Source organism: Syngnathus leptorhynchus, chromosome 7 (genome assembly GCF_054491065.1).
Source record: "Syngnathus leptorhynchus isolate UIUO chromosome 7, UIUO_Slep, whole genome shotgun sequence".
NCBI lineage: Eukaryota > Metazoa > Chordata > Actinopteri > Syngnathiformes > Syngnathidae > Syngnathus > Syngnathus leptorhynchus.
This window is the reverse complement of record NC_141201.1, coordinates 9,299,620-9,371,708: the sequence shown is the minus strand read 5'-3', so window position 1 is coordinate 9,371,708 and position 72,089 is coordinate 9,299,620. Positions and strand designations below refer to the sequence as shown.

The 72,089-nt window shown below is 38.8% G+C and overlaps 2 protein-coding genes across 2 annotated transcripts; both read left to right on the top strand.

Moving 5' to 3' along the window:
• The first annotated feature begins 28,105 nt into the window (after positions 1-28,105).
• On the top strand, positions 28,106-30,782 carry rbm7 (RNA binding motif protein 7). The gene is made up of 5 exons (XM_085917280.1): positions 28,106-28,333; positions 28,661-28,823; positions 29,793-29,859; positions 29,968-30,049; positions 30,134-30,782. The coding sequence occupies exons 1-5, from the start codon at positions 28,241-28,243 to the stop codon at positions 30,347-30,349; spliced, it is 621 nt and encodes a 206-aa protein (XP_085773406.1). The 5' UTR covers positions 28,106-28,240; the 3' UTR covers positions 30,350-30,782.
• Positions 30,783-32,813: 2,031 nt separating this feature from the next.
• On the top strand, positions 32,814-43,462 carry barx2 (BARX homeobox 2). The gene is made up of 4 exons (XM_085917265.1): positions 32,814-33,266; positions 37,867-38,182; positions 40,722-40,806; positions 41,592-43,462. Exons 1-4 carry the CDS (start codon positions 33,080-33,082, stop codon positions 41,898-41,900), a joined length of 897 nt encoding a protein of 298 aa, XP_085773391.1. The 5' UTR covers positions 32,814-33,079; the 3' UTR covers positions 41,901-43,462.
• Positions 43,463-72,089: the final 28,627 nt, after the last annotated feature.

Genomic DNA, 72,089 nt, shown 5'->3' with positions numbered 1-72,089 from the left:
TTTACTATTGATTTTTAAAAGTTCATAGTGTAACCTTTCTACCTGTGAGGATTTACCTATTCCGCAGTTTATATGACACACTCCATACCACAAAGAACTTTTCTTTATTAGGACCTGGAAGTGGCTTACAGACATCACCAATCGGTGTTCATGAGGGAATGATAAATACTTCATGACGAAAAAGATACGGGAGGGTGACAGGTCGGAAAGAATACTGCATACGCTAATAAATGCATACCTTGTTCCATTTCCTAGCCAAAGATCTGGTATGGTTGTGAATGTTCTCATCTCCATGGATTTTTTTTTAATGATGGGTAGGGAATTTCCCATTAATATATCTCACCATCAGTTTTCTATACTGTCCTCATTAAGACCACTGTGCTGGCTTTCTTCCAAGCATATCAATTCATTACAATTGAATAAAGTTACTAGTATCTTAATTAAAGCATTGCTTGATGTAACATTTTGTGAGCAGAGATTTATTTGAAAAAAAAAATGGTTTATGTGAAATGTGTCATTGCAGCAGTTGACTGCATTTCAAGTAATTTCACCTTGTTGCTTTTAAACTCTGTAGAACAAACTGCTTTCAATGAAAAATTTTGTTTGGACACTGTTGATTCAAACACAACTTTAGGGAGAGTAATTTACACCTGTTCTGTATCGGACATTAGAGAAAACACAGATGCTACATCACAGGATTACAGTATGTGATGCATGTCTTCTGTAAATATGTAGGAACTGAATGCATGTTCATTGTACTGTTATGTAAATGAGTCCTTGTGGGTTGTTGCACGTCACATCTAATATTGAAATTGTGACAAATGTAATCCTGTTGCTAGAATAACAACATTATAATCCAGCGGATGACAAATGAAAAAGACATCCAGCACATTCAGTATTTTACAAGCAGGTGAATGCAGACAAAGTGGCAGTTCTTACAATTAGACATCCCAGAAAAAAGAAAGGAAAAAAAAACACACCAATGAAGCCACAAAACCCCTGCAGACACAATATGCGCAGCCTGTCATGGGACTACCACTGAATGCGCTGCTTTCAGATACCTGAACAAATTGCTGTGAAACAGCTAGCTGGCGTTTGAGCCATATCTTCACTCTGCAGTACCCCCGACTACACGCCGAGCCAACTTTGAGATTTCTGTAAGCGGGTCACTTGCTAATGAGAGCTGCCGGCACCGGACAGTTATAATAAACGCCTTGTGGCATATTGGAGATCAAAAGGTAAACAAAACAGAAGAGTTTGACACACTGAGAAAAAGAAAATCTGCAGACATTTTATTAGGTACCCCAGCACAATCCAATACGTTTTAATACATGCTCTCCCCTTAAACAAAGATGTTGCATTGCAAGACAAGGCCTACAACTTTCACGTTATGTTGAGTTAAAACTTTGTCATTTCAATTTTTAATAACAATATTCATGTATTACCACCATTGCTTCCTATGTAACATTGGTACTTGTTTTGACAACATGCTGTACATGAGTCCAATGGGGGTGAAATCTGCTCCTACACAATGTAGTCCCCATCCACTCACCACCAGCTTTGAACAGGCTGCTTATTGCATATTGATGTTCTTTGATATGCAAGTATTCCACACAACACTATACATGCCAGTACCAAGTCAGAAGAAGGCCACATTCATTTTTACATATTCAAACATGATGGCATACAGAAAGCATTCGTGAAGACTGAATAAAAAGTAAATGTCTATATCCTCACCATTGCATTAAAGAAAAAAATAATTGTTCTACTAGTCCTACTGTTATAATATAGTATATTTACCAGCTTTTTGAGGGCAAAGTAGTTTGTCACCATGGGGAACGTGGTTCAAGCCACCCCACTCCCATCACTTTGACAGAAGTTGGGATAATAATAATAATTATCCTCATAATAATGATACAATAATAATAATAATAGATCGGTTTTATATAGCACTTTTCTAAACACTCAAAGCCGCTTTACATAGAATGTCATGCTTAAACGCGCACACACATATGCACACATACACGCATGCACACGCACACACAAACGCACACACACACGCACATGAAGAGTTAGGTGTTATATGCAGAGTTGAAGATGTGGGTCTTGAGATGGTATTTGAAGGAGTGCAGGGAGTCAGCATTACGGATGGTCAGGGGGAGAGAGTACCAGAGGACGAAGCCATAGACCACCAGCCATCAAAATCCTCTGGCTCCATGGTTGTGGCGTCCTTGAGCAAGACAGCGATACCCCCGACTGCACCCCTGACGCCTAAGTAGCCCCGTGCGACCGTGTGTGCCACTGACAGTGTGTTTTGCTGTGTCCACAACTGTAACAGGGGGAAATGCTGTCAAAACCACATACATGGAAGCAGATCCAGAAAAGGAGGGATGAAGAATGTACTGAACTAAATTTATTAACAAAAATAATAACAGTTGTAGCGGAGGAAACGCAAACAGAATTATGTAATGCATTCTCAGTGACGTATTTTTCGATCAACAACAGAAGAGAAAGGTCCAACATGGCGCCCCCTCGGGTTGATGAATTATCATGTTTAACTCTTATTCCAAAAAATGTAATGTTAAGCAGAATATCAGGTTTTTACTGTTGCTTACACATACAGTATATCCTAAGAAGAAATTCCTTAGCTTCAACCTGCCTATCCTTCAATGGTGTCAATCCATAACAACCCCTCTCAGTGCTTGATTTACACTCCACTGAGCCGATGGCATCACTCTTGCATATCTTGCCAGGTAGAATTGGCCTCTTTTTCTCCTTCCTGTTGTTTTAACCGCTATAAATAAAACTTCCTTTTGTGGAACTGCCACAAGGCTCCAGTCTGGTCCTCCACAGGATTTAGAAGCTCATTTCCTGACAAACACAATCCACTTGCAGGAGTTGTTCATGTGCAGATGTGCTAACATGTCAGACACACTGCTGTTTTTGAGAGTGTACCCGTAGAGAAAAACACAAGCTTGCGTGACAAAAACATATTTTTTCTTGGGATGTCCGGGGTTAAACCGCTTCCAACACTAAACAGCGAATATTTGAACTTGACAAGTACGTAGTATTTAAGGCTCTGGCTAACCTGTGCTATGCACACTTTACATACTGATAAACTACAGACACTGATGTATTGAAGTCTGACACTCTTTTTTTATTGGGGTAGTACTGCATAGTATACCACATTCCCACATTAGCCACCTGATGCACCAATAATGACTCAAAATACAATATGGGTTATAGACGATGCAGTCTTATTAATAGAGAGACTCTCTTTCAATCAACCCACTCTAATGAAAATCAGTCCCATGAATATTAGATCACTACCCTCAAAAGCTTTGTTAGTTAATGACCTTATCAGAGCATAATCTTAATATGATTGGTCGTTGTGAGAATTGGTTGAAACCAAATGAGTTTTGCCATTAAATGAAGCGTCTTTTCTAAACTTCACAGCTGACATGTTGCGTATCCTTTTAGGATTGCTCTCATTTCCAAAATGGCTCTTAAACTCAGCCCTATCTCTGTTTCACAATGGCTTCAAAACATTTGAGGTTCTCATTATGTGATCCACAGCATTGTGCGGTTTTATCTTGCAGTCATCTCACATCTCCCTGGTCCTTCCTCTTGCTTTTTAGATGAATGCACTGAATTTGTGGCTGACTTGGTGACTCACACAGATAATATATTAATCATGGGTGTCTTCAACATTGACTGTCAGAATCTCTTAGTGTGGCGTTTTTGACAATAATTGATGTGCTTGCAGCTTCACGCCACTAATAGATGAACCGAACTAAGGAAACGGTTATTTAGATTTAAAGGGCTTGCCTTGTGCCTCTCATGTGATTGTCATTGATTATATATGAATGAATTGACTGAACAAGACAAGTTTGAACAGATTTTTCTGTTTGGTCGCTTGGCTTTAATGAGACCTACAGCGAGAATTTAAGAGTATAAAACAATGCTGTGTTTGGGACTTTTTCAATAATAGATTGCCAGACTACTTCGTCCCGCAGAGCAGAGTTGTCATATAGCAGTAAAGCCCACTCAAAGTGCTGAATGATGCAGTAGTGTGGCTGGATTAGTCATTTAAATTTCAGAAAAGGTCATAATGCTTAGTCAGTGGAACTATGACTTTAGGATGAAAATTTGATTAAGTGTGCCCTCTCCATGTTGGCACGCTGCTTAGTTTCAAAGAATGCCCTTAAACATTTTGTCCTATCAGCATCTTCCCAACGCAGAATTATAAGAATCCCCGTAAACACATTATGATTTACAATGGGGAGGAATACAATCTTATCAGAAAAGATAAGTATCACTCTTTTATATCGTACAAAGCCATTTTAATCTGCATCGCCAGTATTCATATGACTACTTTTCTTAAACAATATATGAAAATATTGAATTCTGGGAAAGAAATGGGTGAACATTTCTTGAAGTGCTTAAAAAGCACTTTAATTTCCGCCTCATTGTCCCGTCAGAGAAACCATCAATGAAGGTGGTCACATACCTTGATTAGTGGTAAAAAAACAAAACAAATGATTGTTTCTTCACAGATGGCATTGCAAGCACAGATGGTTACTCCTAAACAGGCAGATGATGTCCTCAGGCACTAGAAAACATTTGAAGCATGCAAAGTGAGTAAAACAAACTGTAAATACACTGTTCTTGTCTTCAAATAGTAACTTAAATAACTTAGCCAATTATCGAGGGCGAGATGCCGACCAATTACTGTTGAGCGTGTCTACCATCATAAAAGAAAAAAAAACATTTCGGAGGCATTTTAAGTTCACAGAAAGGACATGGACAAGGACAAAGTCTGGTCACCCAGATTTATCACTCTCAACCAGCAGAGAGAGTATATTAGAGGGTTAGTTGCTCTTGGCTGGTGCTGGTATGCTTATGCAAGTCCATAAAGAGCACACAGGACAGCCTATTTGCATTGTACCTCCGCAGTCTCATGGCTCTTGGTTATAAATGAAACGTCAGTCAAAATGACATTGCCCTTCACTATATCAGAGTACAATTGATTGGACTAGAGCGCCAGTATTGACTTTGGCTACTTGATCTTAAAGGGCTGCGATATCAAGTGGACGAAACCACAATAGCACACGTACGCCCTATGTTGTTTACTTTCTCTATCACTCTGCACCAATTACTTACTCTTCTGGCCCCATAAATGTAAGGGGGCTCTGAATGACTGGGCAACGGCCAAATTTAATCCTGTCAGTGTTACAAGAGCAGTAAATTGTAGAACCACTAGGAGAAAATCTTGACTGCAGTGCTTTCTTTGAGCAGTTAAAACAATCGCATGGTATGACCATACAGCACTTTACAGTAATTCCGTGCTAAGATCAACAAATAATCAAAACGTTGGCTTTCAACAAAATGTGATACGCAGCGATAGGTCCATGACCAGAACCTGCTCTTCGTCAGTAAAAATAAACAATGGAAATAATGCAGTTACAACTAAACACTGACTGCTCTTTAGAAGCATCGTGGTGGCCGAATCATGCTTTTATTTGGGGTGAATCGGTAGCAATCTAAATAATTGCAAGTGTGTGTTGATTTTCATTTCAAATGTTTAAAAGTGAATAGTTAATTCCAAACACAGCCACATCTTGATTGTAAGACAGCAGTGGCTTTTGGCTTTTTCCCTGAAGGGGTCACCACAGCGAAACACGCGTTTTGTTGTCCAGATGATTGGCACAAGAAGTGTTTGGTATTTTTTACGCCGGATGCTCTTCCAGACACAACCCTTTGTATTTACCTGGGCTTGGGACCTATGGCTGCATATGGTTCCCTGACCAGGAATGGAAACCAGGCCACGGGCGGTGAAAGCTCCGCGTCCTAACCACTGGACCATCAGAGATTAATTGTAAAACAGTGTGCATGTTATTTGAAAAGATTAAAAATATCAATTTAGTTGTGTTGATTATAGGACCCTGTAATGGGAAAAAATGTTTCCTTAAAAAAAAAAAAAAAAAGAGATTTAAAAAGGGATGTGCATATATAGACTTTGTATACTCACTGTACTTTCTACTAAAAATCTTAAAATTGAGCCTACTATTGAAAAAATACGAAACAGTCACATGATTGGGTGAAGGGAACAATGAATCACAGCAGGTTATCACTGCTCTCTATTACTCAAGGTGTCAAATAAAAAAACTCAATCTTGCAGGTGTATTTATTGTAATTAGTCCTCTCAAAGCAACTGCAGGAAAGATCTTGGTGCTCTTGCCGCTGGCTTGCGAGAGAGAACAGCTGGCGTCAAAGGTGGAAAAAAAAAGGTCTTGAACAAATAAAAAATCCCCCATCGACAGCATTTCAAGGACAAATACCACAGCAATATTGACCTGCAGGACTTTATGGTTCATTGAATACATTCTCACCATTCTGGCAGGATACTATAAATACCTGATAGATGAATCTCAATGGTTGTGACTGCTGCATTGGAGTTGTGTGCAAGGATGGTGTGTTTAACCTTATGACCACCAAGCTTAAACAAGAGAGTCTCATTTGGCTGCTTATCAGAATGGATGTAGTTTGTCCGATACAGTCCCAATACATGGACTCGGTAATTACAAATAAGGAAAGTAAATGATGCAAACTCCACATAAGAAGCATCCTGGATTTGAATACCTTACCTCAGAAATATGAAGCAGATATACTAACCACTTAATTTATGTATGATCAGGTCCAAAATATTTAGGCTATTGGATATTGATTGTCGATAGTACGTAATTTTGATCTCACAATATCACATATAGACCCTTTTCACGCAACCGCTCAGTACATTCGCATCGATAGACAACAACCTCCGGCCAATAGAGAATTAGTCTCTGTCTTTGCTTTTGATGAGAGAATCATTTGCAAATGCAATTGAGTGAAACAAAAGGTTAATTAGTGTGCGTGAAGCAGGCAACATAAATAGTTTGCAAAAGAGCTCGGCGGAAATGGATTCTCATGTAAGCGAAGGTTAACAAAATTTTTTATTGTCAACTAATGTATGTTCTGATCTCACCAGAGCTAATCTGTATCAATAGATCGGCTAGCCAGATGGCAGAGTCACCGTAGGAGTACGATAAACTGGCAAGCAGAAGAGCTTCTAGGCAGATGGAGAAAAAGAAACATAAAGACTACTGCATCATTTAGTGAAGTCGAAAAAGCTCACCTAATGAAATTCTCTTGCAAATAATTTAAACAAACAAGCTCGCTGCCTGAAAATGAAGAAAAAAAATACACAACTGCAACAGGACAGCCACCATGGCTAAATGATAAGTTAAATCAGAGCCAAAATGTACACCATCATCAATGTCAGAGGTAGGCAGTCAAGGCTAGAAAGACAAAAACAAAACAAAACAAAACACACATTCACAACCTAACTTTTAGGATATATTTTAACATTTTAAAAATATATATAAATTCGTGCCACACAGCAACAGGCAGGCCAGGCGGGAGGGACGAGGTGTCACCGTCATAGGACCTTCGATGTGTTGATGCACATCCTGCAGAGCCTGCTCATTCAGCTGTTTATCCCGCTATTGTCTAAAAATACTTGACGTTTTGCAGCGAGTAAAGCAAACTTAAAAACAAAAACACAGACGGGGTAATCCCTGGACATCTGTTGCTGAGGCATCCCCAGAGATGCACCCGTGGAGAAGAAAGTCTGGTCATTTATTTTGGTCACTGACATGCTGACAGGAAAAATTCCCAAAGAACAACTAAAGCTGATGACATAGATAACTAGAAATGTGTGATTATAAACAACCGTTATGTACTGATGATGATGTGGCAGTCCAGGTCAAAGGTCAAAACATCAGAACTTAATCAATTAATGGTATGGCGCAAATTTTAAAATAAACATACTGTTTGTTTACATTGTTTTATATATTCAGGCTCTGTAAATGAAAACTTCTCTGACCGTGTCAGTAAAAAAATAACAAAATTATTTTGTAAAGGCAGAATTTTTGCCGGGTCCACTAATTGTGTGATTGAAACAAATTGGTGTGTCCTCGTGTATTTCGAAAGGAAAATTGACGATATATAGAGTATGAAGGCTGCCTCACAATATCCTTTTTTGCCTGCCTTCCACTGTACACTGGTAGACATGCACTGAAATATTTTATAAATACTATCATACACCTCTGTTTTTTCTCTTATTTTTGACATGCTTTTTCCTCCACAGGACAAGTGTTATGTTTGATGGAAACCAAATTTTCAGGTCCAGACCACAGACTGTATATGTTATCGAGGCTGCAGGAACTTTTCTCTTTGCATGATACTGTTCTGCTTTGTGTTAAAATGAAGCTCTACTCTGATTATGGCAGATAAATGTCAATGTCCGACAAGGAAGTTTGTCTTTGGCTTCAAGCCACTGCATCCGTCAGTCTCAGAGGTATACTGAGACGTGAGTCTCATGGAATACAAAAGTGAAATGTATGAAAATCCTAATCTTAAACAAAAACTTAATGATCCTTATAGAGGCATTATGTAACTAACGTGATAAGAAACGACACCATTTTTAGAACAGAAAATGGTTCTTTCAATGACAACACAAGGCATTTAAACATTTCCTTTGTATTTTCAGACTTTGTTTCACAATGCTAATGACTTTCTTTGATTATATTGACGGTTATGAGCAACAAACGAGTTAACACTGTGCATTCAGTCAATTTGACCTTTCCAGGGGTTCATGTCAGTAATTAGTCCTTTCATAAGATAACCAGCAATGCATAGCAAATCACATTTGTACAATAATAATCATTGCAACCTTCGCATTAACCCCATCAGCATTATCCTAACACTGTCGACATTATGTATTTTTCTTGTCTTCTAGTTATCTTCATTACTGAAAGCTTCCCAGACAAGTTCCGCATTTGCAATGGAGCAAGGCCAATATTTTGTTTGCTTGTATACACTGGAGAATTGGGTTGTTTTCACAACCCTCTGTCAATATGAGAATGCCCTATAATATTTGTATATCTAAGAAAGATAACACCATGGCAGTTAATGAGTTACAAATTTCACAGACACAGCATTTTGACAAATCCTCCTTGATTCATTTGCCCATTAACTAATTATTCTTTTGTACACTGCCCAATATTGATTTCGTGTAAGAGGCAGTGTTTGAATGAGTTTGAGTGGAGATACGTATGTGTGTGTGTGTGTGGTAAACAAATAAAAAAGTGAAAAGGCCACGTTTGAAGGAGACTTTACCTTGGAGAACCTTTGTGTGGCATTATGATGTCATCAGCAATGGATGAATCAGCCCCGTGACTGTCTGGTGATCAGTCAGCACGAATAAGTTCCAGTTTCCCCGTGACCTTCAACAGGGATTCAAGAGGAAAATGAATAAGCGGATTCTTAGGTAGACAGGGGGATACGTACCATTAGGCAAACATAAGTAAGCTGCCTGGGGATTTGAAATTACCTGAGGTTCCCAAATGTCTCGTAAAATTTGATTCTTAAAGTTTTCTTAATCAGTTATTAGCTCACACTCGCACACTTTAGAACACATTAAAGTGTTTTTTTTCATCATAATCATTTAGACTGTTATCTTTTCCAATCTGATGGACTCATCTGAATTTAGGAAGTCGGCTGCAAAATAAATGTTGGTGCAGTTGAGAGTATGAAACTGATGTGATTGTCAGATAACAGATGTTTTTAACAGAAAACAACAGTAATCAAAATCTGAAGTCAGAGGCTTTCGCAAATCGAGTGCCCGAGGAAAAAAAAAAAAAGACCCCATATGCCTCAATACTTGGCTATCCGGCTTTGTAACTTTACATGCATACACATAGTTTGTTTTTTGTTTTTCTAGCAGGGGCGATTGTTATGTCATTGCATTCTATGTCAATGTAGCCAGCGGGTCCTTCAATTAAGCTCATTTTATTATGCCACCAAAAAGCTAAACATCCAGAAACCCAACACATTCCAGATAGGCAAGTAGAGCAAATGGCATAATTAGAGTAGACACTCGTGTTGGGCTGTTAGGCACACAGATCACACACTGTTACACTTCATGCCGCTCTTTGGTAGGATTCCCGCCCCTTTACATTTAACAGGATAAGTGGAAGATCAGTGGTTTCCCGAACAGAGCGTCTCCATTTCATGTAGCCACAAGGCAGTCACAGACCACAGTGCAGCCATTGCACTATCCATTTGCACTACCTCCTCAGGGAAAAAGGTGACCCTTTCCGTTTAGATTTTGCACAAGTGCAAAAAGGACAGTGTTCCTCACAGCTTAAATGTACTTGTGAATGGCCACCATTACAAATCCCTTTTCGGGAATGGTGCGTTGCCATAAAGCCCCGAAAATCTTTCCAGCATCATGGTTCTTTGTGTTTCCTGGAAAAAAACAACAAGTGTGTTGAATTGAATCTCAGCATTCATCAGAAACAGCAGTGATTTAAGTCAAACTGATGATGAGATGTCCAGCATTTATTTTTATTTTTTGGGTGGGTGTTGTCAGAACAAGGCCATTCAGGCAAATTGGTGCTTTCTCCACTTGTCAACAGCGACATTCCAGTCATCATTTTTTTGGGATACAATACACTCTGATGGGAATAATATTGTGATGTATTCCCTATATGGCTGGGTGCTATTTGTAGGTGGCTAATTATTGTACGCCATTGGCCTTGCCTGGAGCGATCGGGTGAAATATTTAATCTTCAAGAACAAGGGATGTCAGGACAATGGTTTCCATCCATAACGCTGTAGATTCCTCCTTTCTTGCAGCACTGTCTCCTGTTTCTTCGCACGAGAAGGAAAAAAAAATCTGACTGACAACCTGTCTTCCTCTGATTATCAGACTATGAATTATTCATGAGCACACTAGTTCCCTCAAGGCTTGGCACAAGCATATTCAGCTATTTTAAAATCTCACATCGTCAAATGGTGGTGGCGACAAAAAAACTAAGCTTGTACATGGAAGATTCTCAGTTTTAGATTAGATTCACTTGGACGTTGCACTACTATGATTATGTGTTTGACCCATTCAAGGAACACATACAGATGCAGCCTACCGTTATTACCATGGATCAACACGGTCTATTATCTTTTCCCAATGCTGATGTTAATGCGACTGACCATCACATAGTTATCACCCTTTACAAAGCCCATCTACTAGATCACATCAGGCTAGCTGTTGTTTTCTCTTATGCATTGGAGTAAATAAGGTAGAAGCATATGTGTCCAAATCCACAACACAATGACCATTTACCGCTCTGAGAAAAAACCATGAGCTACATCACCAAGCCTAGACATTACAACATTGCTGCTTCGATGTTGCTCTTGACAGAGCCATCGTTGCCATCAGGCATTTATATGATTTAATAAGGAGTGATATTGAAGGGACACTTATGGTAAAATCTAAAGGAAAAGATGCCGATGGAAAGAACAGCACAACCAAGTCATCAGTTAAAGTCATCATGTAACCTTGCCCCCGGGAGAATGCTTGGGTAGTGATCATATAAAATAATGATCTAACTCGGCATTCAGGCTTAATTTAAAGGGCAAATGCCCGATTCTAAAAGGAGATGACTTCGATGAACAGGCTTTAAATACATGATTTTACCAGATGATCACTGAAGTATGTTTTTATGCCAAATATTTGTCTCATACTGCTCCAGTTGTGTGGATCCCATTTCTTCTCGGAGAATGTTCCTCATGTGATCTTGAAATTCAATCCAAGATCATTTTTATCTAATCAAAATACATTTTATCTATATACCACTTCACATTCATAAATATAACACAAAGTGCTTTACAGTAAGTAATTAACAGGCCAGGTTCTGAAGCTCTGCTCTTCAGAGGTAACAGAGGTGTTTACCAACATTTCTAACCTGTCACTATTTCACTCATCTGTGCCCATCTGTTTCAAATCCACCAAGTAACCCCTTTAAATGACATGCACCCCATTAGACTCACTTCATAATTAAGTACTTTGAAAAAGTAGTCATGAATGAGGGAGTCCCCAGACCCTTGTTTGCTTATCACCAGAACCGCTCCAGAATGTGCTTTATTGATTATTCAACACGGTTTATCCCAAGCAGGCTTGCTGAGAGGCTGCTCACCCTCAGACTAAATCCCCCACTCTCCAAATGGATGCTGCATTTCATCACAGAACAGACCCCTAAAAGCCAGAGTTGGCACGTTGGCATCCGGCACAAATACAAGGTGCGCTGGGAACCCACAAGGCTGCATGCTCAGCCTTCTTCTTTACATCCTCTTCAGCCATGACTGCATCTCCTGCCAAGATGACACCAATGTCATCAAATTTGGAATTCCCCTTTAAGTGCACGGCAAGTTCTTAAGATGCACACAAGAAACAATCCTGACCGATTGCATCACAGTCTGGTATGGCAACAGTACCGTACAAGATATAAATGCTCTCCAGTTCGACGATAAAACTGCACAACACATCTGCGGCGTAGCCTTCACAACACTCCACCATATATTTGACAGCCGTACCATAAAGAGGGCAAAGAACATTAGCAGAGACTGCTGATTGTATAAGTGGAGGGAGACTCACAAATTAAAATATCATTGGTCAATGTTACTGTTGTATTTCAGAATTCTCCACCCATTAGCAAAAAATATATATATTCTATGCACATTTTGGATCATTTTACATAATATGCTAAGTAACTGTAAACTTTGAGTCTTTCACGCAACAATCAAAGTGGTCAATATGCAAATGGAGAATTTATCAGAGGAGCTGCACTGTTGGCAACATTCACATTTCCCCCTACTGGCATCAATCATGCTTATGTCCCATAATGCAATCAAACGCTTAATGGCAAACACAGCCCGGCGGCACAATGCTGATGCATAACATTTTTCTTCCTGACATAAGCCGGAGCTAGCTGTCCGCTAAAAAATCAGTGAGTTGGGATAACCACGGAATTAAAGATAGCTTGGCTTTGTTGTCAGCCCAATATCGATCACTTTCAGTTGCAATGCTAGTTTGACAAGTGTCCTTGTCAGCCCCATTCCTGCTCTGCAATGCTTTGTTTCTGTTTTCCTCACTGGGCCACAGAACCTTTCAGGGCTGCTCATGTGACAGGCATCCCAGTGGACACAGAAAGCACAAAGACAAAAATAGAAAGATTCCAGAATCTGCATCTTTACCTTAGCAGTGTTTACAATTGGATTTGTTTTGCCATGGTACGGTTTGAGACGCTATAACCTGATGTGACTTATGTCTGGCATGTAATTTTAGGCTGTGTAGGTGGGATGGTGATTGCCTCAGTTACATTTATGGGGTGCCATGCTGTCTCACGGTGTAACATACCAATTAATTCAACGAAGGCGATACAGAATACTGCTTGCTGAAATTAAATAAACAAGTTAACCAGCTTCCAGTCATATATTAGAGAATCTTCTAAACCCGGACACACGTGAGATCATACAAAAAGCAATGTCCTTCCAAAAAATTAATTATTATTGCAAGTGCCTGAAATGGATTGTTACCTAACTTCCCAGCAGGTAAACTTCCGACAAAATGTTTCTTAAAATGTGCAGACGTTTTATTTCCCTTTGAACCCAGTCTAGTCCACATCAGGACTAGCATGCTTGGAGTGGCAAGATGAGCAGCTGTGAATAAGGAACAATAATCGCTATTCATACCACAAAAGCTGTTGAATACATCACAATAATGCAAGGTAGTCTTGCATGAAATTGCAAAACCTACATTGTGTTTTTCTGTCCTTTATATATATTTATTATTTTTCAGCTTGGCTAAGTTCAATCACCACTTGAGTGAACAACTCTTCTTTAATCGTGTTTATCGCAGTGGAGCCGATGAGTGTTACAAAAAAATCTTACATGACACTCAAACATGTGCAGGTCTGTATTTGGGAGGTTAAATCTGAGTGATTGAAGCCAACTCTTGACATGGTTTAAAAATATGCCCATGACAATCTGTGAGTAAGGGGTTTGGGGAAAGGGCTGTCAGCAAATATTTATTTCAGTAAAAGAGGGCAGAAAATGTGCTTAATGCTTCAGTGGTTGACTGTCTGGGTAGTTCTTCACAGTGGTTACAATTTTATATGGACAGGCTTGACCCTACGGTAACCTTATTCTAAATTCAAGCATATTTCAAGTTTGATGTTGCATGGCGACAATGTGTGTGTGTGAGTGTGCGTGTGAGTGTGCGTGTGTGTATGTGTGATAAAGAAACATCAGGATGAGATTTAGTTTCTATTCTTGTATTTTGTTTTCTGTGCAGGTGTACCTAATGAAGTGTCACTTAACTTTGGCTGAAGTTTATTTTGCTGTGTGTGAAGAGGGCCTTCATGCATGCGCTCAATGGAGTGGAGATGGCAGAGGTGCACACTGAGGTGTTATTGATTTGACAGACTCCAGCCCTCAGCTTGCATTTGAAGTCCCTCCATCCTTCTGTCAGAGTGTGATGTCTGTCTGCTTCTGTAATAGGCTTTTTAACTGCCAAAAGTCATTCTTCACTTGTAGTAAACAACAACAAACCTGTTTCATACCTGAGATTTCAGTTGTCAGATTGAAGAATGCCAAAAAAGCAATTTTGGAAGTTTCTCCTCTCTCCTCATTTGTTCTATTGTCATCCCCCCCCCAACATTCTCTATTTGTCATCTTCCACTTAGTCTTATCCCACCAGGCTTCTTGTCCCTGCACTGCACTCGCACAATGCATTTGGCCATCTCTTTTTCCCTGAGCTGGGCTTATTCTTCTGTATCCTGCCCTAAATTTTACCTTCCATTAAAAAACACAGATCCCCAAGGTTTATGATGAAATGTTTCAGAGCTTCTCTCACTTTCTGTGGTTTGTCATGAAAATTGGATTTTAATATATTTATGACTTACGAGTAAAAAATATAAATAGGATTTTACATTCAAGATGAGATTGACCGTTATGAATTACACTAATGTCAAAAGATAGATTAAGTATACTTGCAAAAGAGAAGAGTGATAATGCTCAGTATATAATATTGAGATTGAATGCCTTCGTGATCCTCCTATAAAAAAAGATGGAAACTGCCAGTGGTTGATGTCAGAATATGCAACGAGCAGGTTGCATGTGTGCACAATGGGAGGTAGATGTTGGCTCTATGAAGTATAAAAAAAGCCCGACACTGTTAGCACTGACTGTCTGCGTGTGCGAGATGCGATGTGACAGTTGAGCAGAGCTGTGAGGGCAGAGATGATTTCACAAATGGTAGCCCAAGGGACCCTTGATTTTCATGAGGGAGAGGAGGAGGTGGGCAGGGTAGGGTGAGCAATGTGGAGCACACTGGGGAGGGATGGACCGAGCAGGTCGAGAGGGTAAACAATCTGCAATGTGCCTAGGATTTTTCATTGGTCCTCTCTGTTCTTTTTTGTTTTTTAGGTTTAAGTCACTTACACTTATGGTCATTTTATAACTTTTTTTTCCCCCTAAAATCAGACGGCTGTTGAAATCGCTAAATGCTTCTCATGAGGCTATTGTTGCAGATGGAAATGTTCAAGGTTTATTGTACAGTCACTTTTTGTTAGTTCCTTCAAATATTTTCCTAATCAATGTTTTTGATACTCAGTTGACAGTTATTATATAAAAATACTTAAGGCTATTCAGGCCATGAGTGAAATTCAAAGTATTCATGTCTGATGTCCACAATCTTAAACTAGTATAAATAAACTACACTAAAAATTAGAATTACAGATTTTTATTTTGTTTTGAATTTTTTCTTGACAGAGTTATTGAGACGTGTGGGATGGAATGAGAATTCAAATGAAGATAGTCGACCTTAACTTAGAAGTACAATTCCCACATCAGCCTAAAAGTAGAGAGCTAAAATCGCCAGGCAACTACAGGTAGAGCAGAGACAAAAGACAAATGAAAATCACTGATAAAGAAAGATCTCCATTTGCGGATGTAAAGTTGCTCGCTTTTAATGTGCACTTGGAAGACCACCCATTAATTCTCCCATTAATTGTGTGTCAGGGGGTGCACCAGCTCCGGCTTCTAGAACATCCAGTGATGCGTGACGCGATCTGCCAAATTTTCAAACACGGTAAACTAGGCTTGCTGTGGCACGAAAGACAACATGTGCCCGTTTTTATGCCAACCGCATGAGTGCCTGTCTACAAAAATAGGCCCTAAGCCTTTAAACTGTGGTGAGAAGAATCCTAAACAGCTGCATGCGATCTGGCGCAGCTCACCTGTAGCCGCCTGTTCTGGGTGAACACAAAGTCATAGAGAAAAACAAAGATAAACACGACTATATATCCAATCCAACTTTCCGTTTTCTGAACAGCTAATTTGGAGTACAGCAAAATAAGAACCAGACTAGGTTCATGACAACAACCTTTTAGTTTGAACATAATGCTGGATTTGTTTGTATCTTTATTAGCATTTTTATTCTAAGAAATAATAGAACAAAATAAACCTTTCTCACTTTACTGTGAAGACAATTTTAAGTTTAAAAAAAATCTTGGAGGGTAAATTGTGGTCTAAATTGGCCAAGTATCATTTGGAATGGTTGTAACTTTTTGAGTCTTACAATTGACTGTGCACTGCCTCCAGCATTCCCAGATTTATACTATAATAAGGACAAGCAGTACAGAAAACTGATGGATGGGTAACTATCTGTGTATCTATCCATCTACCAATGTGGACGTAGCATATCTCAGAGATGCAAAAGCGTCATTCATTACAAATGAATGAATCAGTGACTCACAAAAGGGATCACACAAGCCCTGAGCATTATAATAAAAGATTAATTTATTGTGGCGATGTTGTATTATACTGCCATGGTATCTAGGTGTACCTATAAATCGGCAAAGGGAATAAAGCTGCCAAAAAAGCTCTGCATCTTTCTATTCAATTTAAATCTATTTCTCCACACAAGGGATGTTAAATTATTCTTTCGTCATGTATTGAATTTAGTTTATTGCAGTAATTTACTTTCATTTGCCACCTTGTCATCTATATTAATCAAATGGCTGATAATGGGAACATCTGCATTATTTCGAGAAACATAGCACCAAGTGACTGCAGCTGCTCCAAATTCCTTTTCCATTTTACAGTGTTTAGACATGAACGACTGCGTGTGATAATAGGAAAAAAATGTCACCATGGCGATTTTAACACCCCTGCACTTTTCACAAGGAATATGTCTGAATATATGACAAAAGCATTCTTCTATAGGCTATTCTAATGTCATGATCCAAAGATTAGTTTTTAACAATGCATAGTTATACGAACATCTTCTCACCAGTCACAGGTCACAATGTGATGGTGCAGTTTTACACAATATAAAACTAGAATACCAAATATAATTTTAGGATCCCAATCCCAATCCCAATAAGGGGATTGCTGAATACTTATATATCTATGCAGAGTATGGTTCCAGTCCAATAGCTGCCATCTCTTGAGGCCTTCTCGACGCTACAGCTAGTAAGGGGCAATAAGCAGGGGGAGTAACAACATTGCAACATTCTGGTTGCAGTGTCTAAAGCAGCGCCTATGTTGGAGCCCACGCCCACCTCAGTTTGGGGCCCCAGGCAATTGTCTGGGTTGCCTGCCCTGCTCCGGCTCTGCATGAACAGAAAATGAACATTTATATCTCTGTAATGAAAGACGTTTAGTTACAGCTCTTGCTACAGCTTGTGCAAATTTACCTGGCAAGCATTCAAAAATGGGATTATACCAGATTCCAGTTGACATTAATCATCAGTCTATTGTTACAGTTCTGTCACAACTCGGTCTTGCACACATGCTACCTTCACACTTGAATCCCCGCAAAGGCTAAATTAATGAGAGCATGCATACACATCCACTGACTGTGTGTGTCAGCACTGTTGTGAGTGTGCAAAGTAAGAAGGAATCAGAAAAAACATTTAACATTTTAAATACCCACACCCATCTCTCACTCAAGCAAGGCCCATTAATTAAAAGGATATGCCCCGGTGAAGCTCAAATGAAATCTCCCTTTCATTCATTGTATGATACGTCTTTCAGAATGAGTTTTACCCCGCCTGTGCAAAAAAAAAAAGTTTATAATCTAGGCTGCAGACTTTATCATAATTGGATAAGGATGAGTTATGGGGGGGGGGGGGGTAGAGAGAAATGATGAGGGAGAATCCTACCACCTTCGTACTTTCGCTTATTCAGTCTTGCAGCGCTTACACAGAAGTAGTTCTTAATGAGTCAGATTGACGTTCTCATCTCATTCGGAGATTTGTTTGTGCACGACCGGGTGGGTTAATTTCTACTTAATTTGGCAAGATGGGGCTGAATATATATCTTTTTTTAAATGCAATGACTGCACAGGCGGAGACAAACTTCATCTTACTGACAAAAACGTTTGTCCTATTTGTATAAACCCATTGACTCTTGTTAACCGAACATTCAAGTTAGCTACTGCATGCAGTTATACTTCACGATGAGGTCACACATTAATTTTTCAACTAGTTCAATTTACGGGGTACCCCAGCTTCTTTCCACATTCCAAAAAACAAACATTGTCGAAAATATTGATTCATCCTTGTAATCGCCCAGCCACATTTTCATTGAGGTTCGTCCATGGAGGATGAAGCTGTACGCATTATGGGTTCTTTGTTGAAGCAGGCAAAACTCTATCTCCACCTCTGGTCCAAAGAGGTCTTAAGAGCCTGCAAAAACATTTTTATTAGCATTTCATTAGCGCCAATGTTATGATTGTGTTTCTATGTTCCAAAGTGGTGGAGAAGAACATTAAAAAAATATTACCCTATTTTACTACCCGGCATTGCCCTACTGCTCCTTTCTACTTATGAATCATAGCTAAAGTTCTTGCTTTTGCAAAATATCTCTATTCTGCACACTTGATTTTTTTTTGTGTGGCCATGCATGGGTAAGCATGTGCATATGAATGTTCCGATGCATTTCCATTTCTCTTTTTATTCATGTGTCATTGGTTTCCTGTGCTGCGGCTTTGCTGTTGAATGTTTGCTTGGGGGCGTGCGGCCATTTCAGGTAAAATGACAGTCCTTTCCCTTCGCCTTCCTCCCAAGAGGAAAATCCTTGGGGAGGTCTTGTTGTTGGAGCAAAACTTTCCTGCGTGTCTTCAGAGCGGAAAGTAAAGGAGGTTGCTTGCCACTCTGCTGTGGAACATGCATTGGGGAGTTGAAGTTGGAGAAAGACAGAGCAGAGCAAGAAAAAACAGCAGCAGCTTTAAAAATACCTCTGCATGGGAGATTTTAACTTGTACGATCTAGTAGCAGTCCATTTTGGAGAAAGAGGGTACATCATCAGTTCATACAAACCAATGGAATAAATTCCAACACTTGTGTAGCCTATAAAGTACATTCACCTTAGAGTGGCATAAATACAAACTACCAATTCAAAGCACATTAAAGAGATATTTTAAGTGTGCGGCATTCCAGGCTTTTATTGCAGACATATAATAAATGAAAATAAGTGGGGTGATGATGAAAATGATGCTCTCACATTCGGAGAGGATATCAAGCTAATGATATGAATAACACAGAGGGCATGTTGCTGATAAAATGACAATTACCGAGTCACTCATTAAGATTTGGGCAATGCTCCTAGCAATACTGTCTCACTTCTCCTGTTGATGCTAGTAATGGTAGTACAGTGTTACCACACTTTCTAATAACTGTGCCTTACAGCAGTAAACGGTTAACCTTCTTTAATATTATATGAATTACATTATACATACAATTTGTACGTCATTTGTGTCATTATTTAAAGCAGTGACATGAAATTAAACAGTGGATTCTATTTTCATAATAACTGTGCCTTACAGCAGTCTAAATAACCTTCTTTAATATTATATGAATTACATTATCCATACAATTTGTACGTCATTTGTGAAATCATTTAGAGCAGTGCCATGAAATTCAACAGTGGGTTCTATTTTCATGCCCAATGCAAATCTGAACTGGTGAATTCTAAATCTGCACAGGTATGGGCTGGACTAAGATTAACTATTTTTGGAAACATGCGCAAACTGGTGCAGAGTGGCATATTTTTGAAAAAATTGTAGTTGTAGGTGTGAACACAGCCAACTTCATTCACCACCAATCGAAGCGGATTCTTTCTTTGTCTTTAAATACGCCGCATTATAAGGAGATGCAAGCAGACCTCTCTGGGAGAATCATATGCACAGATTTGTGAAGTGGGCACTTGGAGAACAAGTTCCACCTGGATAGTATTTGTCTGTAGGTGACACCCTACTCATGTGTGGATTAAAAACAAACAATAAAATCAACTGTGTGGTGGTCATCAAGCACTCTGCAAAATCTCAGAATGTAAACAAACCTGGGGGACCCTTTTAAAAGGCCAATTCACAAACCAATAAACAAAAAAACACTCTAATCTTGTCAGTGAGACATTCGCTAGTGCAAATCACACTCAAAGATCTACTTAATATTAAACCAAGAGATGAACTACACTATCCTAACAAGTATACCTTTAGGCATTGTGAAAAAAATGACTCTCATTAGTAAACCTGAAATGAATAATTAAGTAAGATGAATTTCGGCATACAATGCCGCTCTGGGGGTAAAAATCAAAGACGAGAAGAAAATAAAGATAATGTCATGCAATTTTCATCAATCAATTCTCCATAGGCCTACTGCTTATCCTATTCAGGATAATGGGTGCTGGAGTTTATTCTTGCTGACTTGTAGTGAAAGACTACTAACTACACACTAAACTGGTAACCAGACAGTCACAGGGAGCTGGATAACCATTCACACTCAGATTCACGCCATTTCTGAATGGGAACTAAAACCTTGCTGCTTGCATTGTCAGGTGAATAAAAAATATCATTACACAGTGACTACATATGAATTCATAGTAAGGTTGCTTTACAGTAAGATTGATTAATATTTTCCCAAGATGCGGACAAAAAAAAATGTAATAAAAGAAAAATGTGAATCCGTAGGTGCTGAACAGTGAACCATATGTAGTTTTAATTCATAATTAATCAAAAAAAATTGTGTTCAAATTTAGATCAGTGATCCGTATATGTTGTAACCCTTTGTATAAATTTCCTGTTAAACCTTTGTATTTACAAAAGTCTTCAGCCAGACATAAATATTTCAGACGTTCCAAAAACACCTAACAGTTTTTTTTTCAAGGTAATTTTATTTTAAAAGTATCGATTACTAAAGGGTGATAAGTGATTTTGTTAATTTTTGTTTCCTTCACGGTGCTCCTGTGTGGGCAAAGGTAATATTGATTTCCTTGTTGTTGGTCTTGGACCTTCTAAACTGTGTGCTTATCTTTGTGCAGCATATAATGGAATTAAAACAGTGAAAGGGGGAAAAAAAGACAAACCAGAAAAGCAATATTCCTAGAATGAGAATCGCTCAAACCTTTTGAAGCCTCTTCAGATGGCGTCTATTAATAAAGTCATACATCATTATAAAAAAAATGCTTATCTTTCAACTTTTGCTGGAGTGGGGCACAGCATTTCAATCAAACGCTGCCCAGACACGCTCTTGCCCAGTCTAATGAATACTGAAGAACGAGAATCGATTTGGGATTAGTCCATCATTAAAATCTTCTCGTTTTTATTCTCTGTCTGGCATTTGTATGTTTGTCGTTTTTCACTGATGATATACACTCATGCTGTACTTTATGACTCTCTTTCCACGTTTTTGCATATGCTCCTACAATATGATCTGCCCGCAATACATACCCTGGTTGTAAGAACAGAATGCAATGCCATAAAATGGAAGCATGTGTTGTTTTTACAACCACACACTTTACACGCTGATGTGATTTATGGAATACGGCCATCGCTTGTCCAACTCCTATGTATATATTCCTGCATAATTACAAGCAACAGCATTTTTCTCTTGTACTGCGGGCATGCCACACAGGCTCATGTGCATAATTTATTTACTTTCTGAGACATTTTAAATAGAAAGCATCAAACATCAAAGTAACCTTGGTGAATTATCCAAGTGTAGTTATAGTGCTGTGGGAAGACACAGAGGGAATTTGCTAATTTATTACCTTTTCCCACACCTCTGCATAAATTGCTGTTAGAGCACAATGTTTTTATTAACCATATCAATATGAATTATGATAAGCATGAAAATGTATTTTTGGTTTTTTTCCCCTCAATAATGATTGCAGTGAATGAACGATTGTATTTGATAACCCAGCCATCGGCGTTTCAATGTGACTTTCACATCATCTGTCCTCACTGCATCACGTCAATACTATCAATATCCCTTCTGCTCAGTATTCCATCAACAGTATCTGCTGTATAATGTATGACCCTCAACTTTTTGTAGCCGTTGTGACAGGGACCTTCCTTCCCACATGTAGATGACCAGACAGGGAATATAAAATGAATATTTCATTGGGCTTCAACGTCTGTCAGTCAAATTTTTGTAGACATCCTGGCAATAAATGGTTGAAGGACTGAGGGAATATGATGTCTTCGGGTAAAGTGTAAAGTAGCTGGTATAGGCATGTTGATACAAGCTCTCTTTTTGATGGAAGTTCACACTTTTAATCTAGTGGGGCAGCCAACTGCAATGTAGTGTGCGAGAAGAAAATGAAGAGTCATGTTAAATAACTGCTTATTTGTCATCAGAAGAAAATATCTTGGTGAGATTAGGCCAAACATAAGTCGAGTGACTACAAATTTCGGTCGTCCTTTCACACACTTTGACTTTGAGTCCAACCAATGACAACGAAGTTTCTACTGTCAGAGACAAAGTACGGAAGTGGGACCAAGAGAGAAATTTAAAATTCAACAAATAGATACTGTACATGGACAATACATCCATGCACCCATCAATTTTTTTGTACCGCTTTATCCCCACGGGGGTCGTAGGCGTGCTGATGTCCATCCCAGCCGTCATCGGGCAGTCGGCGGGGGACACACTGAACTGGTTGCCAACCAATTGCAGTACACACAGAGACAAACAACCATCCACACTCACACTTAGGGGCAAATTGGAGTGCTCAAGCATGTTTTTTGGGATGTGGGAGGAAACCTGCAACATGCAAGAACATGCAAACTCCACACAGGAAGGGCCGGCGGTGGAATTGAACCCCGTACCCTCTGAACTGTGAGGCAGACGTGCTCATCAGTGCACCATCGAGCCTCCCCATAGACAATACAATTATGGATCATTCTGATTTTAAATTAACACCAGATGCTTTGAGCTCTGAATAAAGGACATGAACTGTGAAATATGGTCAAGAATCCTCTGATAACATGTCAGCTCCTACCAACTAAAATTTTCTTGCATATGTAGTCAACTGAGAAGAATGGATGGAGAAATGTTTGGACACATACGTAAAGAATAATAATAATAAGATTCATAAAGTCTCCGAGAGCTTATTGTAGTCTTACAGTGCTTTTCAATAAAAATATTTGAATTTCCCAAGAAGTTGAAATCGGACTATTTCACTGAGATGAAATGTTAGATTATTACTTTTAAACATTCATTGCCAGAGAATTCCATCATAAATATGACAGCTTTGATTGAATCAATTGTCATTTTGACTTAGAAAACACAGTCTATAAACATTAAACACTATTACTTCTTAATTGGTAAAATTTCTGTTTCATGTTGCAGTCACCAAGACCATATGTCAGTTGGACTGACTGCACATTCCACCAGACACACCACAAGATAATCACTCAGTGTAATTCTTCATGGACATCCGACTGTCAGGCCTTTTTTGACTGGGAGTGAAGAAGAAAGATGCTGGAATTCAATCTGAACATAGTATGTGTCATGTGCACACCTCTTCAGTCTGATTTCGTTTTTTAACTGCCCAGTTTTGCATATTCCATCATACCCATGAACTCACACAATTTGCATCAGTTTTACTGTTTGGCAATGTAGTCGCGACAGATGTCTCTCAATATTTTTTTTCACTGACAGTGGCTAGATTGTAAGTTAGTAAAGAGGGGTTCCAATATAGAGACTTTGCATGTGAAGCTAATATTTGCATCTAGAGGAATTGGCACAACATCCTGTGATCAGCTGATTACCATAGTGATGAAAAGCTTCAAAGGGAAGTGTGTTCTTCTTCTGGGGTTGAGCTCTGAGTTATAGGTTATGAGCAGCAGTCTTAGCTGTCTCTGTGGGCCTGTTCTGCTCAGCAGCAAGAATATGGGACACTCCACTGTTGATTATAACAAAGTGAGGAGGGGGGAAACAAAGCTTACTTCCTTCGAGCTGGAAAAAGGCGAGGTTTTGACAGAGCTCATTATCTTCTCTCGAGGTGTTTGGGCTGTTTTAAAAACAGCCACAAGAAAGAGGGCAGTCAATAAAAAAATAAAAAAAATGAAGAAAAAAAACACTGCAGAAGGGACGGACATTCATTAAGTGACTGGAGATTGGTGATGAGCATTATACAGTTTCAAACTCTTAATTAGTTCTCAGGAAGTGTCATTTCCTTTCCATAGCTATGAAACAACTTCCATATTCTGTTCCGTACTGGAAATGAATCAGGGATGAGCATGGTCATCTAAAATTTGCTGACGCCCCACTTCTCGAGGCACTTGAAAGGGTCAAGGTAATAGGCGAAGTGGTGTGAGGACACTTTTATTGCACTCCCCTTAAGCTAATATTTGTCACCATGCATGCAGAGTGGAGAATGTAGGGGGTGGGGGTGTCTTGCTTTAACTCAGAGAAGCAAAAGGAGATTTGGATGCTGACATAGTCTTTTGAGTATGATGTGTGTGAGTGTGTGACCGTGTGTGTGTGTGTGTGGAACGGTGCCATGAACTCCTCCCTGTCTCTCTTTTGGATACTGCTGTTCAGCACTGCAGCACTGTAGCAACAGGGCAGATTTCTCCCTTTAATGTGTGGAGAGAGGAAGCCGATCCAAGATGTGAGAGCAGTGCTAGTCACTGTGTGTCAACGTAGCAACAAGAAGCATCCCTGATATTGAGATAACAAGCACACGAGTGGATGATATAGCCACATGGACAATTGCTGTAAATATATTGCAGTGAGGGGGGGGGGGGGGGACAGAAAGAGAAATCCAGGAGCAGGACAGATGAAGCTCTCGTGAATGTAGCGTAAGTGAAATGAAGAACATTCTTTAGGATCCTTTGGTGTATGTTAACATGAAAATAAAAGCTACAAATTTACTTCATGAGCTAGTTGTATTTTTTTTATCTCTGTTCAATATTGGGCTGCAAAGCACGCACATTGATTTGCTTTTTCTTAAACCCTTTCTTAAAACCACAAGTATCACCAAGAGGAGTAAAAACTATTCAACTGGTTAATAAAGCAAATTTGAAGCTTCATATCCCATCACTACTTGAAACGGTCCCAAGAACCGACAGTGTTTCCACCCCATTTTTACAGGTTCCCATAGAGACATGCACTTGGTGATTGTTGAAGTGGCATAGAAGAATCTCAAAAAACGTAATAGACAAAAAAACAAAACAAAGCAAAAAGAATAAGAATTATCATAAACACTGACTTGTTTTTTCTTGCTTAGCAGTAACCAAAAAATGTAATAAATACCTCCCACCCTTTGACCATCAATCATTTTGTGTTGTATGCAGGACATAAAAATGGACATAAAATTACCGAACAGAAAAGAAGAACAGCGAGGACAGGCTTCTAAATGGGAGCCACCAGCAAGGGTGGGTGCCGGTCAAGGAGAAGGAAGTGTCTGGGCACCAGTCAATCATTTCGGAGGCTCACCAAATGCTCCAGGCCAGAAGTCAGAAGTGGAATTGCTCAGAGTGAATTTGTGTGTGCGTGTGCATGCAAGTGTGTATCTGTCAGTGTAACCTATTTACATTAGCTCTAATGTGAAGTCATGGCATTACACACGGATCTGACATGGGTCTATTTCTAGGCTTTCCTCCTTTCAGGTCGTGAAAGACCACTGCCTCCATTTGTTTTTTTAAATCACTATTAATTAAAAAAATGAGGCCAAATTCAAATCAGAAGCGTACATGATAAGTTATAAAAAAAACAGAAATAAATGTGCATGGGTTTTAACGATGCTAAAACGCACGCCACTGCAGAGCTCCATTGTCTTTAGTACAACGTTGTTTTGCTGGACCACTGCTTCTTTCCACTAATTAAACACAATGCTCCTTGCTTGTCAATATTCTAAGTTAAGTCCAGGCCATTCTTTTTTGACACACATGTATAATTCATATTTTGTTTTAATAGATAATTAAATACGTATATTATGTGAATGAATAGGATGGTAAAGTAGAAAAACACCACTTAACACACTTCAAGTCTGATTTTCAGGAGTGTAGAGACATGTAGTCATACTGAAAATCAGTCCGTGGGTGAACCCAGTCCCTTACGTTTAGATAAATAGAATGATTTTTTTTTTTTTTTGGCTCTCATGAGAATAAGTGGTATATAAAGAATAGATTAATTATAATTATTATTAAAATCATCATCATCAGTAATAGTAACAGTATGGTATTTCTCCAAATGTAATTAACAACTCATTAAACTCATCCTCACAAGGATCTCATAACAAAAGTACTATAAAATATACAAAAAAACAACATGGAAAAAAAAAAAAAAAGCTTTTCCTTCTGACACCTAAAGACCCCACATTCTGTAAACATCATTGGATCAATGCTGCCCTCTACTGTTAATGTACTATGCTTAATGTCCTGACATAATGTAGTAATAGTTTGCTTGAATGTGTTTTATGCTTTTTCAACAGATTCTACTGCACCTTTGCAGTTGTTTTAATATTTTTGCAGAGACTATTAACACACCATACGTGTGGATTTTATTTGTTTCTAATGTTTTCTGTAAGATATCGTGTTTTTTTCACGTTTTATTTTTCTTTTATTGCAATTGACATTTTGTAATTTTCAATTGTAATTTTATTGTAATTGTTTCATCTCTGCTTCTCAATTGACCTACCTTTATTAAACAATGTTTAAATAAAAAATAATCAACACCGGCAGTTACGCAACAAAAGTTGTTCTTAAGTGCACTTTAATTACCCCCGGAAAACAAAACCAAAAACATAATAGAGTGAGTCACTTTGTCAAAGAGGCTTCAAATATATTAAATCAAGAAGGCAACAGCTTGCAGCCAGATTGCATAATTCATCAATTAGGCTTAAATTGTTAAAAATACAGTCAATATACAACCCGTAGCTCTCTTGCTTGAGCTTCATCGTGCCAAAATCAGTGCAGTCCCTGAGGCGTGAAAAAGAAAATCATTATACTTTGAAAGGATTAAAAGAAAAAAAAAAAGTAGAGACACCAAACCCCATCTAATTACGGTGGAAGCTAAGCCTCTCATGCCACTTGGTTGACCTCCACTGTAAGTGATGTCACAAATACCAGGAGCACTTGGTTCCAGGCAATTGAGCCACTGACAAAATCAGACAGTGTTTAAAAAGCTGTGGAGGGGGGAAAAAACACATGGAACACTCATCAGTGTGCAAAAGCCAAGCCGTACAAAAAAAAAGGAAATAAAAACTTGTTAATCTTGTAAAACTCTTCACTATATCAAGGTTCAAATGTAGGCAAAAGAGTGATGCCAATCTGCTCCTTGACTACTATTGAGGAGCTCTTGAGAATAGAACAGACCCCACTCGCAGAATCCCAGTCTGGAGCCATATTAAAGTTGCTGCTACATGCACAAGTTTTCACCCTCTTAAAATGGCCTGGAAACATCACTCAACACAGAACAAAATATTCTGAAAGTTTGACAGACGTGAGAATTATCTAATTTATTATTTTCTTCGCCCCCTCCCAATAAATGTTTCCAATCATTAAAACTTCGCGGAGCTGTATGATTTTAACATTTAATTTGCTACATTTTATTAATAAATCTTTATTAATAGTATCCACTCTATCTACAACAACCCTAGACAGTGCCAATAAAAGGACCAACATTTTGGGATTATTTTTGCCAAAATAATGAGGAATAGATCAAATAAAACCCCTCAAAAAAATCAATGACATGAATGGGAAAAAAATATAAAATCTGGTGGCGTGGGTGTAGAATAATCCTACATTTAGTTGTTAAAAAAGATTCTCAAAAACAATTGGCAATACATTTCTCAAAGTTAAGCATCGCATTATTCATCCGGCACAACAGATGGCAGTAGTGCGCACCTATAGAAACAATTACGCTATTATCTTAGAGCGAGAAAGACGGTGCCAAAGGTCCCATTTGAACATGACGTCACAGGCCTAGTTACGTTTGTATCAAAGCTTTTGATAAACTAGCGTTTATTAGCATCTCCCGTAAAGGGCCAAATTAGATACATTACGATGGGGATCGAAGAGGAAGCTGACCGGACGCTTTTTATAAGGAATTTGGATACACGAGTGACGGAGGAGCTTCTATTCGAGCTTTTCTTACAGGTGATATTTTACTTGCAAGACGGCCTTTGCTAATCCCTAGCGAGTTCTGGCTGCCTTGCACCATCCTGCCGATCGAAAGATGTCCTCAAATGACACTGTTAACGCTAAATGCCTTCGCTGATAAGTTATTTCGCTTTCAAAGTTAAAATTTAAGAGTGCAATCCGAGCAATCGAAAATCATGTTTACCATTCAAATTATGTTAGCCAAACATGCTAGCATCGGCTAGCAAAACATAATAAGCAACAAGCAAAACATGTTAGCGTATATGAGCAAAACATGCTAGCAGCAGCTATTTAGCCACAACTTTAACAAAACTCTCTCATCAGGCAGGACCTCTCATCAAAACCAAAATTCCAAAAGACGGCGATGGCAAACAGAAAACGTTTGGCTTTGCCGTGTACAAACACGAGGAGTCGGTGCCGTATGCCATGCAGCTTCTAAACGGAACGTCGCTGTTTGGTAGAACGATCCATGTGCAATTCCGTTCAGGTATGTTACGTTTGCGCAAACGTCGTTTGTTTCCCCCCTCCACATAATTTACGGAATACTCATTATCCCACCGCTGGTAATTATCCAGTTCAAATTGCATTGGAAGCATTACAAGCACTGGAATAGTCACCCACCAAGCAGATGAAGTGGTAACAGTATCTCAAGTTTTCATCGTGTCTCGAACTCCTCGGAATAAAAGTTACTTGTTCTGTGTGACCTAATTTAAACCTTCTGGGGGGGGGGGGGGGGGGGGGGGGGGGGTCTTCCTTTGACTTTTGTCTGTGATCTTCCTAGAATAGAAATGTGTCTCACATAAAAACACAAACTCATCTTTAACTGGATGCAAGTCGCTACACATCATCCTATTATCAGATATTCCATCAGCCATGCAGAAATTGAGTTAGCAAATGACATTTTCGTTGCAGCACATACATAATGCACCCTAAGCATTAATATGAACCGCAACATAGATATATTTTAAGAAAATGCCTCTTAATGGGAATTTGAGAGGATGTGCATGGATGCAGTTCTCTTAGAAAAACGTTTTGCCAGCTTTGCATGCTATTTACTTCCTGCATGCAACTAACTCAGTGTCAATTAACTGAGCGATAACTCAAGTGTCTAGTGAAATACCAAAATTAAAATGGTATTAATAGTATTAAAACAGTAATTTAGTGCACATGAACGAAGAATGCCTTGTTTACGACTCGAGCTTGTCCCAGAATTGAGGAAATTTGCTTAAAAGAAGACTATGACAACAGTATAGAAGATGAGACTACTTGTAAAAAGCTACAGCTGCAAATTAAAATGTTATCGACGATGACAGCCCTATAGTTGTAAATCAAGGTATCGCTCTACCTTACTATTTAAAAGTGTATGTAAAAAATATAGTACTGTATTTACAGTATCATGTCCATTTGGTAAGATTCTATCTGCAACTAATGTACAAAGAAATTGTACCCCATTTAGGCAGCACCCACAGCAACAGTACTGGGAGTTCCAGTCCTTCAAGTACTCCTGATCCCCACGGATTGAGGTGAGGCCACCTTTGGACAAGTGTTTAGTTAAAGCCACCGACACGTTTCATGTCACTTTTTTGTCTGCTTGATGAGGGGCTGAATATTTCATGGTGTTGCTTTTCCAGGGTGCCTCAGCAGTTCTCATCTCCTCAATACACTCCTCCAAGATCTTTTTCATCCCCTGATAGTCTGCAGAAGCACGCCATGGTAAATCCTCTTTATTTTCAAGACTTGAAGCACAGCCTGAATCCTCCAATTAAAAATGTGTCAATTTTTCTTCTTCATTCCTAGATGAACATGATGTATCAGCAACACATGCAGCAGTTTCAGGAGTCGCCCAACAATTACTCCCACAGACAGCAGCAGCAATATAACAGGAACGACTATCACCAACAGAACGCTTGGGGGGGCGGCGGCCGTCACCACAATGGCAGGGGAGGCAGCAGGCACCACGATGACGTGAGCGGTAACCGCGGTCACCAAGATAGTAGGTGGAGACGCTACTGATGTAAGGGAAAAAGACTTATTTATGATTATGCAGGTGATATTAGTATATGCTCAGGTTGTTTTGTACATGAACTGAACAAAAAAAAAATCTTAATCTTTTGTTTTGTCTACTTTTATAATATTTTTAAATTTCACGAGACTTAGCTCTTAGATCACATCTGGCCAATAACAGAAATGTGAATCTTGTTTAAGTTGATAGAAAATGTCATAGCTCACCCTTTTGTATTAAAAAAAAAAAAAAAAACGGTGCTCGATGTATATGTACAGTATTAATGTAAATTCCAAAAACAAAATCCACCAGCACGATTTATAATGCAATGTTGAGCTCACTAATTATGCTCCTCCTTTGTTTTTTTTAACCTTGATTTTTGTAAGACAAACTCATCATGTTTTAAAGTGATCATAAATACAAACATTGTTTGGCTTAACATTTGTGTTCTCTTTCATCATTGCACAAACTATTGTACGCTGTGGGGCTGCGTGGAACGCGTGGCCTTATGTGCACCTATAAATGGCCCACTGTGTAACTAATATGCTTGTGCTGTGGGTTAGGAAGTAATCTACAGGTGGCGCCACGCATATCCTTTGAATGAAGCCAATTACCACGGTAAATGTATCCCAGCCACATGATCAGCTCCTACATGTGACCTTTCTATTTAGGATGTTTTCAAGGCTTGATGTGGATTTGTCACCCACTCTCTTCACTCCGCTACGTGCAATTACGTGGAGGTGTTTCTTGTTACCACAACGTGGATGCAGACCAGCTATTCTGGTCCAATCCTCCTGGAATAGGAACCACTTTGATCTGATGGATCTAATGTTTCTAGCGTTGTTTTTGCATCCCTGCCCAGGTGTCTCGGAAACAAAGTGATGATCATATCCCATAGCTAAATACGCTGAGGTCATAATCTAGCCTTCCGAAAGTGCTTAAACGCCACCTGGTTGTGTACAGGAACAATTAAAGCGTCGGCCTCATGTGGCACCAAAGGTGCATTTACACTCTTCTGTGTGCTCTAATCAGTTCTATCCTCTGCAGGGTGCTAGGCGGAAGGCTTTTATTATTATTATTATTGTGACACATGTGGTGGTATTAGCTGCTTTAATTGCTTGATCTTGCTGGCGTCTCCTGCTCCGAAACAGCCAGATTAGGCAGCCTGCTAGCTACTGGGTCCCACTTAAATTCCCCAACATTACAATAACAAACATTACACCCAACCTTCAACAACCAGCTTCCAATAAATTATGTTTGAATACCGTGATGAGTGTTCTTCCTGATAGCTGATAACCAAATGTAGTGAAATTACTACCGGTATTTACGGGTCATAAAGGTCTGGCGCACCTCCACAATTCATAAGTCAAATTAAACTAAACTGTATCATGCACAACACTTTTATCTTGTCAGATGTCATTTTTGTTTATTTTGACAAAATGTGTCTTTTTTTTGTATGATGTTTATTGCATTATTCCATAGTTCAATTGGACCTAGAGAACCTAGTCTGTTGCACTTGAATTAGACAATTAATGGCCACATCATTAGGTACAGCGGTACAATATTCTCATAATATTCACTATAGAAGCATTAAAAAAAATCATGATAAGTACTTCAAATGTTTATTTTGCCATTATTTTGTGTGCATGATTACGTTGTGCAGCTGTCCCTAATGGAGTGACCACCAAGTTTGTATTATGACTGCAGTGTACACAACTGCAATATGCTTTCATTTTACTTTTTACCTTTAAAATAAGAAACCCTGGCGTTATTTTTATTAACATGATCAGAAAACCATTCAAACTGTAAATGTTAAGCTTAAACTTTTAATTTTATTTTTCCGTTGTATTAATTGTTAAAACACCAGTAAACATCAAATTAAGAAATCAAGATTAATAATGGTTGTTGAAATAATTAGTGAAGCTGTAATAACAATGAATTATTGGTTTTAGTAACATTAGTAATAGCTGTAGTGTATTTTCACAAAAATAATCGTGTACCCTATTTAATATGTTGACGTTTTTCCCTGTAGAAAACCGCAAAACGAACACAAGTTTACAAAAATAATTATACTCATCATTGAGTCATACCCTAATTGATTAGAAGGAATAACATTTTAGAAAAACTTTTTTTTTTGGCAGTGCACAAACATCAATTTTAAACGTTTCCCCCTTAGTTGTTTTATTTTATAGCGGTGTCCAAAAACTCTGAGTACGGTCAAGACGATTTATTTTTTATTTTTTATTGTAATTATCTTGTGCTGATTTGCATCTTAATTCAAACGACACAATGTAAAATTAACTGCAGTATTGTTTATTAAATAAAACGCAATCAAACAAAATGTGAATCGAGCCTACACTAAACTATTTACGGAGCGTTCGGATGTGTTCAATTAAATTCTACAATAGAAAAAAAAAAAAAAAAGGTACGATCGAAATGAATGGGGCTCGTCGTCCGCTATTGGTTTCAGTCGCGGCAGTCCATCAGAGGAGGGCGGGTGCAGATCGAGGAAGCGTGAGAGAGAGCCCAAGTGAAAGAGAGAGGGAAAGAGCTTTGGTGGTTTATATACAAGTGGATGAGAGTGAGCGCGTATCTCAGTTCGCTTCATCTCCAACGAATATTAACACAAAATGAGTGTAGCAATAGTCGTGGTGTAGCGAAGTGGTGTGACCTCTCCCCCATCCTCGCCCAAAAAAAGTCTTCTTGCAGTTATTTCGACCCTTTTCACTCAGGGAACCAGCATGCACTGTCAAGCCGAGGTGAAGCTTTCATCCCCCGGTCAGCTGAAGGCTGCCAGGCGACGCTACAAGACCTTCATGATCGACGAGATCCTCTCCAAAGAGGCTTGTGATTATTTCGAGAAGTTTTCTCTCTACTCTGTGTGCCCGTCGCTCATCGTCCGACCGAAACCGCTTCATTCTTGCACGGGTAAGAAAAATGTTCATTTAACTCACCTGATTCATTCATAGAAAGGGTTGGTCGAATTGTGGGTTCAGCGCGCGGCCACTTTTACGCACCCTTATTACGCGCTATCGGCCAGTTTAATGCACAGTGTATTTTACTGTTATCCTCGCAAAAATGGATTCATACAGAAGGTGACGTGTTTAATATAAATATTTGGCTGATAAAAGTTGTAAACCAGCTGTTATTAAACATGTTTAATCGCCGTGCCCACTAATAATTATTGCTTCGATTATATTTCGTCAATTAAACCCTGCTATTATTTTTATTCTACTTTTATACAACTTCTAGTCTCCAATGAAGCCACAAAATTAACTTACATGTATACTCACTTGGAGAGGTTATAGATCACGCCTGTATATCTGAACATCGCTTTTGATTAGGGGCGTCCAATGATATGAGAAAGTTATGTGAAATTATGTTAAGTAATGATAGCTTATGGCATCTCACTAAAATTCAAAAGTTAAAATGACTTTAATGTTTTAATGAAGACTAGCAAATAAACATTAATTAAAATTATTCAACTTCAAATTAGTTCTTAAAATATGAAGCTGTTGCTCTGAACTCTTCAAAATAGTAACAAAAGGGCAAATAAAAACAGGAAGATCCGATAGATAGATAGATAGATAGATAGATAGATAGATAGATAGATAGATAGATAGATAGATAGATAGATAGATAGATAGATAGATAGATAGATAGATAGATAGATAGATAGATAGATAGATGTGTAGATAGTTGGATAGATGTGAAAAATTATTCATGAACGGGGGTCTTCCAAATACTGTAGCTTCCATGCCGTCAAAGTCTACTGCCTGCTCCACTAACCATTAAAGATAATTGCTCCAAAGTCTGCAATAATAACTGGTGCAACTTGATGATGACAGTGGTGATGGGTGGGTGGGGGATACAAAAATAGGAGGGGTGATCCCCTCATCCCTGTGATATGGTGTATGCAGGAGGGCATTAATACTGGCACCACACGCTCCGATGGATACAGTAACCTGCTTTGGGGCACTGGAACACAGTGCCCACTTATTTGGAGCTGCGGGGTGTGAGACACACTATATTCTTCAACATCTATTGCCTTTAGTGCTTGATATAGAAGCTGTCAGAGTGATGTGGGCCTCAGCAGTGAAAGTTTTGTACTGAATGGTTGAGGGCTTGATGGGTGTCATGACCACCTACTGCCAGCAGATGCCACTAAAGCTCAGAGGTGTCAAAGAACCCGACGGTTGCAACTGATAACCAATTGTTGCTTTTGGATTGTTTATCTGTTTCCCATCTAGTTCTTGAGTGCGGTTTCTTCCTTTTAATATAAATGCTACATGGATTAGTCGATGCATTAAAAAAACAACATAATGGAATCCTGCAATATTTTATAAGGGAGAGTTGGGGCAAGGCTTTTAGCTGAACATCCACTGTGGCCCAATATTACTTGTCAGCATGATAAAAAATCCTATCAAAACAAGAAAAGTGTGTTTGTGCATGCTTTCACACGTGTGCACTGGCTTTTGTACAGGCTCAAAGTGAAATCCAAGCCAGCAAAAGAGTTTTCATCCCATCTTAAACCCTAAATCTATGTCAGACAATAAAGGTTCCCATTAAGCATAATGCTGCCTTGTTAGGCTTGATTACACCCATGTCAACACATACAGGCAAGTATGCATGCACACGCAACATACACGTACACACACACACTCGCATGCACAGATGCCCACAAGCACATACACTTTTTTCATTTAAGATTAACTTTGATCAGCAAACCACACAATCAACCACAGTAAATAACTCAAGAGCTATTCATTCATCTGAGACACATTGTTTTGTGTTTCATAGTTGTTTAACGACAGTCTGCTTCCTCACTTAGGTTGAGGCTTTTCAAATAAAACATGAATTCAACCAAAGAACAACTTTTTCTGAAACTGTATTGAACAATTCAATTAAGACATTATGAGAAAAGTACTTGCAGTAAAATAAAGGTTTTGTGGCATATCATCATATTTGTTTTTTCATGCCACAATGTTATGCATTTTAGAGAGCGTGACTTCTAGCGTCCATTCGAATAGTTTCCACAAAATATTTGAATTCAAGCACAGAACAATGATAAATGATATTTTAGCAAATACTGTGCACCAAAAAAAAAAAAAAAAGAAACGTAATAAGTATTGATTGCATACTGTGTACGGATCAAATATAAATCTTTCACACACAAGCCTGTTCGCACACAGATTTAATCAGTTTTTAATTTGTTTTATAACCACCCCCCATAAAAACAACAAAAACTGAATTTCTATTTTTTAAATGTTATTTTTTACATAGATAATAAAAATAATATCCTGAATATTTATTTTGTCCTTCCCAAAATTATATTTCAAACATTAAACTGTTGTTTTCTTATAAAGAAATATAACTTTTTCTCACCACCAAAAAAGATATATATTTTTTTATTCTCTTGTTTTTCTTGATAAAAGTAAAAATACACACAACTTTGTAGATATGTGTTTTAAAATGCATTGGTTACATGGCGCAACGTTGAAATGCTTTTTTGACACGGTCCAACATGCATACACTTGCAGTTCAAGCGTGCTGCTGGAAAATAGTCAGGTCCAAGTGGAACAGACTTTCCGTTTGTATGTTTCTCTTCTAAATTCTTGAACGTGAAGTTAACAAGAATGTACGTGTCCAATGCAGGAAATGTTGTTGATAGTATCTGTAATAAAATAAAATAAAAAACTTGAACGTCTTGATCTATTCATAGCCGTAATGGTTACCGTAAGCATTTCTTACATAGCGACCTTGATTATCAAGCGTATCCGTTGCACGACTGCTCTTTGCAGTTCCTTAAACAGTTTATTTGTAGCCTATTGACAGGACGTGGCGCTTGTCAACAGCGTGTCAAATACGAGCTCATGCTGTCAGTGGAAAGTCACCAGTGACGTTAACATTCTCTTCTTTTACGCCTTCTTTGTGTGCCTCCCGCTCAAACGTCAAGCTCTTCGCTGACAAGATGTCTTCTCTTTGTCCGCCCCTTCCCGAACAAAATCCCCCTTAGGTTGTTCAACAGCCTCGGCAGCAATACAACTCATGTTTATTACTTGATATCGTAAGTGCCAGCGGAGGTGATTCATAGTTAGAAACACATTGTGAAAAAATGTAAGTAGTAGCTATGCACACAAATACAACAAAAAAAAAGATCTTGTCTAGGCCTGTTGTAACAGCATGTTGGAGGATTAGTATGACCTCAGCACCTTAACATGATGTCATCATCAGCCGCAGGTACTGTCTCTGTGTTTATATGCTTGGGTCCGTGTCTGTATGCATGTATGTGTAGAGAGTAAACACGTCTGCCCGTACCGTGTGTGCATATATGGAGAATGCATGCTCTCCGTGACAACTTCTATTATCGTGTTTGCGTTCCGTTTCTTGTAATGTACATCTGGGCAGGTTATACAGAATGTAAGCATCTTTATAGGCCTTGCTAGACAAGGCAGGCTCATTCTTCCTCTAAGTGGCCCATTTGTCAGCGGAACACTAATACATAAAAAGGCAGATTCGATGTCACGTTGCCGGTGCCGGTGCATTAGTGGATAAGTGGGGGATTTGTGTTCACCTGCCACAAATGTGTGTGTATGAGTGTATATAAGCCTTCCGTTTATTCATTTTTGTCTTGGGCTTGTCATCACAAGGGCCACGGGTGGGCTGGAGCCTATATCAGCTCACTTTGGGGGTCCACCCTGGACTGGCCCATAGTGTCGACCTCATAACCTATTGACTGTGAGGCAGATGTGTTAAAAACTCTAGTGCTGTGCTTTGTGTGTGAGAGTGTGTTTGTGCGTGTGTACATACATTTCATCTTGTCAGCAATAACCCGATGCAGAAATGGAACGTCAGTACTACAAAGCCACAAAGTTCCAGTTTGCTTGGAGGATGAATGTTACTCTGCTGTTCGTCGGGCCGTAAAGATGTTTCTGGCAGATACCGTTTGACGTTGACTTTCATTGAACCGCCACATTCAGTCAGTTAAACCTCTTGCTTGCCCTTTTCCCTTCCCTCCCACTGGCTCCAGACAAGTGTTACTTTTTATTGATTCTGGCGTCTTGCTGCTTTGTGTGCGCTGATAGAGGGCAAGTTTGACTGTGTGTGCACATGCATGACTGCATATAAAAGAAGAGTGAAAGATCACAGGAGAGAGAGGTAAAATGAGTTTATCAGATTGGCTTGTTTTTTTTAAGTTTTCTTACAGCTCATTCAGTGTGGGCGTGTACATCATTCTGTCATATTTAACATCCTCGGCAAAATAATCATTCATGTGAAGGGTCGAGGGAAGCGGTGTAAAACACAAGACTGCGTCATCGGGGTCAGTGCCCTTTACAAGAGTGAGGTCAAGAGGAAAACACTTTTCATAGAAAATGCTGGGCAATTAATAATTGAGCAATTACACACGGTCGATAAGGAATAAGAGCTTCCTTAAAAACTCACAGTGACCCTGCTCAAGCCTTTATTAGTTGGTATATGTCATTTACATAGTGTGTGTACGTGTGTGTGTGTGTGTATGATGTCTCAGGGTCTTCATTGCGTGCCTACCCGCTCCTCTCGGTCATCACACGGCAGCCTCCAAACCACCTAAGCCACCTGCCACACACGCCACCATCCCCAGGTGGAGTGCCACCTCACCTTTCCCTGCTGTCACCGCAACACGGCCGAGGCTCCGAGCCGTCACCCAGCCAAACGCCTCTCAGTATCAGCAGCGACTCTGAGACAGAACGCAGCACACCCCGCCTGAAAAAGCCCCGTCGCAGCCGCACCATCTTCACTGAACTGCAGCTGATGGGCCTGGAGAAGAAGTTCCAGAAGCAGAAGTACTTGTCCACACCTGACAGGTTAGTTTAGTAAATAATAATAAGAGAGCCTTCACTTACACAGATGTCCCTCTAAAAAGAAAAAGTGTGCTTGCATTCATTTATTTTTTATTTTTGCTCCTAGATGATGTTTTCTTTCAAATAAATATTTCAGTAAGATTTACATGCAATGGTCACTTATTGTACCTTAGCAGGAAGCTAACACACCCAGTGTGTGACACTCTTTCCTCCTGAATACAATCAAAGCCTCCTACTTGTTTACTCTGTGTCACTTTTAAACTTAACACTTTTGTGGAGCCCAGCATGGCCGTTTCCATTTACAAGCCGCCTTTAACAAAGTCAGGCAAGTGTACCACTTTTGCTTACTTTCCAGAAATAAATCTACGTTATACACTTTGCTCATGGTGCCAATCAAAACTGAGAATTTGTAGTTATGCAAAGGCATGACGCATGTACAGGTGTAGCGAATGCTTTTACCAGTAATCATCAACATACAACAGACACAGCTCCAACAAAACAAAAGCAAACAAAAACATGACACTCAACCTGATGCAGGAGCATTTTCATGGGCATACAAGCATCACTCAAGTGTGGTATTTTGATAATCAGAATATCTGGCATAGAGTACATTTCAAAAGTACAACACATGCACATGCACACATCTTCACAAAGCCGCCAACGTAATTATCAAGCCGTGGTTAAGCTAATGTCGTAATTTTTTATTTGTCCCGTGGGGAATGTCTCGCGTAATGTGAATTTTGGCTGAGCCAGAGAATTACCTCAGCATTCTAGTTCAGACAAGAGTAATGTTTTCACCCCGGAGCTCTTAAATGGTAAAATAAAGAAGAAGAAGGGGGAAAAAAAAAGAAACACGGCCGCATTCATGAAAACGGGGACGGTGGCCAACGCAAACAAATGTTAAAGTGAATGACTACAGATCTTTCAAACACCTGCAGGTGTATATAATAGACACCTAAATTTATACAACTAAATGATGTAAATCATGCCTTTTTTTAACCTGCAACTCCACGCTGTCTGATGGACAATATTTAGATTTTGATGTACAGTTGGAAAATATTTTACCATTAAATTGTTGGATGGATAGATAGGTAATGAAAACACCTTTATCTTCATGCGTACATTCATGCTTGAACATTGATTTTGACGTGTAGCTCTATTAAAGTGTGTCTAATCATAATTGGGACGAAATCCCAAAATGTAATATTAAATATCTCATTTTAACTTGGCAAGAGGTGTTGGAAAAGTCACCATGGCTCGTCTTAGATCACATCGCCAACGGCAAAACAACTCAGTGAACAAAACCCCCTTTTTGTGCACGCATGGCTGAGCCACAATTTTGTCCTGACAATAATATTGCATTCCAGCACTGATATGAAGATTAAAAAAAAGCACCTTAATAAGGCCGTGAGAGGTCCAATACAGGATACTAAAACATGACAACAAAAAAAGTATATTTAAGCTTTCTTGTTCTGTTTCCATGCAAGCAGACGTAGCCATATTATACTGAATAAAGATCCGCATCCATCATCGTCATTATTTTCCTCTTCATCATACCCACAAAAAAAAAAAAAAACTTGCAAGTGAAGTTGATTCTTCTAAAATGTTTGAGATATACATGAAGTGAAACATAACATGAATGGTCAGAGCTATGATGATGAAATCTCACAATTTAAAATGAGAATATTTTTGGGTTTCAATCTTACTATTACCGATACTGTTTTACTCAGTGTTGAATAGGTATGACACATAGTCTCTTTTGTTTGAACATCTACTTAGTCTTGAAACAGACACGGTTTTGTCTTTGAGCAATAATGATTTTTTGCAGTCTTTCTGCCGTCATCGTCATTAGCATCATGGCAACAGCAATAATTATATTAGGTTACACCCAAGACTAAATGGTTAGTGACAGCCCCAGAGGAAGTAGTTCGTAAATAAATACACTCAAACTATTTCCGCAAAACAAAGGGCCTTTAGTAAGTGAGGTGTTTCATCTTACAGTTATTTCTTGTTTTCTCTCAATTTGGACACAGTATAAAAGTACCACACACACGCACACACGCAAGCATAATTGGTCGGATTTCCTGTTTCCAAAAGACTTTGAGAAGAGTAGAACAAGAGAAAATCTCATTTTCAGATAAGCATTTCTCCCCTTCTTAAATGAAAGCCTATCAGATTACACACCAGCCAATAGCCTTGTTAGTCATGGACCAAGCACATGTGGTGGATGCATTCACTATTTCTCCAAGCAGCCACTTACCACATTACTGATCTGGTTGCAGATGTTTCAAACACTGCAGATGTAAGACGTTCCTCACTTGCCAGCTTTGATGCAAGATTCAAAGTCAGTGTGTTTCAAAGCAATTGCACTACTGGGTGTGTCAATAAAATCAATGCATTCACTTTATTAGATACTCTAACTGCAATACAAACTTGAAACAATGACTTGTTCAATCAAACACCTTTTGAAAGTGTCATTCAAAACAGGGCAGTACTCGATTTGTTTTAAGGCAGCAATTGTGATCATTTAATTTCCTTTCAGGTTAGACTTGGCACAGTCTCTTGGTCTCACACAGCTTCAGGTGAAGACATGGTACCAAAACAGGCGCATGAAGTGGAAGAAGATGGTAAGTGTATATTATTTCATTTGCTTCTACTGTCTAATTTTCCCATTGGAAATAATGGACCGCTAAATAAAATTGTGAGCATTGTAAAACATATGTGGTTAAATTTTTAAAGAAACATTTTAACTACTGTACGTTAACTTGAGCAGAAACAATCTGGATACTTCTGCGTGCACCAAAAAAAAAAAAAAAAAAGACCAACCCAGTCCAGTTCAATTTACAATTCAATGTTTGGTGTCATTCTCCCCTTTGCTTCATGTGGCATAGAAAATATGAAGAAGCAAAATGTACTCGGACTTTATCAAATCATTTTTTGTATTGTTAGTAAAGAGATAAATAATAATTTAAATGCAATACTAAAAAAAGAACATTAGTGCCATATGCAGCGTAACTTCAAAGGCATATTTTTAATACATTTTGGTTTGTTTCCAAATTGTACAAGCTTTTGGGCATTTGACTTTAGAGATTCCACTATGTCTTTCTCATATTTAATGTGTTAAGTGGACAGATTGAGGTAATCAAGATGCACTTGTGGGGGGGGGGGGGGGTCGAAGGAGAACGTGATGTGTGAGTGATCATGGTAATGACAAAAGTGAGCAAACACATTGTCAAAGAGGGTCGGGTCAATAAGTGAGATTGTTGACTCCAAAGATAAATGAGTGCAAAAAGGCTATCCAGCAGTCATATGTCTTCTCTTAATGACTATATACCTCTAGCATTCACCGCCTTTGACGACTGAGGCCATTCATTACAAGAACAGCCCACAGAGATGATGTGTGTATTTGTAGGTGCTCAAAGGAGGTCAGGAGGCACCAACCAAGCCTAAAGGCAGACCCAAGAAGAACTCAATTCCCACTACTGAGGAAATAGAAGCTGAGGAGCGGCGGATGAAGCAGGAAGAAGAGGAGAAGCTGAGAAAGACAGAAGGAAATGCCACGCCGGCTCACGAGGAAGAAAAGGCGCCTCAGCTGGATCCCGAAGTGTGTAGCTCTGTGCCAAACGCCGCTCCGCAAAGTCAGAATGCAGTGAGGGCGACGGATGGCGATGATCGGGCAATGCCTCTTCTAATACCCTCAGAGACTCATGCAGAGAGCTAAGCAACACGAACACAACCAAAGACTCATCCCCGCCTCAAAGCCTGCAAACAAATTGTGCCTCAGGGTCACTGTAGACAAAGGTGTTGTGCTGTCAGAGGAGCTACACACATTTTCAGGAGTGAAAATACACTCATTAAATCATTAAATATAAACAACACATTTTTCCCCTTCATGATAAAAAAAAGAACATGTTTTATTCCTTTGTATTTGACCTAATTCCGTCTAGTCTTTATTCATACATTCATTTCACAACAGCTGCCGCTGTAACAAAGCGCTTTACACATAACACCATGATATAACCACAAAGACAGTGATAACAGTAAATTAAAACCCAAATAAATATACGGTGGTGATAGTATTTTCCTTCAATTGATGGAGCGTGGGAGTAAATCAAAAGTGTATATAATGTATTATTGCTGAGTGTGAATCCCTATTTGCAGTTCATGTACTTAGTGGAAGAATGCTGACCAGATTGAAATATTAACCTAAAATGTAGCAACTGCAGCACAACTTGTGAGTTATGCATTTGTCTGATTTATTGTGCTCCTTTGAGACAGCTTCTGCCCAGTCTAAATTGACCTTTAGGCTCGGAAGGTGAAGTTGATGTAAAAGTACATCAGTTTCTTTTCCCAATTGCAATTGTACAAAATAATTCATGGTACTATCCCAAATAGGCCTTAACTAGTCACAAGTGATATTTATGACAGAATGAATTGATTTATGTCACCAATATTAATTTTGCCAAGTTGCCTCACGTGATACATGTGCCAAAATGTTAGGATTTGCCTTACTGTGCTGTAACTAAACTATGTAGCATTATTTCTCAGCAAAAAAAAAAAAAAAATCTGAAATGCTCCAGTGCCTTGTTGGTTTCAGAGGGAAGCAAATATATTTTAGTTACTTTCAAACATGTCATTTGAGTTCTTGGAAGATTTACAGTACATATTTGTTCAACATTATACCTGCAAATACTGTAGAAATGTGTAAATTCTAAGATATATGGTCCTTTTTATATCTATATATACAACAGTATTTTTAACTGCTGTTTGAAATTTGGATTATTAAAATAGTTTCTATGTCTAGTGATGCAGCCGCCCGGGATCTTTTGCTTCTCTTGCGGTGTCACGACGGCTCCTCTTTCTGCCTCAAAAGCCATTAGGAACTTTTAAGCTGTCAGAGATTCTCCAAAGAAATAAATCACAGCCTCTTTGCCAAAGATTCATTGCAACATTTAAAGTGTCAGACATTTTCAGCCTGCAGGCTTTTGCTGTCTTGAACTGTCTGCAACTGACTATGCTTCAAATGTTTTTGCTGCCTTGCGAGCATTTTTGTAGCTTGATCTTTAAATTGTTTCATATGAAAAATGCAGTATTTTTCTGATGTAAATAATGCTGATTTGCTGAGCTCATTTTTCCTTCTTTCAGGTTTGTGTGTTTATATGTATTTAAATACACGTATTGGAAACCAATGAAAATCTCCTTAATATTATTGTGGCTGCTTTGAGTTTTCATAGATTGAGTTCTGTTTTTACATTTAAACCTTATGAATACTATTAAAGCAAAACCAGGGATTAATTGTTTGTATCAAATTTTTGTTTGGCTGAATGCTTTATGACTGTGTTTTACGCTGTAAACGGGTGACGGTTTGTTGAGGTTATGATGGTAAAAATGTGGACTCAAATGCAGGGAAGAAAGATATGGGGTATTTATTTCCACATGCAAAATTAGCTGGGTAAACAAGGCATGTGGATAAAGACAAAATTAATAAAAATCCAAAAACCTTGACACAAACTAGCAAACAAAAACTGGCAATGGAATCACAAATAGGAATATGGCAAGTCTTCTAACATAAGCAAGAGCAATGAGCCAACATAGACTGAATGAAACCAGGGAGCTAAGTACAAACAAACTAACAAAACAATAAGAAAAACCTGCGTAAGATACTGGTAGAAACAAGATACTGGACTGACAAGAACAGGAGGATGCAAAAACCGAAAGAGACGACAACAAATTGAACTTGGGATAAACATGATGAAATTAAAAACAATCCAAACCATCACATTAAAAATGCAAATCATGGAGTATGTATACTTTATACCACAACATTTTGGTTTTAAGGCCTGATCCTGTTCGGGCTCTTCCAGTCTGTTCATCGCAATGTAATATGACCGGATCAATCACAAGACCACTCAATGCTCACGGAAAGTTTCACTGAACGGTGAATTGTATCACTAAAGCAATTTCTTACACACATGCACACACACTGGTATGACTGGAAACGTGAAACTGCTTTCTTTAATTTCTTTTTTATTATTATTGTTATTCCTTGTGTTTGTATTTCAATTTAAAAATAATTTTACCACCCTCTATTTATTTTGGATTCATATTGGGGCTCATATTTTCTTTTATTCAATTATTTATTTTAATTTACGTCAAACTAAAAATTATATTTTTATCTTAATTCCCCTTTTTGTTGTTTTGGATAAAAAATATATTTTGTTTTGTTTTGTATTACTGCATGTCGTTTGAGTGACTTTGATAAACGACCCTTTGACTCATTGAAAAAAAAATATTTGAGGCCTAAAGGATTCATATTTTACGACAATTTTAGAATCTCCTCTAATAATGGCACACTTGATGATGTCATCACATTGATGTGCCACAGCAAAGGGTTTGGGATTGACAATAACAGTTTTTTTATATGACAATCCCAAAAAATGCTTTGTACAGTATAGGTGGATTAAATGTCAGAGCGCATCAACAAAACTTTTGATGATGCATCCTTCACGTGAACAAAGCATTAATGCTTCTTTGTTTGTTAATGTGGTTTTAATATTTATCATCTTTGGTACAACAAACAGAATGGCCTGTAGTGCACCTATGGGCTCCACTCTGACCCTATGCAAAGCAAAGAATGCTAAGTGTATTTTTAGTGCGAAACACCGGACATGGATGATTTCTAAAGCAAACAATGAGGGTTAGTACTGAGTGATGTGTGCTGCGCTTTAACGCCTTGTGTAAACACTCTCAATGTGCGTCCTATACCTGTGCATTTCAACAACGGAGACACTTAAACAAATCGGAAGTATGATTCAACAAATCCTTTGAGCACCTAATGAAATCACACTCAAGGTGGTGGTGGTGGTGGAGTAACAAAAACTTGAGTCATCTCATGCTGCCATATTAGCCAGCAGCACAGAATGTTTCTTGGGATATTTTGCCAGCCACGTCTCCAAAAGGCACCGACCAAAGCCTCTTGGGTTTAAGTAAACAGACAAGAACTGCATTTCCTCGTGTGTTCATGTTTTTTGCATTCTTTCATTTGGAACCGGGCCATGACTGATTATGTTTCACAAACACTTAAAGACAGACAAGAAAGCAAATTTAAAAACAACTTGTTTATTTCACCTTTCATAGCCAAGCTGACTAAAGGTTTGCTGCAAATGTTCATTTCAAGACAGCATTACAGTAATACATTAAATTGATGTTACCTTGATTTTGTCAAAGAGGGATGGGGCATATTTTCAAAATACTTCCTCTACCAAGATCTGTGACAACTGCAGGCGACAACTGCAAACATTTCCGTCTCACATTCCCTTAAATGGCAAAGGTCTGCGCTGGCAAGGTTTCAAGGTTGTGCACTTTGCAGGTCTCTGCAGGAGGCCCTCTAGGCTAATTGTTGTACAGGGAGGTAAGAACAACTTCCTGAAAGAGCCCTGCAGTGTCACACTGGCGGCCTAATTGGAGAGCCTCTTATTTTGTCAGTGGTCCAAGTTCACCCGCAGGTCACCGGAGTGGAGTGGTGTCAAGCCAGGGCCTCGACCCTCCCCAATACCGACCCACCCACTCAGACATCCATCGCGCACCTTCACCTGTCAACTTAGTTCAGGCAATTAGTCCTGATTTGACACACTAAGTGGGCGTAGCACGCTTGTTCTTGACAGAGGAAGTTGTTTCTAAATGTTGACACTGGAAGCAACAGCAGGGCTTAACTACGTAAATACAGGTGGATAGTTTCTATGGCGCGCACAAAATGGCTCATTGTCTTTCTTTTTGACAATGTAGCAGTCATAAGGCATGGACACTGCCTCGTCTCATATGCATGTACAGGACGGTGATGTTGGTTGTTACATGTTGAGCACTCTCTTCTCACTAGTTTGGAATCATTTGTGGGTATGATATCTTCATCCAAATGAACCGTTTTGATGGGGTGAATGAGGTTATTCATCCACTCAAATTATATTGCACTTGTCCTTTGGGTTAACTAGAGATCATTTTGTACTGCCGGTTGTCACAGCAATACAGCAATTATACTCTCTTCTTTTACATTCCAGCTGTCTATAGCTGACGGAAAGAAATGTGACCCCAAAATTACTTTTAGTATCATATTGATTTTCAGTTTCACTCATGTTACATCCCACTTGCACTGCAGTGGTTTGAAACAAAGGTTCAAGTACGCTAAATATGTTCTGCTCATTAAGATGTGTATGTTCTTGATGTGTTTTTTCTTTAGGTACTCTGGCTTCCTCCCACATTCCAAAAACATAAATGTGAAACAAGTCTAAATTGTGTGACTGGGAGTGTGTTTATTTACACATTGCGATTGGCTGGTGACCAGTCTTGTCAGTCCTGTGTACCCTGCCTTTCTCCCAAAATCAGATGTGATAGGATTCGGGCTCATCCGTGCTCATCTAATTAGGACAGATGCTTAAGAAAAGGGATGGGCGGATATTATGATACCAAGCCCCTGGATTTCCTTTCAGAGGGTTGGTGCTTTGCCCAAGTGTACATTGCCAGTAGTCACGATTCAGAGTAGCATGTCTTTCAACCATTTTCCATTTCTTTTGAACTTGTGGTTTCCAAGCCTGTTCCCTTGATGAGTGACATCTCACCTTTAAAGGCCTTGTTTAAAACTGAATGAAGTTTTGGGCTATAGCGGGAAGTAATGTTGTGATGTACTGCTTGGCGGTATCAATATTTTGGCTATCTAGCAATATTTTTTAAATCATTTTTAATTATTGTTAAGCAAACTTTGCTATTCAATTTTTTATCATTTTAGCACTCACAGTTTGAGGTATTTTAAAGAGACATGACTCATTCTTCTTGACTCTTAAAAAGATTAAGTAGCTAAACCACTCTTTCATCATTCGGGTCTTGACCCTGCAGCAAAACTGAAGTTGTCTCATATGTCATTTGGAAGGTGTGTCAAAGATTTTCTAAATGGTTTGACTTTTTTTTGTTTTTTAGATTACCCTGGACATATCACCATCACTGTCGATTTGGCAGAATAAACGAAGGCTATTAAGGTATTAAGGCACAATTACAATCTGACGCAAGCTATGTAAATAGTAGAATAGATGGAGCTTGAGATCAACAAGAAGTCTGAAGATAGTTTTACAGATAGCATATAGATTGAGCTTCTCTAAAGCTAAGTCAAACATTTAAAAAAAAATATTCACTAGTGAAAAATGGTGGCCTCCTCCAGCATTTAAACTGCCTATCCCTGCCTTACAGACATGCAATGCATGACGTCCTGTTCTTTTGAGCTTTATTCTGGCTGTCTGCTGTATGCACGCTTGGTCCATTTTGCTCCTCTTATTTATGTATTTATTTATTTATTGTTTATTTATTTGGGTTATTTGCTTATTACTTATTCATCGCTCTTGTCTATTCGTTTTTACTCTTTGTGCTATTTGCTTGTATGTGTTGTGTAATGTGTCTAGTCACCGTGGGACAGTGGGAAACGTAATTTCGATCTCTTTGTGTGTCTTAACGTGAAGAAATTGACAATAAAGCTGACTTTGACTTTGAACTGACTACAAACAAGCAAGCATTTACTTTGTGCGACTGTGATTGTGGCTCTTAAATTATTGCATTTCCTTTAAATTCAAATATGTCAAGCATGTTCCACTTATAGCGAGGCAGGAAGTGTCATTGTTAACATGTCTCATTGGGATTATTGCCTTAATGGCCAACCAGCTGTGCCTCACGCAGACACAAGACTGCGCCTTGTAAGTATATCACTATTGGATGCCGAGGGCCATGATTATATGAAGTATTGCTTTTTGACAAGCTGACACGAGAACAGACTCTGCATTATGTCAATCAATCACACATGTAAAAAAGCTGGAGCAGAATGACTCAGTCCCTTGAGGGAAGTGACAGTGTCATCAGCGAAGCAATAACACATTCAACAAAAGCTTTGATAAAGTTTTGATGGAAGAAGTCTTAAAGACTGTGGGATTGCAATAAGGTGGCTTTTGTGAAATACGTGTACGCTGGCCACATCAGGCAAATATATTGTGTTCCACTCTGGTCTTGGAGGTGGCAGTAAAATGGGAGCCAGTGGCCACACACAGTGGCACAGTTCTGCTGTTGGATTCTGCTGCTGGATTTTGTCTGTTAATGATTTGACTGTAATACAACCAAAGTGCCACATCAAATAGTGAGATTCCTTCATCTAAACCTGCACTGAAATATTTAGCTTTCATCTAAAATTAAGAAACAAACAAGCAGCAAGTGAGACAATGTAATATGAATATGCAGCAGCATGCTGGTAGATAGCACGTCAAAGCTTCAGTACTGGTTTCTGATTTTGAATCTTGACTCCAGCCTTCCTGAGTGGGGGTTGCATATTCTCCCAGCGCCCGGTAGCTTTTCTTCTCCATTCCAAAAAAGAAAAAAAAAAGCAACCTACTGTAATATACATTAAACTGTCCATAAGGGGTCAAGGCAAATGCGAATGTTTGTCCTCTGATTGACTCATGGTGACCAGTATAATATTTAGGTATAAACACATACCTTTTGTGATTAAATTACTTTTCAGTGTGTCCCCGCTGATGTACTGCTTAATGTATTTAGAAGCTCATGGCAGAACTGCCTGCCTCTGTGTCTGATAAAGATGACACTGCTCCCACCTCCAGGCCCTCCTGCTTGTAAACCAATCAGTGGGTGTATATACAGAACATAAGAATGACTGTGTCTTTATGTTTGTTTTTGCTGCGGGGTTTGTGAGGGAAGTCAATGATTGCTGGTTCAGCGACGTATAGTAGCCACCTTTTGAGGAGATGGTGGTAATAAAACAATTTTATCAATTTTATGCTGGTGACATACATGCAAAAGAAATATCACAGTTAACGCATCTGTCATGAAAAGAGTCATTCTTTTTTTTCCTTCTATACAATTTCTACTTTTTTTTACTACACTGAATAAAATGGTGCTGAATTGCATTCATTTCATTTTGTTAAATCATTGCACGAAATAAAAGAATCTAGATCCAGATACATTTTAAAGGTAGATTACTTCGCTACTTAAAATTGTATTTGGATACAGGTTTTATCTTGTGCTAGGAAATTCAACATGCTGATGTTATTTCATGTACTTTATACTTCATATGTTGTTTACTCTGTTTGATCTGATTGGCCCTTAATGCATGGGATGTAAAAATGTCATGTTGAGCCGTCAGAGTGGAGGCAGTGCGAATATGATCCGACTCTCGTCACACACAGTACAGTAGCGGTAGTAGACATCAATACAAAATACTGCAAAGGGGGCCAGCTGTTTGTCTTTTCCTGCTGTGTCTGACATTTTCATGTGGGACCTCATTCATCACTTTGAATGTAAAACTTTATGGTCAATGCTTAAATCTGCAGTAAGCCTTTTGCTGACAACACATTGTATGGGATCATTGCTGAACTCTCTTTGACTCTCAAAGGTCTGAAATTCACACTGTGTTCACACAAAATAGACCATTTGATCATTTTAGTGTTAATCTTCACTGAAAAATGGTGTGTTGAATTTACTCGGTTTTATTTTGTCAAATGGGTGCAAACTTATGATCTGAAATTAAAAAATTAACAAGATGTAGTCACCTTAAAAATCTATTTGGATACAGATGATTGAATTTCATGCAACCGCTTGACGAAATGAAATTGAGGAAATTTAACAGAACATTTTTTGTGTCTTCATGTAACACTGAGATACACAATTTGGTCTTTTTATTTATGATTTCAAATATTTGACGGGCTTGGCTATATGATGCACACCAGGAATGGATTTTTTAAAGTAAGCAGTAGACATGTCAAAGTGACAAGTGGGTTTGGTGGAAGAGGGCTCGGGTCGGAGTGCATAATGCCAGCTGTGTAATGTGGGATCAAGCAAGTGGCCGAATGACTGAGCAATTGCGTATTTGTTGAAAGCTTGTTTCATAGGTCGTGTTCAAATGAACTAAATCAAGTGAAACAAGAAAACATTTGTGATTTCTGTGTGTGTGTGCATGTTTTTCTTTTGTAAACTCTTGACTTTGGTGGATGGAAAATTATATTGCAGTCACAATAATTTTTGACACAAACTCTGCGCTAAGATGATTTCCTGTGCTGACAGAAAGGACTTCCCTTGTTGCCATCACTTGCATCTTTTGTGTGTGTGTGTGTGTGTGTGTGTGTGTGTGTGTGCGTGCGTGCGTATGTGCGTGCGTGCGTATGTGTGTGTGTGTGTGTGTGTGTGTGTGTGTGTGTGTGTGTGTGTGTGTGTATAAAGGCTTAATGTCACTTAAAGTGTGATGGCTTGAGCCAGCGGGCAGGTAATGATCTCAGTCGTGCCATTTTTTCCTTCTTCAAATATTTCCACTGTGGAAGAAAAAATATGTGTTATTTGGTGATTGGCACACTCAGATGTGCTTTTATTTTATCAACATGTTTAGTTAGTTCTCCTGTGTCAACTGCACTGACAGCAGAACATGTCAAGGATGCTGTGAAGGGTCTGCAATTTAAATACTGTATTTTTTGTGTTTGCCTCCTGTCAGGGTGCAGTTAGGAGTCAGGAAGCTGTGCCGACTTTGTGAGTCATATTTTTATGAATGAAAAAAAGTAAAAGGAGAAAATATGTATATTTTCTGCAACACTATCATAAATAAACATGCTTTTTCCAAGATGTACAAAATAAAGCAACTGTTAATGACCAATCCAGTTCAAGACAGGATGAGTCAATGCTGAGTTATTTAGAGCTACCACTCGTTACATATGAATTTCATTCATAATAACTGTAAACTATGCAAGTCACATCTGATGCAACCATTATTGTTTTGCAGAATTACTAAGACTACCCACGCTTGTGGTATTCTAATAGGGGCAATTAAAAATAACCGTGGAGAATGTTCATTATGTATGTTTAGTCAGAGGACACTGCAGAAATAATAATAAATATATATTGATAATAATTGTTATTGGATTTACAGTGTCCACTTTGAAACAATGTCAAAATAAATGCTCACTGCCACAGAATACTGCTTATACGTGGATGTCAGTCAGAAATATATATAAATAAAAAAAAAAAAAACACCATGCCTGGAGTATTTTCTCGCAACCTTTGAAATGAAAATAGATAGCATGCACTGCCACAGAATACTGCTTATACGTGGATGTCAGTCAGAAATATATATATAAAAAAAAAAAAAACACCATGCCTGGAGTATTTTCTCGCAACCTTTGAAATGAAAATAGATAGCATGAATTCTGCAGCAAAACTAAACAAATACAATACAAATATAATATAATATAATCCATATGCATTAATCATGTTTACAAAAACCTGACAAATTTCCCAACAAATATTTACTGATAAAAATACGTTAAACTGATACCGTTTATGTAAATGTTTACATTCCCTCACATCTTTCTGTCTTGCTCTTCCACTCTTTTTTTTTTTCTTCTGCTGCAAACAAAACCGTCTTTTTACTTGAAGACGCGCTTGAGTGAGTCAGTCACTCTTAACTTGCTGTCATGGGCCATCAAAATGCTCGCTTCCATGCACAAATGAGACCTGCAAGGCCTGCCAAAGGTTCATCCCCTTCTTCACCTGTTGTGACGCTGGTTGCTATAAACATTTGAGCAATTTGAAATGAGTATGCAATACTGTAATGTTTCTTTCAAGATGTTATCTGCACTCACCTGGCTCTGTGCCATGCACTGGAGGCTGTGTGCACAGGTTGAAACGCATTCATGTAGTCACTCACAATCTCACATTCATGAGCTTTTAGTGTGTGTGCATGTGGACGTGCGCGTGGCTGTGTGTGTTTTGCTGTGAATGAGGAGGGGATGTAACAAGGATGAGAAGGTGGGATGGCTGTTCTGGGCCCTGACATGACGAGCTCTATTTCCCCCCGAGCACTGCGCGTGCAAACAGCATTGCAAGCTGGTGAAGCAAAAGGAAAAGGCTCTGAGCCATGGCTGGAATATAGATAATTTCATAAGCACTTAAAGCCGATGAAATACAGGGCAAGGCAGATGGACGAGACATATAATGGCACATTTACGCTTCAGAATGTGTGTATGCGTATGTGTTAACTGACAGAAAGACATTCTGTCAGAGTGTCAACAGCTGGCAAATGGAAGGGGCGAGTGAAAGACATTCATTCTTTGACAACATACTGTATATCACGCTGTGTAGCAACCCTGCTATTAAGGCTGTTTTACCTATTCCTAACTGAATGCCTTCTCATTAAACATAGTTTTACACTTTCATAAAGACGGTAGGGAAATAGAGAAATTAATGTTGTTGTTTTTTTCATTTAGCATTAACAATGTGACATGTAGGTAGATAAGACCTGGTCAAAATACAGTCAGGTTGAGCACCATAGGAAATGATGGAAATTCTTATGATAAGTGGAGCATTTGTTCAATTTAATTTTTCAAGTGTAGAAGTAAGTTCGCTATAACTTAACAAGCAAGTGACAAGTGACAATTCATATTGTAAAGCTGGATCAAGGGAGTGGTCTCATGTAACGCATGACTGTTCTCGGGTCCTTTTCTCAACACACATTGCACAAGTAGCCCCTTCTGTTTTAAAAATAAAAAAGCTACTAATCAAATTAAAAGCATAACAATCCTTGCCGAACAGAGACCTCGTGTGACTGTAAAGATTTGTCTGACACTGGGCATATGAACCGAAACATCTGTTTTGTTTTGGATGTCTTTCCCCCACAATGGAAGAGGACAGAAAGTAAGAAGACAGATACAACTTCAACACTGCGGTCACCCATATTTGTAGTTTGTGGCAGCATTTGCTAGCATTTCTGAAGAGACTAGTAATTCCTCTCACCTGTAAAATAATAAATGTATCATGTATGCATATTAAAGTAATTTAAGAAGAATTTTGGTTAATTTGTAGTATCTACTTTGAAAGTGCTGTGCTTCAGACTGAACTGACTCACTGTTTATTCATCCTCGATTCCAGTCAAATATTCCAGCAATGACTCAAACTTGTCTCAGAACAGTACAAGCACCTTCTGGATGTAACCACCTGTTTACAGATTTATTGTTTAAAAATGGTCTCTTGTGGTTTTCACACACGGACAGAAATGATCACGGTAAAAAGCAGTCTGCAAGTGCCCACTTCACAGATCTCCCTGGCCAATTTATCATCCACCCGTGGAGGTCTGTTTACAGTTCCTTGTTGTAAACGTACTTTGCATGCCTCAACCAGTCGTACGGCTCAAGCAAATTAGTCTGTTCTTAAGCCATGTCAATGAAAATTGGCGTGCTACTCACACGTGGCATTTAAAGGAAATGGTAGTTGCTAATTGGTGGCGCCACAAGTTGGCTGTGTTCACACCCACAACGGTGTAAACATTTTTTTTAAATACACCACGCTGCACCTGCTTTCATAGATTTGTGAAAAAAATACCAACAATTTGGCTAGGTTTGCACGCCGTTTCACGCCAGACAAATTGGACACTAACTGTTATCATTTTGAAGATTTATTTATGTGGCAATGGTGGAAGAAAACTTTCACCAATTTAGCCTGTTTAAATCGGTCTACTATTAATAAGCCATGACTTAGTGTTTAACATGTTATATTAAATAATCAAAAATGCATTATATATTAGAGCCTACATGCATAATAGACAATACTCTTAGCTCCATTTAAAATGATATACCACTAAATTAAATGTCTTCAAAATCTTATGATGCAATTCTAATTGGGGTGACATATCAACTTGTAAATTAAAAAATGTTATTCAGTTTCTTTTGGAGGCGTATGAGTGTCACCTGGGATAACCGCATTGAGGGCTTACTGTGACCCAAATAAACACATAAGGGTAGTTATCATACAATGAAATAAATTCCACTCCTGTTTTATTCATTGGACTTCACACATTTTATATCGTGCATGACCTTGTCTTCAGGTCCTCTTCAAAAATACACACTATGACATTAATAAAGATAATAATGAGTAGCGATGTGTAGCTTGAACTTGAAATGAGTTGAAATGTGTTATGGATGAAAAACACTCACAAAACTATTTTAGGTCAAAGAAAACGGTAATTACCAGACAGGCATCAATTAAAGAAAGACATGTTTTAGTATTTCCTGCATGACCAGTTTATTAATGAGGCGCAACATGAACATGCCCTGGGGTAAAACCTCAGTCATTTAAGGATCAAAGTATGAACACAATCGAACCACTGTTAATGCATTGACAAAATGCATTAAAGCCCTGATGATGTTTTTCTTTCCTGCAGAGTGGGTGGGAGTGATCCAATTTTCTTGATTAATGGGGTCTTGGTGCTTCCTGACTGGCGATTAAACTGGAGGGGAAAGAGATTAATTAAAAAAAGAAGAAGACTATAATCACTCCAGGTTTTGGAATGATGGATCGAATGAACATCCAATGTTTTTGCTCACCAGAATAAAAATAAAGCGAAAGGTAAATGTCACGAGTATTTTTTTTCTTCTTCCTCCATTGGTGAAATGGTACCAGGGCCTCAGAAGGGATTTTCTTTGCTGTCGAGGGGCCTATTTGAATCGGATCTGCTGCTGATTGAAATGAATCAGCCAATATCACAACGCCTTATAACTCGATCCTGGGGCAGATGGAGCAGTCATCTGAGAGGACACTTTGCTTTAATCCTGACTTCACTCTTGTGCTTTGCCATTCTGGGATGTCAGAGAGAGGGAAGGTGGGGGTGGGGGAAAGGCTGGCTGATGACCCTTGAAGATTGGAGACACATAAGGAAATGAACACTCAAACAAACATACGTAGACTTTAAAGACAAAATAGTCCAGGAGGCATCTGTGAGTTGCCTTGCAAGGGCAAATCATTTCATGGTGGACAGAAGAGGGTGATCCAAAAACAACAGAAATGCATAGGGGAGAGTGTTTTCTTAGGTTTCCATCTCAAGCAGGATTCGAAGAAGTTTGTTGTTGGTGTCGAAGGTCAACTTGTCTGACGTCGACTTCTAAGTCTGGCATTGACTCTTTGCCACCTTTTTAATGAGGTCATGTTTCATAAGAAAACCCCAAGTAAATACTAATTGTTGTTTTATTTATTCTTCGCTTTTAGACAACGCAGTATTTTTTTCACACTGTCACTGAAACCTGCTGTGTCCAAAATTGGTCAATTTATTTATTTTTGTCCACATATATACTATTTATTTATTTATTTATTTATTTATTTATTTATCAAATCTTATGAATCAAAAATGGCTTTGATAATGCAATAGTTCAACAAACATGTCATCTTTTGGTTTTAATGAGAAGATTGGCAGTATGCTCTTAATATTGATTGAAATATCAATCACTGTGTCAAGCATTGTTATGGACAATAATGCATTGAATCTATGAAGTTGCTATTTAATTCAGTGCAGCTTTGAGAATCTAGTTTTGTTACATTTAGTCACTGTGCATAAATTGTGTAGTCAGCAAATTGCTTTAGCAACTAATTGCTTTTGCATTGTCCTATTCAAATCTTTCATAAAACAATGCAAAAGAAGTGTCACAGGTAGATCGTACACCTATGTATGAAAACATTATTAGGACAAAATCGGTTGAGAACTGTGACTGTTAGAAAATTGGCACATAATGGGATACCAACAGAGGTATGTTTATAACAAGCATGAGTCAATAGTTTCTTTGGAAAGAAGTGTGACCTGGGTGAAGGAAACTATTAAACTAGCATTTCCTTAGTAGGCGTTGTGAAATTTCTCAACAATGGAAGACTGTAGCTATTTGCACCACCTACAGGACATCGAGGTAAGCTTTGCTCTTGAAAATCTTGAGGAAAAAATTATTGAACTCTAAGATTGATGGACAATCAAATTATATTATAATTTATATCCCATGTGTCCCTCCAGTATCGCAAGGCTATATGTAAGATATTAGGATCTTAAGATATGTCACAATATATGTTCATACCATGAAACCTGCTGTCAGTGTTAATGCATGATGGATGGCCAAACTGAACTGCTTACAGTGGCAGCTAAATGTCAGCATTGTTGAAATTCAGTCTCGGATACAAACAGTTAAGAACAAATCTAGTGAAAGTCTTTTTGCTTGAGTGACAATACACAAAGCAAGTCAGTGTTGTGTGTTGACTGACAAAATCTGAAGGACATCAATGATTTACTAAGCCTCTAATACCAGGGTAGGACAGGCCAAAACAGTGGACATTCCAGTGAGAAATATACATTTATTGTTTGCACACTGTTATGCATGCACATGCAAACGTACGGTGGCACACTTGCTCGTGCTTCTTCCACACATGAGTTTAAGGCTGTATATGTGTTTATCATGGTTGGGTGTCTCTGTCATGTCCAGGGTTACAAACAACTTGCATTATCCACTTATGGAAATAACATTAAGTGTGAATTACTGAGAACAAAGGTCTCGCGGGGTCTTCCAGACCAGTGCACGCACAAATGATCATTTTCATAATTGGATTAAACCTCAAAGTAAGGTTTGAAACCTCCCACATTCAAATTCATGGGGAAAAAAAGTTGCTTGTAGATTTCCATCACATAAGGTCTTTTGTTTCTCTCTGCCTGTTAAAGAAGGATGCTCGTAAGGGATTCTTTATTTTATGGAGACAGTAAATCCATCTTCTCCGAAATAACGAAATGAGCACTGCAAAAAGAAGTTCCATATAAAGAAACATTTGGTACCTTCTGTTTAATCTCCTCCCCTTTCCTTTTGTCCTCAGGTGAAAGAAAACTGTTGGCACTTGTACACATGTTGATTGCTCAGCCACTCTTGATGGACCAACCCCGGTGACAGTAATCCTGGCTGTGTGTGTGTTTATACACATAGGTGTACGTTTGTGTCCCTGCGGGTTCGTTGTGCAAGTTTTTCATATGCTGCCTGATGTGTGTCGACAGCAACCTGCTGGGTGAGCCTTATACTCAGATTGAGTCAAACTGATGAAACGTGTCAGCAGAAAGCATCCTGTTCAGTCAGCAGTCAGTTGTTACAGTTAACCTTCATCACAAAGTTCAGCATTCAAGTCGACCATTAGTTCACTTCTCGAATGATTTTGCAATACAGAGTGAGATCCATGAGATTATTTGACGCTTAATAAGAAGTTGATCATCATTTGTCAAAGTCAAAGTCAGCTTTATTGTCAATCACTTCACATGCCAAGACACACAAAGAGATCAAAATTGCGTTACCCACTATCCCACGGTGACAAGACATATAACAAAACATCCCAAAAAACAACACAAAAAGTAAAAACAAGAAGGAAGAAACAATGAATAAACAAAAGCGCCGAATAAATATAAATAAATAAACAAATAAGACTCTTAAGTCCAAAATAACGTTTGTCATTGTTAATGAAGGCGATGAAAAGCAGGAGGGGCATGATGACAGATGAATAATAAAGCATTTTAATGATGATGATGACAACGTGGTATGAACAATAAAAATCTCATTTTAACGATCAGTGGCAAAACTTTGTTATTAAGCTGTCATAAATGCACTTTGCACACACGCCAAGGTGTTAATGTTTGTAGACTGTCAAAGACAAACAAAAACATAACACTGTTCTCTTTGTCAACAACTGAACATGTGCATGTTCACGGAAGGTAAAAATCATCAAGTGTTTCACATATGACAGTGATTAGAAGTCTGAAGTATTGTGTGATTTTGCAGGCATAAATTTCCCATAAATGTTGGTATGACTTCAGAGGCACATCTGAATGTTCCTTTTCTGTAATGCATTACAGTGCACCGTGAACTGCTGCTTTAAAGTTACTCAAGGGAGCAATGACCCGTTGTCGAGCATTTATGTTCTTAGCAAAGAGCAAAGCATCACGAACATTGGAGGTCTTACTTAGGACAAGTGCACAATGGGGTTGACAGGGGTGATGTCATCAGTAGAAGCCCTTAACTAGAATTGCTCTTCAGCCAATCGAGAAACCTGTTCTCAATTGTATAATGTTGTACGTACGTATTTCCTACAAAATGGGATTCGCTGTGTTTTTGTGAAGACAACCGACAGTCAAACAACCTCTGTTTGCACTGTCAATGTAGTCAGTAACATTTTAACATTCGAAACAGTATATAAACATAGCATATAAAAGTTCAAAATGCAGTTTGAGTTCAAGTTTTTGGTTTGCATTTTTTTCTCTGCTATCACTGAGGTGCATCTGAGGCCACAAAAAAAAAAAGTTCATCTTTTAAGATCTTCACATACATACAATGTTTTGTTGGAGTGCATCAAGGCCGTTTTTTTCTGAAGTTTTGTTCATTATTCCATTTTTCCTGAAAGATTGGGTTGAAATTTGATTTTTATTATTTAATATGATTTGTATTGAATTGTTATTAAAACAAAACAAAAAATACTTTGACCTGAAAAGATGCACTTTATTTTCATTGTGCTTTATTAATATCGAAATGTACTAATCCTGTAATCATGCAGTCATGGTTATTTATATTAATTAGCAGGAGCATATAACATGTCCATGTCTTCCATTTGTTAATTAGGCACATAAGTTTACTGGGCTTTTGTGCACATCTGTGTTCCACCAAGAGTTTCTGACAGTATACTCGCAACTTTACATTCCAGCTCAAATAAAGCAATAAATGCTTTTTTTTTTTTTTCAGACGATGCTTTTAATTTGCCACAGTAAATGTGTGTCTTATTAGTACAATGGGAGGTACTGTGAATTTATAATTCATGTAACATTTATATCCCCGCTCATTAGCGTTTAAGAATTTTCTGTGGGGGACATAAAGGGCATAGTTAGTGCTCCCACTATGACAGCATTTGTCCTCACAACGGAAGCATACAATATAAATTTGGGATGGATATTACAAAGACAAACCGGTGCCAATGGTTTTCATCTCATGCCATTTTCAATGAGCTCATCTTTCATACACTTGCAAAGGTTTCCACTTGTTCATCTGAAGAACCAAATCCTCCCCGAATTAGACAGAGATTACAGTTGGATTACACTTCCTCTGAGAATCCCCGCCAGAGAGCAGCTATAATATCCACCAGAAGAGACAGTGGGCAGCACCTGTTACTTCACAGCCGCTTAGAAGACCACAGTCCAGCTCCTCCACATTTAAGTGCAAAAAAGTCTGTAATAATCATAGACCTAAAAAAAAGTTAAAATGTTATATATTATATGTCATCTCCAATGGAGCAATTGCACTTTAAAGCACTTATGGAGGAATGTGTTTTGAATTGTAGAACATTACTTCATACCCTGGCAAAATATGGCTCTGAGAGTGCATGAATGTGGCCCTAGAGGTTTTTGCCTAGTCGTGCGTGTGCGTGTCTGCGTGCCTGCAAGCACTTTACAAGCAGCTGTATGAATCGTGATTCACTAAAATGCAATTATCTTGAAAAAGTGCAGTGGGATAATTGGAAAAAAATTGTATCAAGAAGAGTTAATAAAAACTGAGAGTTATTTACATGTCTAACTGTGCAAATGAGTTTTAATGTTGTCGGGGTTTGGTAATGGAATAGTGGAGGGGAGTGGAAGCTCGCAATTAACAACCCCTCTTAAAAGCACTGCAGAATTGCAGGTGCAACACATCTTACGGCAATAAAATATGAGAAGTCATTTGTTATTAAATTACTGGACGTTATAACCTGTTATGACACATTTGCAGTGCTTTTATGTGTTTCAGGTTATAAAATGAGATCTATCGAAAGAGAACCTGCTGGGGACTAAAACACTGTAATCACACTTTATGAAATAAATGAATTAAAGCATTCATAAGAGATTAAAGGGATGATGGCATTAGTCAACCTTGCAAAGACCACACCTAACTGTTGCACAAACTGTAGAATATTTACATGGGAAATGACAGGGCGAGTAAGCATGTAATGGTTTAGCATTACTCGAGCCACCGTCAGTCAGTCGGAGGGCACTTTTTACTGTGTTTTGATAGCAGTAGATAACAGAATAATGAGCGGAATTGAAGACCCGAATAAAAGGCTTGGGAAACAAATTTGTCATGTATGCAGTGTGGCGTCGGTAAGTGAGGCTCTGACTCAAGCTTGGTCTTTATCAGGCCACTCATCTCTTAAATACAACATGTCTCGTTGGCAATATATACGATGAGACAATTGACAATTGAGAGACAAACAGGACAGGTAACAGTGCATTAGCAAAACAACCTGTCGTTGCCAGGGAACGTCCAAACAAACAAAGTGTGGAAAAAGTCTTTGGGTGTAAATCAGCCTGAAGGGACAAGGGACCAGTCAGTCGCTGAAGCAGAGTGAGCCAGTTTCACAAGAGAAGCTGGCCAAGTTTCATCCAGCATGTAATACCAGCATTTAATAGTTTAGTTCCTTCCCTTCATTCAATTTGACCTTTGTTCTCACTGTAACTTGCTGGACATCCATCGCTCCCACATTTGATCAGACTGAGTTGAATTGTGATATCGGGTGAAATGCATGCTCTGTAGGCTTTTAGCCTGAAGCTTGAGCAGTCAAACATCTTCTACTATCTTACTCTGATTAACCTTTGCTCCAGTTTCTGCAGTATATCCCTGATGGTCCAGTGGTTAGGATGCGGCGCTCTCACCGACGTGGCCTAGGTCCAAGTCCCGGTCAGAGAACCAGATGCGGCCATAGGGGGGCACAAGCCAGTCTTCCCTGTGCCGCTCCAAAGCCCAGGTAAATACGGAGAGGTGCGTCAGGAAAGATCCGATGTTAAAAAAGGGCCCAAAAACTTCTCATGCGAACCATCTGGAAAAAAACAGACGGTTCGCTGTGGCAACCCCTGAGGGGAAAAGCCTAAAGGAGCCACCATAGTTTCTGCAGTATGGCATCTTTATCTCGCTGCATGACGAATGGTATCACCATCAGTTTGGTTGCGTCTTTCTCTATTCTCAGTTTATTTTTCAGCGGTCGTCATGTTGTTTATTAATGGAGATTAATGAACGCATTCTAGAAGAAGATATACAAACCACAGCAAATATATTACCTCCACTTTGCACAGATGAGTTTCTATATTTGGGATTATTAGCAGATGCTTTGTTTCTCAAAGCTTTACCTTTCCATCACTTGATTCCAGCTGCACAAAGTTTAGTATACTTTCAACCTGAGCAGTTTTAGGTGTGTTGGGCGCATGTCAAAGGAAGCAGCCTTGGTACGCTGGAATGCTCAGCATGGCGCAGAGACAGGGACCAAATTTCCACACAAGCACATTGAGGCTTGCGTTGGCACGCAATTCAGGATACGCCAGTTTTTACGTTTGAGCCTTTTATTTTTAATTACTTGACTGACTACCTTTCATTGAGCTTCTAGCCATTTCCATTCCACCACTGCCAGCAGCGATCAGGACCATTCTTGACATCAATTGAGATGTTAACCACAATGCTCTCTTTGTTGTCAGGCACACAGCTTGTTGGTCCTCTACTGGAATCTTTCATCGCACTGTTGTTCTCTGTCAAACCAAGCAGTCAGCTGGTTACCAATGAGATCAAAAAGACTCCAAAAATACAGATAGATGTCAAAAAATGCATTTTCTAGCCAATAATTTTAGTTATGTTCTACCAAACATTAAGAATATGGGTGAGCTTGTGAAAGGTAATCACAAAGAGTTTACCTTCTTTAATATCATGAAGATTATTTTGAAAACCAAACAAATCTGAGATCCACCATCATGTTCTGTTAGAGATAGTGCTTTTATTCAGTAAGTGCATTTTCCTCTGAAAATAAATTCTATGTGTATTTTTATATGTGCAACATCAACGGTCTAATTTGACCTCTCGAACCCGATCAACTCAAGGAGAGCAACGCGAGCGGAGCACGCGAGCGAACGTTCAGATCGCAGCATGCAATTTTCTTTCCGCTCAAGTTGCCACGGCGGATGACAGATGAGGCAAAAGACTCCAGTCAAGTGAATGTGAGACGTGCGCACACTAACTGTGGCCTGTCAGTATCGCTGCTCAGCTGAGGTGATACTCTCTCAGTTTCGATGCAGTTCCGCTTCACCGAGTAGTCCGGGGACATTCCTCGAATGAACAGGGCACTCTTAAACACACTTGCACACACCCCTGTCACATGCTTAATTTGGCCTTGCAGGGACTTCAGCATCTCATAATGTGTTTCTCTTCTTGACATGTTAATCTGTGGAATGTGCGTGAAAAGATGGCGAAGGCCTTTGTGAGGCTTAGTGGCCTGCTTTTCAGCACCTCTGAATCATTGCGGCAGGCATGAATTATTGACCTTACACACAAATTTACATACACACACACGCACGCACACACACATACACACACACACACACACACACACACACACATAGATAATTTTGCATATTTTCAATCATTGACAGAATGAAAACGTGCAAAGCTGAAATATAGTAACACCCTGCTGACCTGAGATCTGTTATGTGTATGTCACATGTTCGCAAGGAGGAGAGCCAAGAAAGATCTCCAATTTCAAAGGGACGCATGATTCCAGTCACGTATTAATATCCTCCCAAATCGCGTACTATTCTTAAGCAGGATGAGAAATAGATTATGATTGAGGCTGACGCGAAGCCTAAATGTTATCCCTCTGAGGTTCTATTAATGATTTCTTCTGCACATCTTAGGCGTTCGAAAGGATTGCATGGTTACATTTCCTCATTTGATGCATGTAGGCTGCATTGTGTCAGCCCAGCTGCTGCCTAAATCACTCCACACTCGCGGCTTGGTGCCGTGCCGCGAATCAGGCTAATGGGCCTGGCGTTACTTCATCACACTTCTAAGTGTTGCTCCATTAAAGAGCGGCGGCAATGACTGCAGAATCACTAATAAAGCCATTCGGAGGAGAGCGGCTCCCTTGAGATTTCAAGTCTCAACTTGAGAGTCGTTGACAACATTGTCCAAAAGACACAGGTGTATTATTCCACACAATGTTGACATGTGTTTTACTTGTCCTTGATCTTCCATATAGGGCTGACTTACAGATGCACACGATATTTTTGAAATTCATAACATTGGGTGACAATGACTCAGTTTGAAAGAACTTCAAATTTCAGTGTTGATAAAACAATCAAAATAATAAAACAGACTGTTGGAGAAATTTGACTTCCTCTTAGGTACACTTGAGCAATAAATAAACTCATCTCAGATGCAGAATGGGTGACAGTTACGCTGCCCCGACATCGCTCCCTCCCTGCAATTGTGTGAATTTGTTATTTGCATGCTGTAGAAAATGCAATAAAAAATGCAGTATCCTTTGAGAATTAAAATACTAAAAATAAATAAATAAATAAATAAATAAATAAATAAATAAATAAATACACTTGGGGGGGGATAAGGCGACATCAGCGTTTGAGAAAATATATATATTTATAACCTCCACATCTAATGTCAGTTATCTTAAATTAAGTTAACAAATGGCATCATCTATGTTTAGTTCTTACGGTAAGAGAAACAAGAAACCAGAAACTCAACTTAACAAGGGTTGATTTTAAACTGATTTACATACAGTGTTCTGCATTAAAAGCAACTTTGTGCATTGCGCGCATTGATCATTTTTTGCTTTAGGTTGAGTAGTGAACTTGATCTCTGCGGTGTCAACAATATACATAATTACTTTCACAACATTTAATGGCACGAAGCACCTCTACAAAACTAAATAAATGCTTTGCAGTGTTGTTAGAGTAACCTGTCTTTTGGGAAAAACAAAACTTTAAGCCTGTTTGTGCAGCATAGTCAATGCCTTAAACTTGCTCTGAGCCTATAAATTAAATAGCAATTACACAACAGCTTTTCAAAGCCCTGAGTTTGCGCATGAGTGTGAAGAGTGACATTTTGGCATGTCTGTCGACACATTGCCGTGATAATGCTGGGTGTGAACACTGGTATAAATCATCAATGCAGGCAGAGTTTCAGTTATGACGATGACATGCTTTGCAAAAGAAGTATTCACTGCAAGTCTAAATCCATCCTTGCTATCAATTCATCACAATTAAAGTGTTGCATAGAAATTATGAGTATGGGTTTTGGATGTGGTTATGATAGTAATATTTTCACATTTTGCTCATTTCCTTGTTTAAACAGACTACAGAATTATCAGGATTGAACATGCCTGGTGAATTACAGTTGTTTTTCTTCACCGTGGTATTTTCTCCCCCATCACTTGTGATCTGAGTGAATCCACGGGATCACTTCATGTCCCATCAATACATGTCATTTTGGCATATATATCCAGTTGCTAATACGGGAACACATAGTAGTCGCTTAGAAACAAGGCAGCAAGTCAAATCATAACAAATAGCTGTCCCGTATCATTATTTTTCATCTGCAGGCAGCAGGTGACGGAAAATGACAAATGAACTGGAATGCAAACTGTCACTCAGTGAAACGGAGACCTCTTCAAATGCCATCCATGCAGTGTACATCCTCGATTATTTGCAAGTCAATCTCAGGGTGGTTGTATCCAAGCATTCGAACTCAGATACACATCTATGGCCTATTTAAAAAAGCTAACAACATTTTCTTTCTCTTATCGTGAGAGGTATTGAAGAGTTTAATGCACAGCAACTACGAAAAAAATAACATTCAATGAGCAAGTGAGTGAAAAATATCTTTGCTGCCAAACCTTGTTTCTCATTCCCTTGTTTAAATAATCAAGTCCTTTTAAGAGCAAGGAAAATGACCATTGTTGTTTTTGCAACCTACGCAAATAACCAGTTTTCAATATTTTGTCATGAATGATTGAAAACATCTGACAACCAATTTTTGCGATGAAATACCAGATAATTTTGACTGTAAAATGTGAGTTGCATGCAGCATATAATTTGCCATGGCTTTTGTAAAACTTTGCAACCCCATGTCCAATTTCTGGACAAATCATTTAACTGAATGTCACAAGCTTTGAGAACAATTGCATGTCTCAGTCTTCTTTACTACCTCCAGGCTTGTTCTTCACTGAGTTTTTATTAGGTTCAAGTAAAGACATCCATACTATCTGCCCCGGGGTGCTAAAGCCTGGAGGAAAAGGAAGCAAGCAAAGCACCTATTCATAACTGTTAAAAACTTAAGCCTTCCTCTAGGTCTTAGCCGCTGATAGAATAACGTCCATTGACTGATAAGGAGGAGGGGGTCGTCTTTCAGCATGCATTCACCTGCGGGGCTTACTTGGAGGGACGCACAATTCTCCATTCAGAAAAGATGAGCAGTGGCACTGATGAAAAAAAAAAATCTGTCAGCAAGTGAGGGGCAATTTGTCAGAGTTGGAAATCCAGAAAGAAGCCTAGGAAATATTTGCGTCTGAGCAGGGTCTTGGAGAAGAATGACAGAAAGACAGACAGAAATGTGGAAGGACAGAGAAAATGTTGTCAGTCAATGTCAGGTTGACATCCAGCTCCAATGATGTAATCGTGGGTTAGCCAGTTCAACAAGCATCAGGGATCGGAGTGGGGCTTTGGCCCAGCAGGTGAAATGCAACAATAGGCTGATTCATTTCCCGTGTATGCCTCTAAAGTGGCGACAGAGCCCCAACACCTGGAAAAGGAGGTGGAGGGCCATTAGAAAGCTCTTTATATCCTCTACATCTGTCCTGTGCCCCCTTTTGTTGAGTATGGCTCAGTAACACAGAGTCAAGTAACTCTAACCTAGCCTGATCCAATTGCAGGATTCTTATTGGTGTTTCAATGCTGTTGACAATGCTTCGAGTTTAATGCTCCATTTATTTGAAAAGCTCTAAAATGAAATTATTGAAAACATTGTTTTAAAAGCCTTGCCATCTCAAATATAAATGTGTGGTGTCGTACTCTTCATGGCCACAGAAGAGCGCCTAGTAGTGAACACCCGCAAGTTAAACAAAACAAAATATTTATAATCTAATTAATTAATTCACTTAGCTGCTATGCTTTTTTTCTGATTAAATCCTGTTGGCATCTCGAATAGATAATTTCCGGGTATAATACTCTACTCATATTGAAATGGTATATAGTTCTGCAGGTGCACAGGTAACTTATTTTGTCAAAATGATAAGGTGGCTGTTTACGATGACAGATTTAAAAAAAGGATTACAAAAGGAAAACAACCATTCGCCATCTATCACCTTGTTATTTTGCGTTTGAGTTACGATGCTTAGATAATGCATCCGTCTTTTTTTTTTCCGCAAAAGATGGTCCGAGTCGGTAGTGCAGGCCATATTTACACCCATGCTAAATTACACAGTGTGCATTAAATGAGTCACAGTGTTGAAATGGAATTTGTTTACACAGCATGAGCTGAATGCTGCCTGATTGTAGGGTGTGATTACACCAGGATGCACACACAGAACGCACTTTTTCGTCTTCAGGCATACCAGGTGTATTGCATTTTTTTAATTTTATTTTTTACTATGATCACAACATACATGGGATATGAAAAGTCCACACACCCCTGTTTAAATACTATTTTTTTGTTTTTGTGTTATGACTAAACCTAAATAAAAACACACTTGAAGTTTTTTTTAGCTTTTTAAGCTTAATAAAAGTTTAGGTAGTGCAAAAATCACTTTATAGATAGAATAAAAAATGAACATTAAGGTGTGTACCTGTTTCTTACCAAACCATCAGCACCAATGCATGTAAACAAATATATATGTAAGCAGTTTTAATGAATTGTTTCAATTGTCAACATGCGTATCTCTGAAAATAATGACTGTTACAAGAAAACAAAAATACTATGTGTAGCCGATGTTCTTGGAATGGACACTGCAGTCTAACCATGGCCATATATGTCATCCACTTAGAAGAAAACAATTGATACCTTTAGTAACTGTCATTACCACACAGTAATAGACACTGTCGATGATCTTGACTGAAAAATGGTAATTAGAGTTTACTGCTTCATTGAAATGAAGAGTTGATGGAGCATTGACTTTTTAGGACATAATTAGATAAGGACGCAGGCTCCAGATTTCAGGCAAGCATTTTAAAGCAAGATTAAAATATGGTCAATTGTTCAAAATACTCAACAGATCTTGAAAGAAAGAAATGACATCTTTTCAAAGCCAAAAAAACTAAATGTCCACGCTTCAATTACATTTCAAATTCACTAATGTGATGATCATTAAAACAAATATCATTAAAACAAACATCATTAAAACGCTGTCATTCACCAAATGACCATGACATATTTTTCAATCAATTCTCATATATTCATCTTAGTTTCCATTAATGGTTTCCAACTTTAAAATATCCTCAGAATCACCCTTTGCATTAAAAATGTATGTTTTGTCAGCAAATAGTCTCTGTTACCAGGGAAACATCCAAAGTGACACCTTGAAGAGCTGAATGAGAAATAAGGTTGAATGTCAAGCCGCCCAGGTGCCAGGTAGTTCAGTACTGACTGAGGAATATGTAAAGCTATTGACGTTAATGGTGGCAGAGGGGAACATTACCCTATGGTCATGTGCTCGGCCAGATCACAGACACTCGATGGCTGCCAAATACACATGCACGACTCTTCATCTTATTTCCAAATCACATTATGGCACATTCATCAGGCCAAGCGCTGTTATTGGTCACAGGAAGGAGACATACATATTTTGGGAGAATGGTTTCATTTATATAGCGGGTCAGAAAAAAGGCTTGGAGTGGTTTCTCCTTCAAAGTATCTGAACAAGGTGACTGTTATGTTAAGGTAGTAGACTGCAGTAGTTACCCCCTTAATCTGCATTGATGTGTTTACTTTTCAATTATTTTCAAGCATGGGACATTTAATATAACATGTGGAAGTTTTAAAATGTACTCTAACGTAGTGAGTCAAAACACATTGTAGAACACTGGCAGGGCAATTCTAATGTGGACGAGTTGAACGAGAAGGAAACAAAGTAAAGAACGACACCATGGCTGAGAAGTTCCGTACTTATGAACTCTGACTGTTTGCCTGGCAACAAGATGTAAAGTCTAAATGTGTGTATTTTTACGAGGGCCAGACTTGAGAAATTTCCTCATATGGACCCAAGTGGTCACTTTTACATGCAGATTTCTGGCCACCAACACATGCACGATTCATATCCTTTTTTGCTGTTTCATTTCAGTTGGACGGTGTATTTATGGCCTCTAAATTCAAGCCAAACCATTATCCTGAAACTGGCCGGCAGTTAATATTTTTTTTAGCCTTCACTAAGCTAAGTGTAGACAAGTTAGAGGTATGTTTTCATTGGGTCGCAAATTGTTTTTCCTCAGGCACAGTGGTTTCTTAAAAATCTAATTAGAAGTACAAAATGGGGTCAAAGAGGGTGATTTTTTTTTTCCAACATATTTCTTTCATGTAAAACTGTCAGGCCATATTATATAAAGCATTGATATTTTGAAAAACCCCTTTAAACAATCTTATTGCAATAGAAAACATATTCATGGACAAAGGTGTGTCTCCACTGTAGAGTTCAAATCTTGCACTTTATTTTGAAATCCCCAATGATCCTACTGGAAGTCACCCTCTCATTTGAGGATAGAGGGGATTTGCTGCATGCTGTCATCTTGCTTTAGTTATCTAGCCATTCTGTGTTTGCTGAGGGGAAATTGAACGAAAATCCCTATCCAGGAGATGAAAGCAAGGAGCTGAAAGTGGACTTGTGTTAATCGTGGTGGTCTCGTCCTCCCTTCAGCCCTGCCTTTCTAATATGCTTTTTTTGAGCCAGAAGTAGAAAGCCCTCCACGAGCTCTCTCAGCCACCTTTTGAGCAGGCAACAGTGTGCCTGTGATGTAACGGCTATAAAATGCCAAATAAAACTTATGGACAGTCATTGGCAGAGTGCAGGAGCCCAGGCAACACAATGGATCATTGTTATGGAATGGATGATGTCATGACTCGACTGATCTTCTTCATTTACGCTCGTTTGTTAAAGACGGAAGCTCTCGCTGTATCTCTGGTGATGTCATGTCATCCCTCATTGCAGCTTTGCACAAATCTGTTCCCTTCAAAAATGCATTATAAGGCAAAATATATATAAATAAACTCACCAGTGGCTACTGGATATATCTTTGTTGCTGTTTTTGGTTGGATTTAAGCAAAGGAATAGACAGCAGTTGCCACGATTCCAGCTGTGGGCTAAAAATGTCAAGTTGCGCAGGAAGATCAGAGTTCTGTTAAGTAGGTACTTTGAGATCGCCACACTCCAACCAGATCATGTTTGCGTGTATTGTTCGTTAGAATGAAGCCCATTCTCTGGCCGCAGGCAATCCCTGACAGCATCACCAAGAAAATCAGGATACACCAGTTTTTACCCTTGAGCACAGCTGTGCTATCCACAAATTTAGACCACTAAATGATGCAATTGAAAAATAAAAAGAATTTCCATTGCATGAAAATTTCAGCAACACATTCATCATTGATGATAATCTATGGATGAAGATTCTTAGACAAGAAATATGCCACAAACTCAGAACACAGATCAGCACCAGGTACCCCGAAGAAGCACAAGATGATTCCATTCTAAAAATAACTCACCAGTCATAGGGGATTAGATTTCACAGGATTGTTTCAGAAGTGATCATTTGCAAATTATAGTATTGTCAGGGTCTATAACTATTCGCAGACATAATAAATTGTATTTATGTTGGCATAGATTCATTCAAAGCCAGTAATCCAACACTATCCCAATACCACCATATGACAAAAAAAATAAAAGCATAAAACACTGTTGTCTATATTCCTGACAAGAGTCATTGGCACTGTACTGCTTCACTTTCCTGACTCCTGTGCATGCAGTTTAGGTTCACTTTCTGGAGTGACTGTGTAATGTTAGTGTGAACTGTGATTGGTAACTTTTATGTCTCAAACCGTACCCAGTGATTGACTGGTCAGCAGACCAGGGGGCATGCTACCTTTTTTGGGATAGACCAGAACTCTCGGCACACTCAAGATAAACTGCATATGATATGGATGAATGGATATTTTACTTATTTATTTTAACTGTGGCCCACTCGGAAATTACATCTCACAGCTTCAGGGGAGCAAATGTTAAATAAAGGGTTGTTCAAAAATACCTTAGACTACTATATAAACTGCATACAAATCTTAAAAATGCTAGATTTACACAAGATGACAAACATTTCGATAATCGTGTCCCAACCGCAAAGTGTTTCTCATTCAACACTTATTTTTCCAAGTTAAGTGAACATTTGGATTCCTGCCACGATGAACTGCGTGTATATAATAATTCACCTGCAAGATGGCTCGGCAGGTAGTAATTAGGTAGATCAGCAATAAAACTTTCCAGTGAATGTCAAGATGCAAAAAAAGGGCAAAGGGTTTATTTTACTTTTCCATTTTGCAATGATCTCTCCAGGTAACAATCATTTGCAAATTCTTCTAATGAGGTTTAATTTCAGGTTGTATGTTATGGTTCTCAACTCCAACATGGGCCAAAGAAAACTTTAGTGTATAATGCTTAAGATGAATGAATGCATTCCTGGAGGACAGAACAAGTACAAAAAAGCAGACACAGAAAAAGAGTAACACACGTAAGATATTATGAAAACAACATTGAATGTATTTACTCATCAGCGTATGGCTGAAGAAAGTAGAAACTATCGAGTACAATAAGTTAAGGCACAGCAGCAGGATAGACTGTAATAAATTTTGTAATGTGGAATGATTTGGAAACATAATCAAATTACTATGTTTTTCCTCAAGATTGTAAATCAAAATGCATTTACTTTTCCTAATGTGTTTTTCAGCAAATAAAAACTATATTTCTTTATTCAATAAACATCATATTTTAAATGATACTAAGGTTAAGCATTAAACATAAAGTTAGACAACTTTAATTCACTTTAATTAAAAAAGTCAGTATTTATCTACAACAATTACAGGTTTAAACTTGCGAAATAGCTTGACGTGCACACTTTTAAATGTTCACCGGAACACAAGTGTGGTGTTAACATATTACAAGAAAGCTCAAAACCATTTAAAAAAATATATTTCTTTGCAGTTTTGCAATTTTTCAATTCTTTGAGAACTTCATTTGAAGAGCAACTTTCTAACTTTGGAAGTTACTCTGCCCCATTGTACTGAATGAACTTTTTTCAGTTCAGTTTTTTTCCCCGCTAAATTCACACTGTGTATTAGTGAACTATATTTTCTTGTCTAGGAGCAAAAGATGAATTGAGTTTTATAAAGCTCTACTGTAACTCAATGTAATTTCGGAAAATTAAATTCATTACGATATATCTGGCGCCCAATATTTCTGTTTGTATTTTTTTTTTAACTTGTTGGAACCCCATCCTGGAAGTGTGTGAAACCAAAGAACACAAGCTTTGTCCAAAGCCCTGTTCTGTCTCTCTTGTCTCCTCGTGCCATCCCCAGTGGTCGCCAATGTTCGGCCCGCCAGCCCACAAGCAGGACCAGCCTAGCCTTCCACGCTTCAGCCATCCAGTGCTCCGTCACCCTGGCGTCGCATGACATTCTTTCCCACAGGCAGTCACATAGTTCCAGCGTCTCCTCATGCGAGGGGCCTGGGACTCTGCAACAGGCGGGGGGCACTTCAAAGGCCGGCCGGCCCACAGCTGCAGCCTGTCGCTCCAGCAGCCAGCTCCAGTTTGTAATCATTATTAAAGGCTTGACCTCGGAGGCATCTCTGCCGCTGTTCACACCCCCTTTCCAGCCGCGATAACGCTGCATGAGGCTCCTCTCAAGGCGACTCCAGTTACCCATCATCTGTGTGATTGAACCATTGTTGTTGTGTTGGCGCACAGTAAATGATGAGAAGATCCATGTGAGTGATTGTTAATAAAGGGCAGCAGTAGCTCATCTTTCAGGGCTTGGGTTTTGGAATAAGAGGGTCTTGGTTCAAGTGCCACTGGAAGTAGTAAAATTCCCATTCTCTGTATGCTTCACACATATTGCAGAATTAACTGAGTTCACTTTCCGACGACTGTCGAGGTGGCCTTGAGTCAGACCCAGACCCCACCCCACCCTGCTCAACATTCACACTTGGCATCTCTTTGAATACCTGC

Bases quoted from the DNA above. Each gene is read 5' to 3' on its own strand.
- barx2 (XM_085917265.1), top strand. From the start codon at position 33,080: ATGCACTGTCAAGCCGAGGTGAAGCTTTCATCCCCCGGTCAGCTGAAG. The intron at 33,267-37,866 runs GTAAGAAAAATG...ATGATGTCTCAG, and splicing joins ACCGCTTCATTCTTGCACGG to GGTCTTCATTGCGTGCCTAC. The intron at 40,807-41,591 runs GTAAGTGTATAT...GTGTATTTGTAG, and splicing joins GCATGAAGTGGAAGAAGATG to GTGCTCAAAGGAGGTCAGGA.
- rbm7 (XM_085917280.1), top strand. From the start codon at position 28,241: ATGGGGATCGAAGAGGAAGCTGACCGGACGCTTTTTATAAGGAATTTG. The intron at 28,824-29,792 runs GTATGTTACGTT...TACCCCATTTAG, and splicing joins CCATGTGCAATTCCGTTCAG to GCAGCACCCACAGCAACAGT. The intron at 30,050-30,133 runs GTAAATCCTCTT...CTTCATTCCTAG, and splicing joins GTCTGCAGAAGCACGCCATG to ATGAACATGATGTATCAGCA.